This window comes from Anoplophora glabripennis, unplaced genomic scaffold (assembly GCF_000390285.2).
Source record: "Anoplophora glabripennis isolate ALB-LARVAE unplaced genomic scaffold, Agla_2.0 scaffold50, whole genome shotgun sequence".
Lineage (NCBI taxonomy): Eukaryota > Metazoa > Arthropoda > Insecta > Coleoptera > Cerambycidae > Anoplophora > Anoplophora glabripennis.
The window spans coordinates 224,955-297,043 of NW_019416330.1; the positions used below are offsets into that span (position 1 = coordinate 224,955).

General features: G+C 31.7%; 1 protein-coding gene and 1 long non-coding RNA gene across 3 annotated transcripts; both read left to right on the forward strand.

Moving 5' to 3' along the window:
• The first annotated feature begins 25,169 nt into the window (after positions 1-25,169).
• On the forward strand, positions 25,170-37,367 carry LOC108914408 (prostaglandin reductase 1-like). Of its 2 annotated transcripts, XM_018720231.2 has the most exons (7): positions 25,170-25,256; positions 29,461-29,567; positions 33,456-33,558; positions 34,102-34,281; positions 36,487-36,760; positions 36,889-36,988; positions 37,110-37,367. In XM_018720231.2, exons 3-7 carry the CDS (start codon positions 33,497-33,499, stop codon positions 37,337-37,339), a joined length of 846 nt encoding a protein of 281 aa, XP_018575747.1. In that variant the 5' UTR covers positions 25,170-25,256; positions 29,461-29,567; positions 33,456-33,496; the 3' UTR covers positions 37,340-37,367. The 2 variants fall into 2 exon arrangements, with proteins under 2 accessions (XP_018575747.1, XP_018575740.1); XM_018720224.2 differs by lacking the exons at positions 25,170-25,256; positions 29,461-29,567 and adding an exon at positions 30,742-30,914.
• A 31,355-nt stretch (positions 37,368-68,722) lies between these two features.
• Positions 68,723-69,801, forward strand: LOC108914705. The gene is made up of 2 exons (XR_001964684.1): positions 68,723-69,552; positions 69,637-69,801. It is a non-coding gene; the product is annotated as an uncharacterized LOC108914705 (long non-coding RNA).
• Positions 69,802-72,089: the final 2,288 nt, after the last annotated feature.

Here is a 72,089-nt window from a genome sequence, read left to right on the forward strand (position 1 = left end):
CCTTAAAAAAATTAGAACTTAAAATGTAATAGGAATGTAGAACAACTAGCGCCCTCTATGAAACATCCAAAAAATAATTAGACCAGCGTATTTGGCATCCTCAAAAACCCCGTAATACCAAATACTGTCCTAAATGTGATCTTATTCTTTTGTCAGGGACATATAAATGTTCTCAAGATCAGAGGGTAATCAAGATCAGAGGGTATGCATCATTTCTATCTTATTCAGTCGTTATTTATTTATTTATTTATTTCTAAATTTGGGGATACATACAGGCTAAAAGCCTAAAACTGCATCCACTAATGCACTAAAAATAAAAACTTAATTACAGAAACTTAAAGAACTTAAAGATCGACAACAAATTATACTTAGATTAAAACAAATTTATATCCTTAATAATTATTTTAAAATCATTTAAAGTAGCATTAAATATATCCAATACAGAACAGACAAGGTAATTGTTGTAGTGAGAGGTAATTCTATATAATAATAATATTTGACTTTTTATTGGTTTAAATTCGAAGGAAATATCCTCATTAATAATAATAACATAAACTATTGTAGTCAAAACGTACCTAATTTTACTTTCAAATATGTTATGCAAAAAATTCTGAAAGTCAATAATGTTACGTTGCCTCAGTCCCTATTATGTATTGCATAACTTAGACCGCCCAATGAGTCGATTCGGAGAGATACAGTTTCAAGTCTGCAAAGCAACATACATATTAGTGGGGTAATCTAAATAATTACACATTATAATAAGTCGATGCACAGTAATTGTTCCTCGAAATCTTGGTTAATTTTAGATTAACCGTTTGCTGAGAATGTTGGTTTAGAACATTTAATTTAAAAATAATTTATTTTCACAGCAAAAAAATGATTTTTTTTTCAAAAAATTTGTTACCAATACCACGAAAAGTCTCATGATCAAAGGTTATACAAACTTGTATGTATAAATGAACAAGGACGTTATTAAATATTTGTTTGTTTTGTAATTTTTATAGCTGACATTTTACCATCTAATCTTAAGGATTAAATATATTTCACCCTAGAAGTCTAATGGCTCATCTATGTCCTTGTCATAAAACTCTGCTGTGTACGCCACTGGCACAACGTGGCTGTCTGCAATAAAAATAATTTTACAAAACCATGTGGGTAAATAATTCTATAAATAGATATTAAGAAATTACTTTTTACTTAAGTACGATAATAAAATGTTATTGTTCCTATATGTCCATAAAAGGATATTGATCCTACAACCACTTAAAAGTAAAAATATTTTCCGAGATAATCTCGAGAATTGAACACCTACCTATTCAATGGATTATATTCTAACGATCTGCAGACTCGTAGTAGAATAAGAGCAAAGCACATCCTACTACATACGATACTCGATACCCACTCCAGCCTCTCGGAAGTGCAAGGACTTGCCCCGTTGGTAGTAAACAATCTGCCTTTGACGCAACAGCCTGGTCAACATCCTGGATGTTTGCTCAAATTCTTGAATGCATGCTATGAAAGATACATAACAAAATATCGGATTTTACAAAAAATCCTTAGATTTATAAAAGCAGCGAGACAATAGATTTGAAAAGTAATTATTTTTAGTTAAGAGACGACGATGTTCTTTGGAATACTTTTGCAGTTTATTACTCATAACATCTTCTATAAATAACAACAAACGATAGGTGATTCTTATATCACTAATTTGACTATATGCTGGATGACAAAGTGAACAAGTGTATCAAGGTAAAAAAACAAAGAGTAATATTTTAATCACCCTCAAAGTATTCCTCTTCTGCAGCTGTGTACCTGAATGATTTCTAGCTCACTCATCATAACCATTTTAGAGCAGGTTTTGTAAAATATTCTTCAAGTCTTCCATCATATTACTTCGGAGGTTGTAAATGCCATTAAAATGTATTATTTCCTTATTCCCTTTATCTTTAGTAATAGAAAAATTTACCGGGGGTAAAATTTCATGAATAGGGAGTATTGCGTCACAATCATTTGTTTACTAGCTGAAATATTCTCCAAAGACGTAGGCGTAAGATCCATGGAATGTTGGCATAAAATCTGGTCTTTGTCATCTAACTTCATGCAACACTTTTAGTACTTCCAACTTCCAGGTTTACCATTACCGGTTTCGCTGTTCGGAAGTATTTAAGAGGCTGCGTTAAAAAAATAAAGAGCACTTGTATAGTAGTGCCTATACAGAAACTATTAGTTAGTAAAGAAACTTGCATCCAAATTCCGATTTAACCCCTGACCACTTGATCTGGTATTGAAGATACAAGAAATATCGAATGGAGTTAGTTTTGATTGGACTGATGATATCAGGAACAGTGCGACAATAATTCTGATAATCGCTCTTACAAAACCTGCCAAAAAATTGTCATGAAGTGTGAACGAGAAGTCAATATTGATGGTAATTATGTAACAGTTGAAAGGAATACAGTGATAGGCAGTAGTAACAACAAACTGTAGTACTATTACCACGAGCTTTATTGCCAGATTTTCACATTTGGTACCTTATATAGGTAACAAGTGTATTAGGACACAAACATATAAACATTTCTTATTGGTGATGAATCGTCTTATCTTTCAGGATATTTCTTATAGTTTCTCTTTCTATGCTTCGTAGTAACGAAAATAAACCTTAAATAGGTATTAGGAAAGATGATTTATGAAGAAAACAAAAGTAACATTTTCTCCAAAATCGAAATTTTATTTTATAAGAGACTATTAATTGAGAGAATCCTGAAACCTCAAACATTCATGAAATTGATGATTTTTATGAAGATAATAAAAATTAAGTATTTCAGCGAAGCTGATTTCGTAAATAAGTTATATTAAAATTTTATCATATTATAAATAACAACGTCTAAACTCTAACCTTACCTACTTGAAATATGAATTTATGAATATACTAAACCAGCAAACAAACAAGAAGAAAGAAGATAGGGCTCTTAATTTTTAAGATAATAAGTAGTTTTTCTTTATTTATCTGTGTACCTGGCAGTGATTTCGAGCAATTGCGGAATTTATCTTTTAAACAAATTTATTGTCTTGTATTTTTAGAATTTTAAAAAAATTAAAAATACTACTTATTTCATCAATCCCTATACATGTATTGCGCACTGCAATAAGCTGCTGACGTTTCGGAAATCAATCTGTTTTCATATTTCATTAATCTTTAAATTTGTTTCACAGCTGATAAACTACTCAAATAAAAAGTAAAACTGTGTTACAAATAGTAGCTTCAAAATAATATGGTAATTCAAATTAAAGATTATTCCCCTTTAAAAAACTTTTAATTAGAAAACCTTCTGGCATCTATAAACCAACGCTACATCTGGATGCACTGAAGTCAAAACTAGAATAAACGTTTCGAATGGTAGTAAAAAAACAATAATGCATTTTCGCTAACTACGCATTAGAAAGTAATAATTGGTCGCACCTGTAACATAATGGAATAAAAGATAACATCAGTAGTTAGCAAAGCAAAACAAAATGATGTTGCAAAATAATTAATATAAATGACAATTTCCTAAAAATAAGACTGTTTCATTATAAAGGAGATATGGGCGTTGACTTGACAATTTAAATCCAGCTCATTCTTAACATAAAAATCGAAAAGGGACATTAAAAACGCATTACCCGCCAACTTCCCACAGCATTACATCTAACGATATTTGAGATAGATCGCAGCGGCTCGTCCAGATTTTGAAAATTCACGGTTACGAATGGACATCTCGACTTGGCCACTTCCAAAATCGGACGGAATTACGAGAAAGACAATGTGTCATCGCCGCTAGATTGTCGTCCGGGCAGCGCGCCGGTCCTGATAGCAGCCCCGGATAGATGAAGGGAACCCCGGGTAGAAGGGCGAGGGGCCCGTGCCACACACGATGCCGGCCACACCGAGGACCACCCAGCTCGGCGCCCGGGGCCGAAGCGGGGCCCCACCGGCAGGGCCGGACTCGACCGGCTGACTGATTCGCTTAAACCAATTAACGATGGTAAGGTAAGTAATTGTCACTGAGGGCAACATTTTTTAGCCACAAGTAAGAATTTATTAACCCGTAGAGAAAACAAATATGAGGTTGCTTTTCTGTATAAATTATTGGTAACGCCACAGTGTGCTATGACTATATACAGTACAGTGACATCAATAGAGATATAGGCCCCGCCCATTTTCCCATTAAGTGGCTATTTGTATATTGCATTTGACATTTGACTAATTTGACAATAGTTTGGAGTTTTTTTCTATTGAATTATCAAGATATTTGCCAAAGATGTCACTATATTCGTTGTCATAAGCTTATTCATAAATGAGTACCCATATGTACTTATCGCTCTAAAAATAAAAAAAAAATCTAAAAAATAAATGTAATATCGTTATTTCCGACACTTGCTGTTAAATAGCAACATCAATGAAAATGGTTAAAACCATTGTTGCCAATGTCCATTAACTACAGCGATTACATAAATATAGGGGTGACAATTCGCGTTTTGAGCATTGCTCCTGGTGGCGAATGCTAGAACTATCACTATAAGTAATGTTTTGTTTACATCGTTAAGTTATGAAGGTATTTTGGCGAAGAAAAATTGAACATACCAGTATGGAACACATAGTATATAAGTAGATAAAGCAATTATACAGATTATGTTACTAAAATCTCTTACCTAGATCGCATAAATTTATACTCTTTTAACACATCTCGTACCATCGCCATACGACGGACGGTATGGCAACTATATTTACTATGAATTACATATATGCCATATTGGCCACCTTCTATTTTTCTGTGTCTTATTGTAAGTTATATGAAATAAGTAATCTCTAATTAAATAATACAAATATATATATTATATATCATAAATAACCTTATTTTGCGCTACAAAACCATAGATTTGGCACCAAATTTATGCACATGTACTAGAAGTTTTGGACTGTTTTGTTACATTATCTCAGTTTATCAATTTTTCTATACATTAACACTGAAAAAGATTTCACGACGCTGTTAGTCGGTACTACAACTATTTCTCTAGATCAACCCTAGCAAAGTATAAGTATTAAATAGCTCTAAAAAGATTACATGACTGTAAAACATAAAACATATTTAACAACCTACCAAAAGTAAAAAAAAGTATTTTTTTTTATTTATGGCTGTAATGTATGTCCTATAGCAGTTTTACCATGGCTACTAGATTTTGTTCCTGGAACTATCAGTATTGGGCAATATCATGTACCTAATAGTAACAAATAGTTTTCTTGTATTTGCTGATGCTATTAGGTGGATTTCTAGATATATGATATTGTACATACTCGTGTTTGATTCAACTGTCAACTTTGCCTTTAACTTTTTCTTTAAAAGTAAAAAAGCTAGAGATCTGAACCAAGCGTGTTACTATGGAGTGTAGGAAAATACACTAGAACACGTAAAAAAATATCTGTGGAATGCATAAAGAATTTAATTTGAAATTTTTCAAATAGTTTCAAAAAAGCATGAGTAAGTATGAATATCTGTATTTTATATACTAGTAGGTACGTGCATGTGGATATAAATAATTCAGTACAAAAACGGAAATCAAAGACACAAATGTATTCCAAATCAAATGAACATGCAATCCATAAATGATTTTTAACTAAGCATTGCTCTTGTATGTCTGAGCATATCTCAACATAATAAATAGATATCGAAGATGTGAATAGTTCTGGTATTATTCACATTAACATCAATTTAATACATTCTATTATTCATGAACTGTCTTTTGTTAATTATAAAAAAACATGATCATTCTTTGAATAATATGATTATCAACTTTTCTTCGTTTTAAGAACTTTTAGAAATTTTTATTGTATAGTTCTAACTGTTCTTGAATGGGAAGAGTTTCATCGAAATGACACAAAATTGCCACTAGAATGAATCTTTGAGATAGAGCTAATAATACGAAGAAAAGTTATTAAATAATAGACATTGTGTAACAATGCAATTACAAGGATACTTACAATTTTAATTTTGCACCGCCTCTATGACCATGTACAACTTTCAACTTCACAAATATTCCATCAAACTTTGGACAGTTTTGGGAACATTGTTACTAACCAGAGACTAAGAAAAAAATTATTTTAGTGGAAGCACTTATCAATTAAAATTCACATCTCCGTTAGGAAAATTGCGCTGACCACTTTTGAGTCTTTGAGTCAATGTCCCTGAAGAAGAAGGGTAAATTGTAAATAGAAATTTGAGGTGTTACAACATCTATCGTATTGTCCAAACTTGCTTTTGCAAATAATTTGAAAATATTTTTGTTTTACCGTTTGCGTGTGAAGTTTATTTTTATATATTAGTTTCCTTTTCTCTGATGATGGAATGAAAATTTTATGCTGAATTAAAAAGGACTCTAATTTACCGCATTCTGTTATCAAGCAATTCCTATTATTTAATTACATTTAATCGTGCTTTAATATTTATATTTATTTTTAGAGCTGAAGTACACATTTTTTAACTTATTTTATAAGCATCTAGTGTGTTTTAATGATACTATGTAGTATTGTACTGTCTTTTTTATCTCAAATGTAAATTGTATATGAATTTGATTTTCCTGTCCTTTAATTGGGTATTCTCTAGGGAGCCATCGTATTATTTCGCAATTATTTGAATCTCATCGCTACCATGTACTACTGTTTACTTTAAGTTGTTTTAAAGTAAACAGGACTTTCCAAAAATAGGTATTCCAGTGAGACCATATATTGGCAATTACATGTGTCGGAGAGGTAGATCTTTCACTGATGTACCGTCAATATTTCATGACATTTGGACGAATAGAGGTGGAGTTATTGCGTCTAAAGTGACAGTATGTTTGTATCATAGCTACAAAAATGAGCATAGAACAAAGAGCTAATATTAAGTTTTGTTTTAAACTTGGTAAAACTTGTACTGAAACTTTTCAATAGATGAACCAAGTTTTTGGTGATGACTGTTTATCCTGTGACAGAGTTCATGAGTGGTATACGCGGTTTAAAAACGGTCGTGAGGACATAAATGTTGAGCAACATGTTGGTCGACCGAAATCCGTGATCACCATCAAAACTATGCGTGAATTGAGCATTTCAAAAACATCAATTTATCCCATTTTGGCCGAACATTTGGGGTACCGAAAAGTGTGTACACGGTTTGTCTAGCACAAGCTGACTGACGACCAAAAATTGTTCAGAATTAACATTCGGAGAACATCATCAAGGAGGCCGAAAAGGACAAAATCTTAGTTTATATCATTGTGACTGGTGATGGAACGTGGTGTTTTCAATATGATCCAGAAACCAAGCACCAAAGTGCCGAGTGGAAGGTACCAGATGAGCCAAAACCCAGAAAATCTTGTTTAGAGAAGTCAAAAGTGAAGACAATATTGATTTGCTTTTACGATTTCAAGGGCATTGTCCACAAAGAGTTCATTCCTCTGAACCAAACCGTTAATTCCCAATTCTATCTTGGTGTTTTGTAGCGTTTGGTACATCGTATTCTTCGTATTGGGCCAGAATGATGTCAAAATATGATTACTAGGCCAAATATACTTACCCCAAAAGTTATTTCATTTGCAAATTAGTTAAATTGTTATTAATAAAAATATTTTTATAACTGCGAAACCAATAAACCAATTACCTTCAAATTTGACATGTAGTACAATAGTATGCCCCTCCATTCACTGTGTAACTCTGGCGATATGGTGCTACCATAACCGACGATTCAGAAAAGAAGAAATATTATATAAGTAACTGGAATTCAACAAAACTATTTATGTAATTTTGTCCAGTATCTGATAATAACACCACTGGAACTATGTGAGCTTACAATTGGTTTATTGGTTTCTCAGTTACAAACAAAAATATTTTCTTTCAATCTCAAGATTATTTGGTAGCATTTATGTTTCTTCATTTAAATAACATCTTCTATACAAGGTGTAAGAAGTTTGACTGCCATTACTTCGGCATGAGATAGAGTAATCATAAATGAACGAAAAAGTTATATATTACAGGGGCGTAAGATTAACAGTTTTCAAAATACAGCGAGTATTAATATTGAGGAGTTTTATCACAACGTGACAACAGTGCTTAACCTGCTGATGCACATCACGTGTGCACGCGGCAGACTTGTCCTAAGGAAAAATTGTAAACAAAAAATGTGAAACATTTAGTAAATTTCAAGACAATTGCTTTCCAGTTTTTAAATAAATAAAATAAAATGTATCGATTTTATAGTACGAAGATAGTGTTGTGCTTAAATTTTAGCTCGAATTTTAGTAATTATGAATCTCTTAAAACAGGAACTTAACTTTTAACGATATTATGAATTTGAAAAATATGTAATTAAAGTATCCAAATATTCACGTCGTACAAATAATCATACGTATTAAAAATAATTTAGGAACTTACCGAAAAGCAAAATTCGGTAATTTTTAAACGCACAAGTACAAAACAAACTACAACATATGCTCAAAATGTCCACTGCCATTTTTGATGTACGCACGACATCTTCGAATCCAATTTTTCGCGCACTCGCTGGAAAACGCCTCAAGAAAAGGAAATAGTGGTACGCAAAAAACACTCCGATATGGTCGAATCCAGATACCAACTGAATTGGAAGTTAACGTTTGTTGCCATCTCATCGATCGACACTTGTGACCGATTTTTTGACTAAAAATCGCATTTTAACTGTTAACCACTCCTCGTATTCGCCTGATTTGGCACCTTGCAACTTTTACCTTTTGGAAAAATACTTTTGCCAATGAAAGAAAAGCGTTTCATGGACGTAGAAGCCATCCAAAAAGCTTGTACCGACATCCTGAAGGACATCCCGGGTGACGATCTAAAACACTCATTCGACATGCTTTTATATCGTGCAAATCGCTGTAGTTGGTTGGGGGGGGGGAGTGTTTTGAATAAAATAAATCGGTTTTGCCGAAAAAACTTCAGTCAGTGTAAAGACGTTTTTTAAAATACTTAGCTTTTAAAGAGGATGGTTTGTACTCTGAAAGGGGAACAAAGAATTCATGAAACGGTGGGATCAAACGATTAGCTGTCACAAATCTTAGTGTATCCTAGCAAAGACATAGCCAAAAAATACCTGGCCATGTCTAGGTCAAATCTTCGCCTGGTGACAGGTATTCAAACTGGACCCTGTTAGCTAAGGAAACACATTTACAATATGAGGAAGTATGCCGTCTCGTCAACAAGAGAGTCCATATTGGGAGTACGCTGGCCTTCAATGGCCTATATTAGAGAGATCCCCCTGAGCAACGTCACCACGTTTCTCACTGTAGTAGGTTGGTTAGCAGCACAGGTGGATTGATCTCCTAATGGGACCCAATTGTGGCCTAAGTGCTGTAGCTTTGCTACCCTCCCCACAACTCCAGAACTTCAGAACTCCAAAACTCCAAAACCCCCAAAGGGGAATAGATAACACAATTTTATTAAACAGATTTAATATGTTTTCTTTAGGGTTAAGACGAAGAATTATGGTAATAACATTTTTGTATAATCCATGATGGAATTGATTATTGGCTTATTTATATTTTCCAAGATTTCAAAGTGTAACGTCTTCTTGTGATGCATACTTCTCATAACAATCTTTTGATAAAATCATCCATACATGTAATGGCTAGCAATTTTAAAGCAATTTGTAGCGAATGTGATATTCATGCCGATAGTCTTCATAAAATTAAACTTATGTCATTGCTTCTCTGAACCTGTAGATTTACTTTTGTTATGTTTGTTTAAGCATATCGATGTCTATTAATAATTTAAATTTGTTTCTGTTTTTTTGTATTTGTATTTTTTATGATTTTTTTTATTTTCAATGTATATCTTTCGTTTTTCATGCGTTTTCTGTAATTGGGCGTATGTATACTTACCTGTTGGAAATAAATGTGTTTATTATTATTATTATGTTCATTTGCAATAGGTTAAGTAAAAGTGTATAACATAATTTGTGCTAGAACAAGTGGTGAATACCGGAATTTTCTGTTATGTTCATTTTTGGAGATATTTTATATTTTGGAAGAAGCTACAACTGAAAATAATTTAACAAAGTGAAGATATTGATTTGATGCTTTTATTTGAAACACTTTTTTGTATTATCACCAGAATTATGGAAAAATCCGCCTTAAACGACATACTTATTCTATACACAATTTGAAGGTTATTCTAGTGCGGGGCCCTAAAAATCCTAAATCCCATCCTGCCTGCACGCTCCTTCAAGGAATCGCCAATATTATAATCAGTGTGTCAGATAGCAGATCGCTCTTGAATGGGCCACTACCACCCTTCCACAATCAGCTGGTCGATCCATCATGGTTACCTTGAGTATTTGTTGTGTTTATCTTTACGTATACCCCGATGACCAGCGTAACGTAGTAAGTGCAACTGCGCATGTAGGACACTTTGCGTTTTCGTTTACAGCCAAAAAAGTTGTTTTTCGGACGCAGCGTATACGCAAGGGGTGAAAAACGATCGAAGAGATGAACAGTTGTTTTAAAAAACGAATGCCTGAATGCAGCAGGTGTTGTGGAATTGAGAAATAAATGGCTCGTAAACGTTAAATGACTACTCCTTAGGCATGAAAACGTTAGAAGTTCTGAAATTACTATCTTTACGACAGTCTTTTGGTATGATCCTGTTGGTAGGGAACAGGGAGGCGTAATGGAAAGGTTTTTGCAATCTAATTAATCCAAATAATAACGTTTAATTACATACAGGGTAATTCACAAGTTATGCCAAAAAATTTGGGAATAGATGCGTCATGAAAAATGGAGTCAATATCGTAAAAAAAATTTGTTTAATCCTTACAGTTTTCGAGAAAAAAATATTGAAGTTGTAGTATTTACAACCCTTTCTTCGCTGGGCTCCGTGTCATTCGCGGTGTGCGCTGTACACCATGCGCTCTCTCTCTACGTGGCGCCAGGCGATTCCGAATACTGAAAAAACGTTTTTGCGATAGTGTTTACATTAGTTTTCCAAGTGTCAAAAATGGCTTACGAGTACCTATGGCAACTCGGAGTTGACGGATATCGTTTTAATTCATGGTGAAGCAAGACAACATTTGTGTTATGTGAAGCAAGAGAACATGGGTAAGACGGTCCCAAATGTGTCTACACGTTGATAGACAAAATTTTGAACAGTTTTTGTATGTCAAATTATTTTATTAATTAAAACCACAAAGTAATATTACATCCTCGTTTCGTAAAAGTGTAAAACAAGTACTTCATTTCTAAGAAACTGTAGAATATTTCTGTATTATTTCAGCTTGTTGATCAACTGTCCTGTAGCGTTTCTTCTTTGAAATTATGATAGAATGTATGTAATCGGACGACGCCGTTTGTAAATACTATTTTTTATAAATTTATGCTAAAACTAATAAAGACGAGATTTATTTATGTATTTATTTATTTTATTTAAGTTTATGAATGAATAATAACAATAGCGGCAAAAGCAGTTGAATTTGCTGATATATACGTGTTATAAAATTTCATTTGTTTCTTTCTTCGGGAAAGAAATTCCTTAAATTTTTTGTCCGTTCATTTTTTATAACACTTTGCCGCCGTGCCTGTCGCCGACTGCATGCTTTGCCTTACGCACGGTAAGATTTTACAGTGGATCAGTTCCAGTGCTGCGCAGAAGTATATTTTTAAATTATTTTCGAACTGCCTTCTTTGATTTTTATTTACAAAATTGTAATTGTAATTGTTAGAATCCCCCGTACAATCAACAATTTTTTCTGAGCCACCATGTATAAACTAAAAACATTCCAGTTTTTGGGTATTCCCGAATTGCACATGCTAAATTTTACGTGGTTACAAAACACTACAATTTTTCATATTATCGCTTTTAAATATCTCTTAAAATGTTTGACATAGATTGATATAATTTGGGGTAACAATTATAGCTATTATATGGTTAGCTAATTATAGGCAAAAATTAGATGAGTTCCTACAAAAATCAGCCAACCAGTGGCGGAGATACTGGGAGGTACAATCTCTAAGAACCACCTCAGAATTTTGACGCTACAGTATATTTTGGAAATTGAATAAGTAAATTTAATTTTGGGTACTGATTATAAGGAAAAGGATGTTTTCGAATTTTTGGGTAATAATTTTTTCAAATTTGAAGTAAACATATAATATGAATTGAAAAGAACTACAAAACTATTCGTTGCATAAAAAAGTTGTAGAGATCATTTGTTAGAAACTAAATTTTAAATATAATGTAATTATGAAAAGTTCAAGAAAAACACTATTGACCCTCTAAAAAATTAGAATTTCTTTGCCAATGATTTTTTTAGTTACATTTATTTAAATTTTTATTTCTAACAACAATTTTTATTTGTGAAACGAATAGTTTTGGAGTTTTTTTCAACTGTCGAAGCATATTTTAATTTAAAAAAAAATTACTCAAAAATGTTCGTTTTTTAAAATAAAATGATCACCTTTTTTCTTAAAAATACCAACGGGAATTAAATACACTTCTGGGGTTATTAGTGATGGTATCTAATAGCATTTCCGCCATTGATTGACAAATTTGTGTACTAACTCAACAAATCTTTGCCCGTAATTAGTTAAGTCATCACCCCAAGTTTCACAATGTACTTTAAACGATTTAAGAGATTTTAGATAAATCAAAGCCAAAGCATTCTACCACCCATGTTTCTATGAACATTGTTTTCTTATTTTTAGATGTGCTGTCGTCAGATAAAGTTTGGCATGAGTGTACATTTCAGGAATTGAGTATTATTTATATTTTAGAATCCGTCAAAAATTTAAGCTAGATTAAGTTTTAAAAATATTCCTAACTTTAAAATGAATTTCATACACCTGAAATGCACTTGGTGTTTTCTAGAATATAAATGGTTTCAGGAAAAGAACTCAAACTTTCTAAAATAGAATTGACTGATTTTAGAGTTTAATAACATTTTCTCAAATAGAATAGTGTACACTGAATATCACCCAACATTAAATTTACTGAGATAAAAGATAAAAGTGAAAAATACTAAAATATAAGTAATATTACGCTTTTTAACATGTAGTGCCCTCAAAAAGTATCTAGAAGAAATGCAGTGTTTATTATTGCCCGAAAGACTACGAAACATGCATAACCTAGCTCAAGTTGTAACTAATAGAGAGTAGATAAATGAAAACCATTAAACATACTAGGCATTAAACAAATAAACTTTTCCAGTGCGACCAACTGCAGCTTTATTGTAGACATCCATGACCTTGGAGATCCTCATCAAAGTTTAACCTCCTCAGCTCCATCACGTAGCATACGGATTTTCTTTTCCCAAAATTAGATAGTACCGTTGAGTGAGGAAATTTTTCATTCAACGATATATGTAATGCCATTGCCTTCATACAATACTTGGCTGCGGTGTTTTCTTGCTCCTAGCAAAACCTACATTGCAATATCCTGTTGTCACCTCTATTAGTCTGCGACTTTAGTTCAATAGATCTGCCATCAACTCTGTAGATCCTTTAGGTCCTTTTAAGAAATTTTTTATTTGCTTCTGCCCAGGGTTTCCTTGTCACTATTTTCACAGGTTATCCTTGATCTATTTCTGTATGAGAGTCTCAATCACAGAGCTAAGAAAGTTCGAGCCCTGAAGTCCCAGTAGGACTGTATATGAGCCTCTGCTCTAGTTCTTCTATTAGATTAAGTTCTAAAATAATACATAAAATATGTTTCTAAAACTCTTTTATTTGGTATTTGTTTCTTTTTCATTTATAGAATAATCAAAATAATATTAACAACTAGTTTTTTTATGTTGAATCACTAAGTATACTATTTACAAATTAGCTTATATACCTAATCAATGATTGAAAATCATATCTAATAAAAGATACTAAACTATACTTATAGTTTCTTAAACTGGATATCCTCGAATCTACTTTTGACAAACTATGATGTAGACTATTAATTTTGAGCAACATATTATTGTAAAATTATAATTACTAAAAAAGCAGTACAATCTAAAGTCTCTTAAGCCGTTACTGAAACCAATATTTAAAAAATATATGTTTTTCTGCTCCTTAAATCTATCTATAAATAAAAGAGATAAATAGGTAGGGAAAGCTAATTGGACGCAAAACACATGTCGAGTACTAGGCGTGTTATATGACGGATATTTGAACTAGAAGAGGGTTTTGTTTCAATTAAGTTCCAGAAGAAGTCTATGCAGGACCAATTAATAAAAAGTGACTGGCGTTTTAAAAGGAATCAAGCTTTTAAGTTAATCTAATCGGTATGGCGGTACTGGAAAGATAAATATATCTCGAGCATTTTTAGTCGGTTAAAAAAGTGTTCATCGACCGAGTGCGTTTAGTTTGCTATATTTTTCAGTATGCGAGTGAGGTAGTAAATTATTCAAACAGGAATTTGAACCCATCTCAATTTTAACATATTTTATATTTTAAGTTATTACCTACTTTATTTTCTTCTACGTTTTGGTCATCGCTAAAAAATTATCATTTACAGATTTTTTTTTTTTTGTTTTGGAAATACAATTCTAATGTCAATCAACTCTATATAGGCCAGGAAAAAGAGCTGGGAAATGATCATTTCGCGACTTTTTGTTTCGGCAAGCTGTGTTTATCACTATAGATGCTAAATATTATGTACAATAACATATTAGTTTCTACAGTCTTAAAAATGCGGGGAAGATTGTTTACAGGGTGGTTAATTGTATAATTTTTACGTAAATTCACGTTTTTCGCTTATAACTTTTTTCCGTTCATTTCCACGAGAAAATGGTAAAGTACTTTTTTTTCGTCTTCAAAAGACCTACAAAACTAAGCCTCAAGCGTCAAATAATATTAATTAGATAAAAGGTTAGAGGAAGTTTATTTATGACTTTTGAATTAAACATTTATAAACTGCGTTATTATTACCAGAACGTTTTGGCATCGCATCCACTCATTCCTTATCACTGTCGAATAACTAACACGCAATCTGGAATTGGTAAGTTGAATAGTTCACCAATGGCCTTATAAACAAATTAACTAATTATTAGCCTGGACGATCCCGAGCATCTTCCACAATCGCACTGATTTTTATGGTAGATTTCATAATAATACATTGAAGTATATATAAATTTTTTTAATTTCAAAGCAACCTGGAAAGTTTATTTATTTTTTAGCCGTAGTTGCTAAATGAAATATGTATACGACGCACGCGCGTGATATATATATTATTACATATTCGGAAAGCTTATGAAAAGAACTGTAAGTTAAAAAAAATCCTCTAGATTAGTTGAAAAACAACGGAATTACAGACTGTCAAATATATCATTTTCAAGCGAATTTCGCTTTTTTAACGGCAAGACTATGAATATTATTATTGTATTAACAAAATCAATGACAAACCATCACGTCTACACTCGAGATTATGCGATCGTTGATTGGTTGAATGAAATCTCGTGAAAAGTTACACCAATCACAGCCGGTGAAACAAAACGTTGTATTTTAATGTTACCATGATCTTACTCTTTGAATAATTTTCAATTTTATTGGAATTTAATAGCCAATATGAAGGAAATAAAAGTACTATTCCAAACAAAATGACTGGTCACATGACTCACGTGGCTTGCAAACATTTATGAAGGCTCTGTAGCAAATAAGTGAAATTTTATACAATTTTACATTAAAAAAATTGCTTGTGTATTAATTCGATGCATTACACTGCTTGAAAGTAAAATTGATTTAAAACCTATGTTACATGCTATAAAAATAAATTGTAAAGTATTTGGACCGACTACAAATTATAAAAAATAGGAGTAGTTAAGAATTTTGAATGAAAATTTACACAATTTAAAATAACTGAATTATTTAAGTTATGGTGTTAGCTTTATTAAAAAGTAAAAAAAAATATGGAAATGAATTTTGTAAAAAATAATTACAATTAATCAAAACAAATAAAATAAAAAAATAAAAATACAACATAATAAATAAATTATTTTTTTTATTATTCTTTAGATACAAATAAAACCTTATTCAATTTAGTTCTCTAGAAACTAGCTATTTCTAAATTGTAACATTGGAATAGCATTGACTATTATTTTTTCAATCAATTTTAATAGTTTTCATATCTTGTCAGATAAAAAAAATGGGCTGAGCTGTGAAATAGACTAGTACATTCCATAGTGCTTTGAGCCAGTGAATCCGAATCAGAATTCCCGGATTGATTCGTTTTTGGACAATAATTCCAATATTTGACCAATCTGTTTACTACATCTGTTTGAAATCTCGCAAACTGCCTTCTAGAGAAGTTTCTTGATGTTAGTGTCAGAAATTGTTATTGTTTCCAAATGTGTCCAAATTGTTATTGTTGCAAAAGTATATTGAACAGCTTCAAAATGGTGTAACCTATCGAAATGGTACAGTATACCTTGTCATTGTAATATCACCAAATTTTTAATGTTAACTGCAGCAATTGGAAGCATACGAAAATGTTGGAGCAATATTTACCTACCCCCTCCCCTTTCTTCAATATGAGAATTTCATTATTTTCATTTATTTAAAACGGTTTCGGAGATATCTAGAAAAAAATAATATTCACTTTTAAGGACCCCCTGATAGTCCAATTAAATGGGCCTTTAAATCGCAATTTTGGTCAACTTGCCTGAACTTTTGATATAAGTTAATTGGAGATATATAATAATAACAAATGATAGTAATTTTTTTTCAACCCCCGGCCAGGGGTGAAAAAAGACAAAATAAAGGGCTTTTTCAATATAACTCAAAAGGGGTAAGAGATAGAAAAAGAAGTATCTTATAAAAATTGTAGAGCAAAAAATTACACATAAAATTGGTCTATTGACTTTTCCTTGTGCTATTAAAATTAACAGCGTTCGGGAGACTAGAAGTTAAGGGATGATTTCAAAAATTTAAAAAATCATAACAAGCAGAAAAATTAATGAATTTAATTTTTTTTCAATCTACTCTAAAAAATGTCAACTACCTTTTCAGAGAAATATACATATTTTTTAATTTTTAATAAAAACAAGTTTTAACAATTTCACAAAACGAACGTGATTTTTCTTATCTTTATTTTTATCGTAAAAACAAAATTTCCAAAGTAACTTTTCAATATTTTAAATAATCAATCGTTTGGCATAAAAAAAATGTTTTAGTGTTAAATGATAAATATTAACGATTAAAAAATTCAAATTGTATAACTTTTTTATTAAAAATTAAAAAATATATCTATTTTTCTGAAAAGAAAACTTACATTTTTTAGAGTAGATTGAAAACAAATTATAAAATTAATTCATTTTTCTGCTTGTTATGATTTTTTAAATTTCTGAATTCATCCCTTAACTTCTAGCCACCCTAACTCTGTTAATCTTAATAGTACAAGAAAAATCATTTTTATGTAGAATTTTATGCTCTATAACTAAAACAAATAAATAACTTCGGACAATATACAGGGTGTTAAAAAATAGTGTAAAATATTTCAGGAGGTAATAGTATGAATCAAAATAAGCAGAAAAGTCTTAATAAACATGGGTCCGCAAAGTAACGGTTGCGGAGATATGGACCACTATTCGTTTTTCAAACATTTTATTTTATTAGGAATAAACCGACAAAGGAAGCTTTTAACAAACAAAAAACAAAGTTACAGAAGATGTTCAAAGTGCCCTCCGTCCATTTCCAAGCAGGCACGACATCTTCGTCTCAACGATATTCGAACTCTTTCGAAAACACCCTCCTTGGTTTGGATTTCTTGACACTTTTGATTAATCCGTAGCTGCAGCTCTTCCAGGCTATTTACAGGAGTACCATACACTAATGTCTTCAAATATCCCCAAACAAAGAAATCTAGAGGGTTCAGATCAGGCGATCTTGGAGGCCATAAAACAGGTCCGGCCCTTCCTACCCATCTATGTGGAAAAGTTTGGTGTAAATGCTCTCTAACGGCCATGGAAAAATGAGCTGGAGCACCATCATGCTGGAACCACATTTGTTGCCTCTGATTCAAAGGAATGTCTTCCAAAAACTCATACAGTGTGTTCTGCAGAAAGTTGAGGTAAGCAGCGCCTGTTAATCGGTTTGGTAAAACAACAGGACCTAGAAACCTGTCACCTACAATACCCATCCAAATGTTTAATGAAAAACGTTCCTGATGTCCAGATTCTATTAGAGCATGAGGATTTTCGTCGGCCCAAATATGCGTATTGTGAAAATTAAACATTCCATATCTCCGCAACCGTTACACACTATATTTTCTTTGAAATCTGAACCTTACATCAAATCGCAAACAAACAAATATTTAAAATATGAATCTATTATCTTCTGCAACAATACAATGTAGCAAAATCTTTTGATATGCAAAAACAGATTCAACCGTATATATTTGTTATTTCTGTTTACATACATTACTTATTAAGTTCATTTCCAAACACGGCGAGCTATATCAACAAATCCAATAGAACGCACGTAACGTAATCGTCACTTCCACCTACCTCTTTGGCGCGAGTTAAGCGTCTTACGCCCATATGGTCAAGTTAAGTAGCCAGACGGAGTCTGTGGCGTCATAAAGGTAACCACCATGTGCCGTATAATTTATTTTTATGGACCCCCAAAGAATCCCCTGCAGCTGATAGAGGGACCTCGTAATTATGCCCGGGATTGTTACGCTGACGTGAAGGAGATTTACGTGCGTCAGGGTCAGACGCTATTATTAAAGTACTGTTAGGAATTACGGAGATCGTAGATAAAGGCAAATTGGATGTTTTCTAGCTTCTCCCCACAGCAGAGATTGGACGCAAGAAAGAGTATTGTCTGAAATAAGTTGTTTGTGGCATATTATACATTTTCTTTTCGTTTAACTGATATTTGCCACCTGTGAAAAGAAAACCAATTACACAAAGTCTTCACAATAAAAGTATCGGTTAACAGTTTTTTTTTTGTGAAATTGTTTCTGTTTCACTAAAAATTTCACTTAAAAATACGAGTTAGCAGAATACATAATTATAAGCACGGAAAACTATCTGCCTCAATTGTTATAAACACATTCGCGGTCGGTTTCAATTTGTGTAGGTGATTTATATGAACACCCTCAAAAAACTTACTTTTGGCATGTGATAGATAAATCGGTATCTTTAGATACATTCTGCAGAGTGTCCGGATGCGAATGGGCCATACATCAAGAGTGGCTTTCTTGGGTGAAAATAAACTGATCTTAGGCTAAACTTCAGGGGGCAGTACATACACTTAGTACAAAAAAGTCGAGTACAGATAGATGAGGTCAAAATAATATCAGTTCTTCATACAAATTTTTTTCATACGGGCCTTTGTTAACAAGTTACGGGCCTTCAACGGTGAAAATTAGAAAGTTATTTTTATTTACAGTCTCTAAACCATTAACATCGCCATGATGCAAATTTGGTGATCGATACAGCTTGTTTTTGATGTCATTATGTCCAGAATGCCAGGGACGGACTATGCACAATGGATAACAACCCAGAGTTTTTGCATGAACGACGATCTCAATCTGCTTGTATCAAAAATAAGTTCCCTGAAGAATTGCTAACGATAATACCCTCTTGGTTCAACTCGGTAAAATGAACAGTTTAAGAAATATTTGTCATTTTATGTCACAACGCACATCGTGCGGCGCCTCCACCATTTTTTGTTTTTTTTTTAATTGCACTTAATTAGTATGTTAGAAGCCTACATATTTTTAAAATAAGGGTCTAGAAAATCTTACTGCCTGCTAGTGTAATTTTCACTAACAAAATTTGACAAACACACTTACACAACACAAAATAGAAAAATAAAATAAAGTTAAAAAAATAATTTTAAAGAAAGAAAACTATCAAAATGCGTTGTCAACATGCACACCTTCCGCCTCCACACACTTCCTAAGACTACGATTGTTATTTGTTTGTACACGAAAAAGCAATTCTGGGGTAATAATTTAATAGGTCCAGACATTTTTGAAGAACGTCTGAATGGACATCGATATTTAGAATTTTTGCAAAATAATTTGCAGACACTTGTTCCATTAGACACCTGAAGAAACGTTTAGTTCATGCATGATGGAGCTCCCCCTCATTTTAATATTGATGTTTATTGATTATTATTTATCCATTGTGTTTAATAATAAATGGATTGGGAGAGAAGACCCAATTTCATGACCACCACATTCTCCAGATTTTAACCCGATGGACTTCTTCCAACGGAAAGTTTAGTGTACGCAACCCCAGTACAGACAAGGGATGAATTGCTACAAAGAATTAATTTCCATTGTGATGAAATTAGACATACCCCAGAAATGCTTTTTTATGTACGAACAATAACATTCGTAGACTTAGGAAATGTGTGGAGGTGAAAAGTGCCCATATTGAAAATGTATTTTGATAGTTTTCTTTCTTTTTAAATTATTTTTAATTTACTTTAACTTATTATCGTTTTGTTTTTATATTTTGTGTTATGTGTAAAGTGTGTTTGACAAATTTTGTTAGTGAAAATTACATTAGCAGACAGTAAAATTTTCTAGGTTCCTATTTTAAAAATATTTACGATTCTAACATAGTAATTACATCCAATAAAAAATTAAAAACAAAAAATGGTGGAGGCGCCACTCGATGTGCGCTGTGACATAAAATCACAAATACTTCTTAAACTGTTAATTTTACCGAGTTGAACCAAAATTGTATTATCGCTAGCAAATTATTCAGGGAACTTATTTTTGATACAGGAAAATTGCGATCGTCTTTTATGCAAAAATTCTGGGTTATTATCCATTGGGCACAGTCCGTCCCTGTTGTTCTGGGCACAATGAAGTTTTACTTACATCAAAAACGAGCTGTACGCATGTGTTATCGATCACCAAATTTGCAGCATGCTGAAGGTAATACTTTAGAAACTGTAAATAAAAATAACTTTTTAATGTTCACTTTTTAGGGCCCGTAACTTGTTAACGAAGGTCTGTATGAAAAAAACTTATATGAAGAACTGATATTATTTTGACCTCGTCTATCTGTACTCGACTTTTTTGTATACAGGGTGTCCCAGAATAACGTGTACAACGGAAGACCACAGATTTGTGGACTCAAAATAGGCATGCAGATTGAAGCTAATTCACATATATCCGAAATCGCTTCGTTTGGCCGCTAGATGGCCTCAAAGTTCGCGAAATTTTTTTGGGTTTTGTAAATAACACGAATACGTATTATTCGATTTTGATTATTTTTGGGGTATGGACTTTTGCTTTCAATCTACCCATTTTGGTATTATATAGAGTGTTTTTTAAAACTTACAACTCCTTTTCGCGAACTTTGAGGCCATCTAACGGCCAAACGAAGCGATCTCGGATACAGGCGAATTAGTTTAAATCTGCCTATATTGAGTCCACGAATCTGTGGTCTTCCGTTGGGTACGTTATTCTAGGACACCCTGTGTTTATCGACTAAAAACTATTGCAATATTACTTAAGAAATTGAAAACCATTGTACACAGATCAGGCAGTGACATAGTGGTGTACATTAGTTAGCCTTAAACGATGTTAAACATTACACTTGTATAAAAAGAATTCCTGTTCAAACAAATATTTTAACAATTTTATTTTATAATATTGAAAATTCGGTATACGTACTAAAAATTACATAAACAAGATATAAATAAAATGCGTGACCAAATTTAAATGGCAGATTCTACGTCAGATGGTCAAAGGATTGGTTCTAATAAGCCTACAGCAATAAATAATTCGGAAATGTATATTTTTCTCTCGATAAATAAAAACTCATCTAAACATACGATTCTCAGGATATCTTCGTTGGTAACAGCATCTCTGTTTCCATTACAAAATCCCTAAACAAAAATAATGCATTTTAGATTAACGAAAACAGAAAATACACTAACAATGGTAATTAATAAACATAATAAGAGGAAGTACTAGGTGTTCTCTAACATATGTTAATAACAAGTAAAAATATAAATTGGGTATAACATAAAACGGAAAAAATAAAGTGATAAAAATTGAAGAAAACGACGTCGAGACAATATCGATACTTTTTAATATTTCGGTAGTTATTAGTTTTTTTTTTTTTTTTTTTCATGGGTAGGTATCTAATTTTGTCTTGTTTTGTATAGTTTTAGTTTTTAATTTTGTTTTTAGACATATGTCCATTACTATACGAACTTATTTTGTAAATTCATAAACTTATGATAAAATTTAAATAAACATGGAATTTTCATTCGTATTTATACTTGTTTTATTGTGCATTTAATTAAAAAAAGATATTTTTTCTATAAAAAAATTTTATAACTATTAAACAGTGGCCTGGAAATTGGACGAAATGGTAGATGAATATAATTGAAGCAAGAACTATTTGCAATTAAAAGAGTTTGCTTTAATGTCAAGTATCAAGTCGAGTATTTTTCCACACTTTAAAAATTGCTAGAGTAGTACCAATATACAGGGTGATTCAGAACTTATCCAAAAAAAAAATTCTGGATGTACAGTGGACTCTTACAAATACAATTTTGAAATGAAAAAATTAAAAAGGGCAATTCGAAAATTATTTAAAAATACACTTCTGCACGGCACTGGAAACTGGTCCACTGTAAAACCTGACCTGGAGCAATGCGACCGTCATGGCGACAGTGATAAAAACGGGCAAAACTTGAAAGAATTTCGCAAGGAAAAGAATAAATGGAATATTATAGCACCTATTTTATATCAGCAAACTCAACTGATTTTGTTCAAATTCATTTGTGGTTTTAAATAATAAAATAATTTGACATACCTGATGTTACAACAACTGTTCAAGACATTTGGGTCCGTCTTACTCAGTTTCTATGAACTAACACAAATGCTGTCTTGTTTCACCATAACACAAATGCTTCACCATAATAAAAATGTTCTCTTGCTTCACCATAAACTAAAACGATATCCATCAACTCCAAGTACTAAAAAACTATTCTAAACATCGGATTTCAGTGTTCTGAGTCGCTGAGGCCACGTGGCTCTCCATGCGCATTACGAATGACGCTAGAGACTACAGTTGTCCAGCTATGTAATGGCTGAAAGCACTACAACTTTAATAATTTTTTTCTCGGAAACTATAAGGATTTTACAAATTTTTTTTTACATTATTGACTCCATTTCTCATGCCGAATTTATTCCCAAATTTTTTTGGATAAGTTGTGAATCACCCTGTATAAATAGAATAACGTAAATGATCCTTCCAATTTTAGATCCATATCCACAATTCCATATTTTGCAAAAATTTATGAGTGAAATTGAAAATACAAATTACAAGTTATTTTGACACCCATCGTATTGTGAATTTTAATCAGTATGGTTTTTGCAATGGCTGCTCTACCACATTGTCTATAAACATACTTGTTTCATATATTAATGAAAGTTTTGAAAATGGTAAATATATAGCTACACTTCGACTTAACAAAAGCATTTGATTGTGTATCTCATAATATTCTTGTTAGAAAGCTACAATTTTATGAGTGTACAGTATACAGATGTTGAATTCTTACTTGACAGATAGGCAGCAATTAGTGAGTTCCAATAATGTAAAATCCGACTTGAAAACTGTTAAACATGGAGTACCCCAGGGATCAATACTGGGGCTTATACTATTTCTAACCTATATTAATGACCTATTTAACTCATTGGATAATGATGTACTAGGAATTTTGTTTGCTGATTACACATGTCTGTCAGTAAGAAGTAAAATACTCTTAGATTTAATTAATACAATCCCTCAAACTCAGTTAATGAATGATTTACAGCCAATAAGCTTTGCTTAAATATATCTAATTGTAAATCCGAGACCACATTTTCAATGCAATGAGAGATTGAGTATGAGACTCTCTGAGGCTGTTAAATTTTTGGGAGTTTATTCTAGATTGACTTGGGAACATCATACCAATTATATTTGCAAGAAAATGTCGAAGAACATGTGCTTACTTCGTAGCAGAGCAAGTAAGGTCTCAGTGAACAGCATATTATGATTATATTCATTCTCACATATCATATGCACTTATTGTGTGGGGTCATGCTACTTCTGCTCTGGATGTGTTCGTACAGCAGAGAAAAGCAATTACGAGTATCTCTTAGTTATAGAGATGACTGCAAAAATCAATTTATTAAATTAAATATTCTAACAGTTCCATCAATACATAAATAATAACTTAAATATTGAAGACTAGAAGTGAAGCTCACACTCATAATGTTAGATTAAGGATAACCTTAAAAATCTGAATTTCAAACAATTTAAAAACAAAATGAAAAAATATCTTTTACAAATTGCCTTTTATAACATTGAACAGTTTTTGGCAAGGATTTTAGCCATATTTTAATTTATAGTTCTTTTTTAATTGTGTTACTTTTATATTACTTTTGTATTTTAATTTATATAATTTCTATCTCATTTTAAACCATTTACTCGTATTATTGTACGGTCTATATGATACTGTTACTTTGATATTTTTTTTTGTTTGAATACTAATTATGTTCTGTCTTAAACACTCTTACATTTTTGATTTATATTTTAGACAATTATTAGTCTATGAAGTTACGCATGTGTTGCATAGCTACATTTTTGATACCAAAGAACGTTGTTCTACTTGATATGATTTTTATAAAGATATTCTGATTATGACTTATTTGATTGAACTTAATACTTTTAAAAGATAATAATAAAATATATATTTAAAAAAAACAGCATGATTTCCTTCACATTATCTAATATCAATGGAACAACCAACAAATTATTTACAACTATTACATTTCTCAAGGTGAATAATTTTTATCTTTTAAATCTGTATAGATAAGTACACAGTGGCACGCTACTCATTATCAAAACGGGCATTTCCATAAATTTTTTTCAAGGTGGGGCCTGAGAACTTTTTAAAATTACAATAATAGAATAAACGACATTTTTTATGACATCAACATGTATAATATTCTGCATTTTGTATGAAGGTCACATATTCGAATTTGTCTAGAGACTCGTAAAAGTACTTATAGTATAACACGCCACTGTAGGTAGATACTACAACTGATAACAAATTTGTCAGTCACGATTTCATTTTTACTTAATCATTCTACTTATTATAGTTGGTTGCGTTAATACATATTATATATATATTATTAAAAATAGTCAAGGCGAAGGTTTTCGTTTTCGAGAAGTTGTTGAAAATTATAGAGGAAGAACTGCCACCCATACAAAACGGAGGTAAGTATCAAAAATACACATTATGCGTATCGCTCATTATTTATTTAGCTAAACTTGTCGATATAATCGCATAAATTAGATATTTTTTAAAACTGAGTTTAACAAACAGAGTCAGTCGTACGCAGCATTTGATGAAATATAAAATAATAATAAAAGGAGGAGGGCCCCTAAGGCCGGTTTTTGGCCTAATTGTGTGCATATTTGATTAGCCACTTTGAACTTCGTGGTTCTGAATTCAAAATTGTAATCAGTGATCCAAGAACGTTTTTATAAACAAATATTTGAGGATTATGAAGATCTTTTTAATTTTTTGTCCGCCATATGGAATACGTCATTTTGAATTTCGTATTTCTGCTTTCAGATTCGTAATCAGAGACCTAAGAAAACCCACTACACAAAAATTCGTGCATTTTAAAGACATTTCAATTTTTTTGTCCGCCATTTTGAATTTCGTGATTTAGAGTCCAGATTCGTAATCATAGACCCAAAATACCCCAATACAAAAAAATTCATGCATTTTGAAGACATTTCAATTTTCTTGTCCGCCATATAGGATCCGCCATTTTGAATTTCGTTATTCTGAGACCAGATTCGTGATCAGCGACCCTAAAAAAACTGTTCATGTGTAAGATTCAAAGGAATTGAATGTCTTTCGCATCTCTAAGGATTCCTCTAAATAGGGTGGAAACGATTCAGTATTGCTAGTAGGTACTAAAAAAATTTTTCAGATTTTTTCAGCCAAATATAAATTAGGCCAAAAACCGGCCTTAGGGGCCCTCCTCCTTTCATGCTCTTTGTAATTCATTTTATCGTTTGAAAGAAACAAAAAGAAAGATGATGTAATTTTTCTACCCTAGTGCGAAAGTAACTTTTTAATCCAGTATCTACCTAATTGTTGTATATATTTAAATTGGCAATATATTATAGCAAAAATATTGCATGTTTCTGGCACGCGATATGTAGGTATGTACAGGGTGTTCTCAAAAAGCGTGGCGAACCAAATCAATTTTTTTTCTAATTGCGTTTCATTTCGGTTTAAAAAATTTATATGTGTACATTTTATATTTGATTTAACCGTTTATGAAGGAAAGGAAAACACCTGCTCATATTTTTTCTTCTTTTTCAACATGAACGAATAAATGAAAGATGGGAAATTTTAATAGTATCTAACATAATTATTCAAAATGACCTGCATAACCTATAATTTCGTTTTAATTTATTTAAGTATTGCATTTGCGATTATTTCGTGGTCTTCATTTATGGTCAAATCTGTTCAGAGTATTTAAATCAGGGTTATTTGCAGGCCACTGAATATGGTCAGATCTACCTAGCTTTAAATTAATTGTAGTGAGTAATAAGTTCATTATTATTGACTTTTTGTTGGTTCTCACAATGCTAGAATACTTTTATTCGAATAATGTATCTCTTCCAAGCGACAAGATTTATCAAAGTTTAGGAAGAGCAAGAAAAGTTTTAGATTCGAAGTCTGTGCAATATGATATGATGATATACGTTTTCAAATTAAATGGTAAAAAAATTGGTATGGGGTTGAGTGAGTCTCCACAAATTATCATCTTGCGAAACCTCAATGACCTCACGGGAAATTACAGAAACAGGAAATGACTCGTGCAGTAATTGAATTGTTTCTCGGGCTCTGGTACTGTCTCGTTGAAACCACATGTCGTCGACATCTATATCTTGCAATTTAGGCTCAAAAAACTGGATTATCATGTCATCATTAACTGTTGTCGCCGGATAAGCAGCATTTTCGAAGAATATTGGTCCGATGATGCCTCCAGACCAAAATCCACACCCAACAGTGAATATTTCGAGTTTCCACCACCAAGAATGGCGGTGACAACATTTTTAATATCAAGGCTATGTTTCGCATTGTGTTAACTACATCCTGTCCAAATTTGGTTAGTGCAACTTTCTCGGTTTCGAAAATTCGATACCTATGCATGTTTTCAACCAAAAAAATAGAATAATTCCAAATATTTCGAATTTTTACCACCAAGAACGATGGTGACAACATTTTTAACATCAAAGCCATGTTTCTCATTGTATTAGTTACGCCCTGTCCAAATTTGGTTAGTGTAACTGTCTCGGTTTCGAAAATTCGATACCTATGTATGTTTTCAACCAAAAAATTGAGTAATTCCAAATATTTCGAATTTTTACCACCAAGAACGGCGGTGGCAATGTTTTTAACATAAAAACTATGTTTCGCATTGTATTAGCTACGCCCCGTCCAAATTTGGTTAGTGCAACTGTCTCGGTTTCGAAAATTCGATACCTATGTATGTTTTCCGTCACGAAAATTGATTAATTCCAAATATTTCAAATTTTCACCTACTTGAAACATATTTGTGAAGTGGACATATTCTCTTCTCTCTTTTCGCATTCATTTCTAGTTACTCACCAGCGAAAATCGACTTTCGCTGCACAAATTTATTATCCATAATTTGCCCGTAATGATAAAATCGCCCGAATAAATCACGACTTAACGTTTTATTAAGCCCGGTTGAGGCCGCATGCAGCCGAGCCTATGGCCCTGCTACAAAATAAACGAAGCCGGAGCTAGGGTTCACACTCTGTAGACACAATGCGGTCGTTACTCATGTAAATCAACACCTTTGTGGAACTCCTAGCCAAGCCCGTGAGGTTGTAATGCAAATTAGAACAAAAATAGTCGCTTGAATGAGGCATATCGGTCTGCTAATTAACCCTTACACTCGAAGGTGTCTGTAAAAAACATGGAACGGAAACTGTTGGGTTGAGGCGATCGCAAGCCTGCTCTTTTAGGCTTAGAATACAGGGTGTAATAAAATGATGAAAAATTTTCGTGGATTGAATTAATTTAAATTTTATTTTTACATTTTGCTTTTATTAAAAACAATTTTTTCTTATTTATTAATTTGAGGATTTTGAAAAAAAAAATAATGAGACTCCTGTACCAAAAAGACGAGCCAAGGGTTATTTTTTATGAAAATACAAAATACACATCACTATGTATCGCGTACTTCAACAAGACATTTCGAAAATCAATCTGTTTTCGTTATTAGGTCAATCAATAGAGGTTTTGTTTGTGACAAAAATACTATAGTAGCAAACGGACTGTGCCATCATATAAAAGACAATCTGTAAATATATGCTTATATGTTTCCTACTCAAATTTACCATTAATTAATTTTTTATAAAACGCATTTTTTTAGTTTTTTGCTTATAAAACCTATACTAACGAAGCAATCTGAATGCTATAAAGAGACAATTTGTAGAGAACCGAAATAAGAATAAAACTAGATGTCGATCGATCCGATCGGATAATTAGAAACGAGGAAAATTAATTACTCCGACATTTTTTCAGTTGTAGAGTTGATCCTGTATACAAATGTAATGAAGTGTGCACAAAGCAGGCGCTGTCGCATCATTAGTTTTGGCACAATTGTATAATTTGAATTTTTTGCTGCATTATTTTGCAATGTTTCTGAATGCGTTGGAGGTGGACCAATTTTAATTTTTCAGCCGGATTTTAAAAGTAGGAGTATGATACTACAAAACGTATATTCTGATTTTAAGATAAAATGATGCGAAATAGGTGAAAAATTCCTCCAAACGGCCGTTTGTGCGTACGCGGTCGAGTAGTGGGGGATAGTATTCAGATTGCTTCGTTAGTTTAGGTTTTATAAGTAAAAAAACTAAAAAAAAAATGCTTTTTTTACACAAACTTTCATCTTCTTGTCTTACGTTATCTTCTTTTGTTTGGAAACTGATAATGCGCATGACCGATTATTATTGTTATTATTGTTATTATTGTTATTATTGTTATTATTATTATTATTATTATTATTATTATTATTATTATTATTATTATTATTATTATTATTATTATTATTATTCTGCTCCTCCTCCTCCTCCTTCGTCTTCTTCTTCTTCTTCTTCTCTGTTCTAAATTCTAAATCTAACTATGTTCCCAATTATTCTAACATAACACCTAACCTAAAAATATTATTTGTGGTTGAAATTTTCTGGCGGTATTATATTAATTTAATATGGATATAAATATTCAGCTGGTAGCGATGATGTTGATGGCAGACACTGCCACTATATTGGTATTGACCGTAAAACGAAAAAGTGAAATTCACAGAACTTGCAAAAAAGCTGCGATTTGATTGGTTCATTCTTATTTTTCATTTTATTTTAGTCACCTGTATAAACCAATGTTTTCTGCCTTTTGTTAAGTAAGAATTTTGAGAAGCCGAGCGCAGCATAGGCACTATGACGTCACATCGCTCCCTTCTCCTGGCTACGGTAAGTACTGCTTGATGCAATTGGTTTGAAACCTCTATATTAAAAAATGGCACAGATAAGGACCCTAGTTACCGTTTTTTTTTTGTTTTTTTTATTAATAACTTTTTTATTTTGCTACTTCTGAAATTTACACAGACGTGAGATAATGTAATTACCTTTCGATCAAATTTATTATTTTAAAAAAAAATGTTTATCATTGTAGCAAATTGCCTCAGGAATAAAATCGATAAGTAGAACTCATGTCGATTAGAGGCTTATTTTCAGAGATATAAGCGAAAAACTGAAAAAAGGGGCATTTCTTTTTTGTTATAAACAATATGACGCTCGATCTCTACAAATACACAAATTTAGGCTTTTATTCTATGTATTTCTTACTTAATTCTAAGCACATAAAATTGGATTTAGGCCCGATTTTTGAAACAGGCGTGTGTTTGGTCTAATTCGCTCGGATTAAAGAACAAGTTGCATGTAAATTAGAGGGTGTCTTGCCACCTTAGAGCGCGGGAATAACAATAAAAGGTATTTCTTTGCAAGAATATTTTATTTATTGACCTTAATATCTCAGGAGATAACATTTTTAATTTATTTTAGACAATTATTAGTCTATGAAGTTACACATGTGTTGTATACCTACATTTTTGATATCAAACAACGTTGTTCTACTTGATTTGATATGATTTTTATAAAGATATTTTTTTGAACTTATTTGATTTAATCTTAATACTTTTAAAAGATAATAATAAAATACATATTTATACAAAAAACAGCATGATTTACTTCACATTATCTCATATCAATGGAACAATCAACAAATTATTTACAACTATGTGACATTTCTCAAGGTGAACAATTTTTATCTTTTAAATCTGTAAGTACACAGTGGCGCGTTACTCATTGTCAAGACGAGCATTTCCACTAATTTTTTCAAGGTGGGGCCTGATAACTATTTAAAATTACAAGAATAGAATAAACGGCATTTCTTATGAGATCAACATGTATAATAGAATACTCTGGATTTTGTATGAAGGTCACAAATTCTAATTTGTCTAGAGAGTCATAAAAGTAGGTATAGTCTTTAACTATATACAGTGTATATAGTCAAGGGTATAGTATAACACGCCACTGTAGGTAAATACTTCTACAACTGATAACTTTGTCAGTCACGATTTCATTTTTACTGAATCATTCTGCCTATTATAGTTGGTTGTGTTAATACATATTATATAATTAAACTATCAAAAATGGTCAAGGCGAAAGTTTTCGTTTTCGAGAAGTTGTTTGACGGACTTCCAAAAGAAGACGATTTAAAAATTATAGAGGAAGAATTGCCACCCATACAAAATGGAGGTAGGTGTCAAAAATACATGTCATTATTTATTTAGCTAAACGTGGTTGATGTGATCGCATAAATTAGATATTTTTTAATACTGAGTTTAACAAACAGTGTCAGTCATAGCCATAAGGGAATCAGTAAAGCATTTTATGAAATAAAAAAAAATATATTAAAATTGCATGCTTTTTATAATTCAATTTATCGTTTGAAAGAAAGATGATGTAATTTTTCTACCTTAGTGCAAAATTAACTTTTTACATTACTTATAATACGAGTATAATATTTTCCTGATAGCAACTACGTGATATCAGATCATTTCATTACAATATCGTTTGAAAGAAAGATAATGTAATTTTTCTACCCAAGTGCAAAAGTAACTTTTTACATTACTTATAATATAATATTTTCCTGATAGCAACTACGTGATATCAGATCATTTCATTACAATATCGTTTGAAAGAAAGATAATGTAATTTTTCTACCCTAGTGCAAAAGTAACTTTTTACATTACTTATAATATAATTTTTTCCTGATAGCAACTACGTGATATAAGATTATTTCATCACAATATCGTTTGAAAGAAAGAAAAAGAAAGATGATGTAATTTTTCTACCTTAGTGCAAAAGTAACTTTTTACATTACTTATAATTTCCTGATATTTCCTGATGGCAACTGCGTTATATCAGATTATTTCATCACAATATTGTTTGAAAGAAAGAAAAAGAAAGATGATGTAATTTTTCTACCCCAGTGCAAAAGTAACTTTTTACTTCACTTATAATAGAGTATCATTTTTTCCCGATAGCAACTACGTTATATCAGATCATTTCATCATAATATCGTTTGAAATAAAGATGATGTGATTTTTCTACTCTAGTGCAAAGGTAACTTTTTACACTACTTATAATACGAGTTTAATTTTTTCCTGGTAGCAACTACGTGATATTAGATCATTTCATCACAATTATCGTTTGAAAGAAAAATGATATAATTTTTCTACCCTACTGCAAAAGTAACTATTTACAGTACTTATAATACGAGTATCATTATTTCCTGATAACAACTACGTGATATCAGATGATTTTATCACAATACTGTTTGAAAGAAAGATGATGTAACTTTTCTACCCTAATGCAAAAGTAACTTTTTACATTACTTATAATACGTATATCATTTTTTCCTTATAGCAACTACGTGATATCAGATTATTTCATCACAATATCGTTTGAAAGAAAGATGATATAATTTTTCTACGGTAGTGCAAAAGTAACTTTTTACATTACTTATAATATCATTTTTTCCTGATAACAACTACGTGATATCAGATTATTTAATCACAACATCGATTGAAAGAAAGAAAAAGAAATATGATGTAATTTTTCTACCATAGTGCAAAAGTAACTTTTTACATTATTTATAATGCGAGTATCATTTTTTCGTGATAGCAACTACGCGATACCAGATTATTTCATCACAATATCGTTTGAAAGAAAGAAAAGAAAGATGATGTAATTTTTCTACCCTAGTACAAAAGTAACTTTTTAATGAAGTATCTACCTCAATGTTGTATATATTTAAATTGGCAATATATTATAGCAAAAATATTGCATGTTTTTGGCATGCGATATGTAGGTATGTCCAGGGAGCTCTCAAAAAGCGTGGCGAATCAAATCAATTTTTTTCTAATCTGCGTTCTTTTCGGTTTTAAAAATGTATGTGTACGTTTTATATTTGATTTAACCGTTTATGAAGTGAAGGAAAACACCCGCCAATTTTTTTCTTCTTTTTCAACTTGAACGAATAAATGAAAGATAGGAAATTTTATTAATGTCTAAAATAAATATTCAAAATGGCCTGCATAACCTATAATTTCGTTTTAATTTATTTATTGCATTTGCGACTATTTCGTCGTCCTCAAATGTGTCCAGAGTATTTAAATCAGGGTTATTTGCAGGCCACTGAATATGGTCAGATCTACCTAACCTTAAATTAAAAGGAGGAGTATTAAATTTATAATCCATTCTTGACTTGGTGGTTCTCACCGTGCTAGAATACTTTAATTCGAATAATGTATTTCTTCAAAACGACAAGATTTATCAAAGTTTGGGAAGAGCAAGTAAAGTTTTAGATTCGAATTGGTAAAAAAATCGGTATGGGGTTGAGTGTGTCTCCACTAATTATCATCTTGCGATACCGCGATGACCTCACGGGAAATTACAGAACCAGCAAATGACTCGTGCAGTAATTGAATTGTTTCTCGGGCTCTTGTTAAAACCACATGTCGTCGACATCCATATCTTGCAATTTAGGCACAAAAAACTAGATTATCATGTCATCATTAACTGTTGTTGCTCGACCAGCAGCATTTTCTAAGAATAATGGTCTAATGATACCTCCAGACCAAGATCCGCACCCAACAGTGACACGTTGTAGATGCATTTGTTTCTCAACAATCACTCGTGGTGAAAATGAGCAGTGATTTTGTCGAAAAATCGGCATAGATACACTTGTTCCACAATCCATTCAATGTAGTTACATATATAACTATTTTACAGAATTTCTTGTCGAAGCTGCCTACCTTAGTGTGGATCCATATATGAGGGTTTACACTGAATTTCATAAAATAGGAGAAACAAATGTAGGATCTCAAGTTGGCAAGTAAGTTTAACGAATTTAGCTTTAATGAAATAAAAGTATTAATATTCTCAATTGACGAATGAAAAAGTTAATTAACGTGAAACGTATTTTCACTAACTATTGAAACTATTAAGTAGGCCCCTTGGTTAATATTTTGGCCTTATATCATAAAATATCACTATCACGGCGACCATACAAAGACCACGAATTCCATGTAAACAAATATCTTACCAAATTAGAGGGCACTAGTGTCCCCACATACCTCGAAATAGTGGTGGGGAAATAAAGAAAGCGGCATGCGGCGGTTTGAATTAAAAATCAATCATGTCGATTTTGTAATGTATTAAAAATTTTAAAATAAATAATGTAGGCTACTTTGAATTAGATAAATAAATCAATACATAATGAGAATATGTCGGTGTACAAGGAACACTAGCGACCCTAACAGTAAATACTATAAGTAATTTCCACTGTTAACTGCATTGACAAATTTTGTCAATTTTACCGTATGAGTTCGTGGTCCTTGTTTAGTCTCCCTAATTAATATAATGACAATGTTTTTAGAATAGTAGAGAGTAAAAATCCAGGATACCCTGTTGGACAATATGTGGTGGGTAATTTTGGTTGGAGAACGCATACGATTTCAAAAGGATTGCAAGATGGACTTGGATTCAAACCAACTTTGGTTCCAAATATTGGCAATTTACCTTTGTCTTTAGCTCTTGGAGTTCTGGGAATGCCAGGGTAAATATTATATGTCTTATATTGTTGAAAGGTACAACTCATATAATAAACATAATCAATGGCGTAACCAAGGGGTGAAGCGAAAGGTCATCTGCAAATTTTGGCTTTGCTCGAAATGAACCGGTTTAATAAATTTTGATAAGAATGCGATTTTAGAAAGTCGGACTAGGAATTGGAAAATAATATTGGTAAAAAATATATATGTAGTTATAAATAACTACAGAATAACTACAGATGCCAAAAATGTGCATGCCATTGTGCATTCGGATAGAAGAATCTGCCTCACCAGACTGTTTACACACAGAATAGACAATAAAAATATAGATTACCCAGGTGTGTTTAGTTTTTCTGCCAACATTTAATATCTTAGATACTTATAGACATATTATTTTACTTAATGATCTTGTGGTTCATTCTGTACTGTTATAGAAGACGTTGAATGTGTAAAGTAAATTGAATTGATAGTTTTTGTTCCGAATAAACTGTATTTTATAATAACATCAACGGAAAATTAACTAACGGAAATCATCTTAGTGTGCTTTGTTTACATTTATTTACTTATTTATTTCATGATCTTTTTGGAATGTTTTCTTGGAGACTGCTTCCTGAGTATCCAACCAAAAGATCACACTCGAACTCCTAGTACGGCTAGCGCTATGGGGGTGGTTTACTAAACATTTTTTTAGAGCAAATTGAAATGAAAAGTTGTAGAGGATCAAATTCTAAGCAACTTTTGCTTATAAAATTTGTTGTATGTCTTATACTTAAAGAGTTACTGCGCATTATGTGACAAAAATTGGGAACGCCGCAGGGGTGGTCTTGTAAACATCTTTTTACAAAAAAATTACCTTCACGAAAGTTGTAGAGGATCAAATTCTGAACAACTTTTCCTTATAAATTTTTTTGTATCTAAAGCAGAGAACGCATTAGGCGATCGCGGTCTCGTCGCATCGCGATCTTTTACAAAATCAGTCGCATTTGGCAATCGTACACAATCCTGCTCGCGCTCATCTTTAAATGGTTGAGGTATTGTTTTAGTAGTTAAAAAATGAGTTATATGGAAGAGGAAGCTCGTCTCGATCGCATACTTCGAGCATATTCCTAGAAGCAGCCTTGAATGCTGAGAAAGCGCGACTGGTGTGCGAGAGAGAAAGGAGAATAAAAGGACATGATATCTCTCTTGCTCCGCGAGCTGATTGGTCGGAGCTTAGGTGCAGGACGTCATTGGCGTGGAGAGGAGCACGCACCGACAAATCCAGCTCGCGGAGCGAGAGAGATAGCATATCCTTTTATTCTCCTTTCTCTCTCGCACACCAGTCGCGCTTTCTCAGCACTGATGGCTGCCTCTAGGAGTATATGCTCGAAGATAGCATCGCGGTCTCCCGAGATTTTTTGGAAAAGATCGGTGGAGAACGCGATGCGAGCGCTACAAGCTCGGGAACGTCTAGTGCAAATGCATTAGAAAACATGGGAAGGAATTCCACCATGCACTCTACACTAGCACGGACCGCGACCGCCTTAATGCGTTCTCTGTTTAATACTACTAGTACTGCTATTTTGGCATTGTCAAAACCGAACGGAGACGATGTGGTGTCGCATCCACTGGACGTTTGTATAAACAGTACACGTTCAGCTATTTTTTTCGAATGTTTGCAACAATTTCTTGAATAAATGAATGAAAACATGAACTGATGCAGCCTGTCAGCTAACACATGACAGCCTAACACCTCTCTCTCTCTCTCTCTCTCATTGTTTCCAACTCTTTGTAAAAACATGTTTACAAGACCACCACTGCAGCGTGCGCAATTTTTTTCATATAATAAGCAGTAACTCGTTAAGTATTATACAAAAAAAAATATAAGGAAAAGTTGTTCAGAATTTTATCCCCTACGATCTAAAAATATGTTTAGAAAACCAGCCCCATAGCACAAGTCGTACCAGGAGATCGAGTGTGAGCTTTTGGTTGGACCCTCAGCAGGCAGTCCCCAAGCAACCCTGAAAAAATCATCCTGTTTGGATTTTTTTTATATAAAATGACATCTTTATTGGGTTATAATTTTGTTATTATGAAACGTCAATGTTGTCAAAGTTTCTAAACTACTGTATAAAAATTTTGTTAAATAAAGAAAATTCCTTGCAGTATATTATGCTGAAACAATGGTAACCTAGTTTAAGTCATTTCATGTGTCATTGTACTGATTGCAGAAATACTGCCTATTTTGGATTTCTTGAAATATGCGCTCCTCAAGCTGGTGAAACTGTAGTTGTAACAGGCGCTGCTGGAGCAGTAGGAAGTCATGTCGGCCAGATAGCGAAAATTAAGGGATGCAAAGTTATCGGTGTCACAGGTTCGGACGAAAAAGGGAAATGGCTAGTGGAAGAACTGGGATTTGATCATTTTATCAATTATAAAACTGCTGATTTGGACAAAGCCTTGGATGAATTAGCGCCAGAAAAAATCGATTGCTATTTTGATAATGTACGCAAATATTTTTTAAATTTTAAAAAGCAAATGTCATTCATACTTGAGTATCTACACATATTCAGTTTTGAATGTATTTAACTTATATATTTATGGAACTGACTAATTATCTTTCTCACTTATAGGTTGGTGGTGAAATTAGTAGTATCATTTTGAGCCACATGAATAGCTTTGGAAGGGTATCTGTATGTGGAGCAATTTCGGGTTACAATAAGGCAGAAAAAGGTAAGAAGATTTTTTAACTCTGATTCCATTCCCAATAAGAAATTATCTATTTAATTTAAATGACTATAACGTTCAATATTGTATTTAAAAAATATAGGTATATGAGAATTTTAATTTGCAGCAAGTATAGTTCAAAGGCTACTGGTTCCTCGCAATCTCACAATGGAAGGGTTTCTTGTCAAGAGATGGGCCAACAGGTGGAATGAAGGTATTCAACAAAATTTGAAGTGGATTAAAGAAGGGAAATTGAAATACCATGAAACAGTTACTGAAGGATTTGAAAATATGTTAAAAGCGTTTATTGACCTGCTCAAAGGGGGGAACGTTGGAAAAGCTATTGTAAAAGTTTAAAAATGTCAATAAACTAAAATATTGGTTTCTTGCTGTTTCATTTAATTTTCAACAATTCATCTTTATAGGAAAATGATATTTACATAAATTAGTATCATATTAAAAAAATTAAGGAGATAATAAACCCAGAAAAAATCCATGTATTAGGAGCGTCTACGAAATTTTTATCTGTGGCAACATAACTTTATTTTAAATCTGTTGCAGTTTTGTCAGCCAATTCTGAAGTAGTTACGGTGGGAATAGTTTTCTAAATTGTCATACAGTATCTATCATTATCAGATCCGGACTATGAATTCCTAGATGAGATAAAATCTATTGCTACCATTAAGCCTTTTTTTGGTAGATTTTGTCGTATGGCAACCATCAGTCCCATCTTGTTGAAATATAAAATCCCCATTAGGGAATAATAAAAGTTCTAAAAAATCTGCCTATTAATGGTTAAAAATCTTATAATGGTAGCTGTAGTACAATTTTTACCAAGGTAAAACCTTTTATTGCAGTAAATTTGTCATTCTAGCTTGGCAAATTTTATGACAATATACAAGAGCTTACATTGATTTATCTTTGTATCACTTTATAAACACTATAACTTGTGACAAAATAGTTCTTTTTACAATTATTGGTTTTGCCTTTGCATAATCAGTATTTTTCTTATAGAAAGTTAAGGAATATCAGTATGTCTTTTACAGTAAAATTATTTTCAAGCCTTAACATACTGTTCTTTGTCTGTAGTGGACGCTGAAGGACCATATTTCTAGCACGGATGCTGTGATTTAGTAGGCAGTGGTTTGAAAGGCATTACATGATATCAGCACATACAGCAAGAATATGAAAACATTTATATTATGAAGACAATATCATATAATAGACCAATCAAGAGAGCATTAAACCAGTGATTTTGTGACAAAAATACTAGTGGCAAACGGACTGTGCCATCATATAAAAGACAGTCTGTAGATATATGCTATTTCCTACTCCAATTAATTAATTTTTTATAAACATTTTTATGCAGAAAAACTAACGAAGCAATCTGAATGCTATAAACAGACATTTTGTAGAGAATTGAAATACGACTAAAACGAGAGGTCGATCGATCCGATCGGATAATTAGAAACGAAGAAAACCCGGAAAATTTAGCGTTTTTTTTTTAAATCATTACTCAGACATTTTTACATACATGCTGACCCTGTGCACAAAAATAGTAGCAGGCGTTGTCGGACCTTTAGTTTTGGCACAATGGGCTCATTCAGCATTTTTTTTTTATTTGCTTAACCGAAAGATATTGCAATTTTAATGTTGTCTGGAAAAAATTTGAATTTTATATCTCATATAAATCATCCAAAAAAAATCATAAATTGGCGCGCTGAGTATCCGCTGAACCAGCGGGAGTGACGTCATCGCATGGGAAACCGATGCCGCATGCATGTTGTCAGTCCGATAGTGTGGTTTTAGTTGCCTGTTAACTTTCGATTGAATACGGTAAGATACCGAATTTTGTTAGCTGTATGGAAGACACAGAACAGAAAAAATTATAAATATTGTATTGTCCCCCAGTGTGAGAGCACGAGAGTGAAGACGCCTAAGAAAATAATCCCCGTAATTCTGTCGTGGGGATCTAAAATCAATAGTCTATTAGTCTCTACTTTGATTTGATTTTTTTTAATATCCTTTATTTGAAAAATTACTTATTTTGAAAGCAACAAAACTACCTGCGTAATTTAGGTATGTAATAAATACGTTTGTATCCTCTAGAAACACTATACAGTTGTGTTTTCCATTGTACCATTTTTTTGTGAATATTTTACAAATACCTATACCTAAGTAGTAAGTGTTTACCTATATAAAAGTATATAATAAATATTATATTATTAATATATTTATAAGATATTAGGTGGATTTTATGTAGTTTCCATGGAAATAAAAATAGTAATAAGAATTTTGTATTTGATTAAGTAAATCTTTGAAACCTGTGACAGAAACGTTTCGTCCAATTAAACGCAAAATCCTTATTCTTATTTACTATTCTTAATGTACAAAAACATCAAAACTTTTGCTACATACTTCAAAGAAGCTTTATATTGAAACGTAACGTTTGCAGTTTCACTCCTCTCATCTCGTCACTGATAAAGTCGTGGTTTTAATTTAAAAAATCCATAACCATCATTAACAAACCTACTTCTGGAAATTAGAAGAATCTGCTTTTACGAAATTTGCTTCCATTTTTAAATTTGATATGCACAAATGCTAAAACATTCTGTAGATGCAGAAACACATCTGAAAGTAGCGCCAAGCCGACTGACTGTCCCATGCGGTGACGTCATTGGATTGCCACGGCTGAGACAAATATTCGCATATAAAAAATCATATAGTTTAAAAACCGATCAACGGACTGAGTTGAAATTTTCAGGATCGCCTAATCATGAGCAACATTTTGTGTATATAAAATAAGAACGTTTTTGAAAATTTACTGAACTATTGCAATTTGAATATTTTAGTGCACTATTTTGCTAAATTTCTGGATGGTGGTGGTCCGATTTTAATTTTTCAGCCGGATTTTAAAAGTAGAAGCATAATACTACAAAACGTATATTCAAATTTTCTGATAAAATGATGGCAGAATATTCCTCCAAACATGCCAAGTAATGGGGCAAGATCGGAAGATGAGGGACAGCATTACTTTGTTCTATGAACCACTCACAAGAATGAACACTAGCAGAACCGTTTTCTTGCAATATTTGTACACGACGAATGTGACATGGATACAATTGGTTTTTGTGTAGTTTTCCATAGAGCTGAGATCCTAGTATAGCATTTTGACAAAATTTGTCATTATTGCATCTGTGTGCATATATGGTAAAAATGTTTACCACTACTCTCTAAGAGTTCGTCAATAACGTCTCTAATAAGGTTACACTAACACCCAAATTAAAACGTTAAAAAGCGAATACCGTTAGAATTACTTTTTTTATACTAGTTTATTCCCCATGTAAATTACTATAAAACTTTTATTATTTAGTATTTTTTTGTGAAAATCATTACTAACACCAGTTACAGCTCCTTAATATAAAAACCTCACTTTCCAAAACACCATTATTTTCTCATAGCTACACGTAAGTATAACTTATTTTCTTAGGCTTAACCGATATAACAGCGACATTTCACATATATGAATTTATCAATTAAAACACTAAAAATAAATTTGCCCTTTCTAAAAACTTTCTTAACGGTAAATTTAATTTCAATGAAACAAAACTAACTTAGCCCATAAAGAACTTGGACGGGATTTTTTAATAGTAGGTAGAATGCATTAATAACAAGCATTTTCAACAATTAATATTGTTGAAATTGCAAAACGGTACTTAAAATGAATAATAAAATCTATATTCTTAATTATCGCAAATGGTTTTCGAAAAATATAAGTAATAATAAAAATACCTACAGAAAGATTTTTGAATATTTTTTTTTATAGATCTGAGATTTAAACATTACCTATACGAAAAAGGGGCTATTGCTTCATCTCTCTGGTAAAACCGTCATCAAAGACCGTTCTTTGCACTTCACTGACACTTAAATTCAGCCTATCTTCAATACGTACTCTTATTATAGCGTATGGGTGGCCCATCATTATGTATATACAAATGTAAAATCAAATTGTATGTAAAGAACCGGTACCTACCTATTAAAAACAAATTATAAATTCAATTCGAATTAGTAAAATAATAGACCTCTATATGTACAACCCATCTTCATTGTGTGATTATCTACATGTTTGTTCCTACGGCTGTTGAAATATCTCTATGGTTAATGAAGGATGTAAATGGTTTCCAAAAAAAATTTAATGTTGAGAAATAAAGTAATTTTCATTTTATTTAATTCTATTGTCATGTTAACTATAACATCCTAATAGAAACTAATAAATTTGAAACCGGTCTCATGATAAGTAATCTTAGCTAGTTAGTAGATATTGAGGGTACAATTCAGTGCTAGTCAGGGCATATGGTCCGTAGAGTAGTTGTTTGCCACGATATCATTCGTTAAATGTTATTTATTGGATCAACAATGGAAACATTGTTTAATGCCTGCATACCTACATTAGTCACATGTTTACAAATAATTATTCAATATGACTGAAATATTTGTATTTATATACAGGGTGTTCCAGGACTTGATACAAATAGTCGAGTACAAATATATGAGGTCAAAATAATATAAGTTCTTCATATACATTTTTTTCATACGGGCCTTCGTTAACAAGTTACTGTCCCTCAAAGGCGAATATTAAAAAGTTATTTTTATTTACAATCTCTAAACTGTTAACTTCAGCACGATGCAAATTTGGTGATCGATAACACATGCGTATAGCTTGATTTTGATGTTGTAAGTGAAACTTCATTATGCCCAGAACACCAGGAACGAACTATACCCAATGGTTAACAACCCAGAATTTTTGCATAAAAGACGATCGCAATTTTCCTGTATCAAAAATAATTTCCCTGAAGAATTAGTCAATGATAATATCCTCTTTATACATAACATAAGATAGAAAAACAAAACAAATTAAAGTTAAGTATTCAACTCCAAATATCGATGTGCATTCAGACGTTTCCCAAAAATATAGTATAGTATAGACCTATTAAAATATTACCCACTATGAGGAACGTCCATTAGATATCCGAAACGTTTGGTTTATGCACGATGGGGCTCCTCCCCATTTCAATATTGATGTACGAAATTATTTATCCATTTATTAAGTATGTGGAAGTGGAAGGTGCCCAAACTGAAAATGTATTTTGATAGATTTCTTTCTTTAAATAATTTTTTAACTTACTTTAACTTATTCTTGTTTTTTTTCTATTTTGTGTTGTGTTTGTCAAATTTTGTTAGTGAAAATTACATTCGCAGACTGTAAGATTTTCTAGATACTTACTTTAAAAATATGTACGGTTCTACACAGTAATTATATATATAAAAATAAAAACAAAAAATGGTGCGGTACCCCACTATTTTTGTGCACAGTCACATAAAATCATAAATATTTCCTAAACTGTTAATTTTATCGAGTTGAACCAAGATAGTATTATCATTGGCAAATTCATCAGGGAACTTATTTTTGATAAAGGCAGATTGCAATTGTCATCTATGTAAAAATTCTGGGTTGTTAACCATTGGGCATAGTCCGCTCCTGGTGTTCTGGGCATAATGAAGTTTCACTTACAACATCAAAATCAAGCTATACGCATGTGTTATCGATCACCAAATTTGCATCATGCTGAAGTTAATAGTTTAGAGACTGTAAATAATAATAATAACAAATATTAATATAATAATATAATATAATTATAATATTAATTAATAAATAACAACAAATTTTTAATTTTCACCTTTGAGGGCTCGTAACTTGTTAACGAAGGCCCATATGAAAGAAATTTATATGAAGTACTGATATTATTTGTATCAAATACCGGGACACCCAGTATATGTATGTGTAGAATAACAGTTAATTCAATAAATTATGGATTTACAAAAAAAATTGAATTAATAAATTTATTATGTAAAATTCAATTTATAGAGAAGTATACCATAAAATTCAAAATAATAATTACAATTAAATGCTAAGCAACATACAAATTCAATGGTCTGATAATATGTATACAATAAATAGTACGAGTACTAGTAATATCGGCGCATTCGCCATAATTGAAAATTGAATTTAACTATTTCAATATTTTATTTTAAAATTCTTCTAAATCTAATCCGTTATAAAATATTATTATTGAACACAAATTGTAGATAATGTGATGGATTAAAATTGCGCCTTCTATGCCCAAAAAAATGTTTTTTCGTAAATCGAATTTGTAATTTAAAAATACAGCCTAAAGTACATTTATTTCTATTTTGGTGGAAAGTTGGTAGCCACTTTCTGATCGGCCTCCAACGTTTTCATCTGAATAAAACCTCAATAAAGTGAAGGAAATGGTGATTACGAACCGTCATTATAATTTTTGAGAGCTGGCATATGAACTAAACATCTCGCGAATCAGTTCGCCCCATTTTAGTTGATGTTTTGGGTATGAAACGCGTCGCAGCACGGCTGGTTCTAAAGGAGCTAAATCTTCTTCAAAAAGAGCATCGCTATCGCCGGAACCAAAAACACCACGTCCAAGTCGATCAAAAATCAAAGCCTTGTTAACTGTTTTCTTTGACCATCGTGGTGTTGTCCACAAAGAATTCCTTCAGGATAGAGAAACAGTCAACAAAGAATAATATCTGGGCGTTATGAGGCGTTAAAAGAGAGTATCCGCTATAAAAGGCAGACTATACTCATGGAACGACAATTATTGAAAAGCGCTAATTCTGAATAATTTTTTTACCAAAAACTCAACAATTGTCATTGAGCAGCCTCAGTATTCGCCAGATATGTCCTATCATGACTTTTTCCTCTTTCCCAAATTCAAATTACCACTTCGTAAAACACGTTTCGAGTCGATAGAAGTCCTAAAACAAAAATCGCTGAAGGAGTCTAAGTCCGTACCAGAATATGCTTTTAAAAAGTCCTTTGACAATTATATTGAGTTGATCGTTGCAAAATGTGTATTGCTTCAAATGGAACTTATTTTGAAGGAGAAAAAATAGATTTTGATGATTCATTGAATAAATTGTGTTTTATTGACAAATTCCGAATACTTTTTTGACAGAATGTATTCATTAGCGTATATTTTTTATTAAAATATCACAATTTTGAATTAAGCAATCTTTTTCCGTCAAGATTTGTTTCGTCATGCCATCATCATTAATGCAATAATTAAATAGTAACTCGTACATTTACGAATATGCAGGGTGGGCCATTTGTGTGAGACTGTACAATAACTTCTTTGTTACTACAGAAAAAAAGTGTATATAAAAGTTGTACAGAATCAAGAAACCTAAACTACAAAATTAATTTGAAACATACAGGGTGATTAGTAAAAACCGAACACGCCAAATATTACATTTTTTAAATGAAACACCCTGTATATTTTTTAAAAACATGGATTTCTGAGAAAATTCTATCTACGGCAATATAAACAGTTTAACATTTTAGTGCGGGGTTGCCAAGTTATGTAGAAAATTCTTCAAATATTGAAAAAACATCACCTCGAAGAAGTTGTATTAATTTTCTACTGCTAACACTTGGAGCAAAATAATTGGACAGAGTTATAGGCAAACGTTAGGCAAAGGCTCCTATATTAGCTAATACCGATATTTTATTTAGGGCATTTTTTATGATACGATCATTTTTAGAAAGTTTAAACTTGATTCTCCAAAATTTTTTGAATGGAACACCCTGTATTTTATTGTCTATTTTATTCACATATCGGTCCACTTCAACTTTCATTAAGCATGTTCTACACCTAAAATTGTTAGATTTTAAGATATAGCAACATTTTTGAAAAAAAACTTAATTTTTATTATTTTCAATCGCACGAGATGACTTTGGAGAAAATTATTAAATTGTGTCCGCTTGTCTGTTACTAGTAATATTTATTAGTTGATATTCTTTAAAATAATTTTGATTTGTACATATTAAATGAAAATAAAATAAAATAGATACGAAAATAAATCAAATATTTAATTTTACAAGTGTTCAAAATGACGGCCGTCTTGGTGTAGGCCTACACGTCGTTCAAACGTGGTGTTAACATTATTCAGAATATCAATGTTAATATTTTGAAAAACTAGTTTTTCACATCATCTTTGGTAGTGGGGGGAATTTGGTATACCACATTCTCTGAATATTCAACGGTACATTTTCTAATAAATTTTCCATGGTATTTTGTAAAAAGCTTCACTTTTTGTGTTTTTCACATCCTCTTGAGGCTTTTTACAAAATACCATGGAAAATTTATTAGAAAATGTACCGTTGAATATTCAGAGAATGTAGTATACCAAACTCCCCCCACTACCAAAGAGGATGTGAAAAACCGAATATAGTTACCCTGTTAAATGTTCTTCGGAAAAATAAGGCCCAATAACGTAAAGTCCAATAATTTTATAGAATACCTAACAAATATTTACTAGTAACTAACGAGTTGACAAATGTGGCAGTTTTTTTCCAAAGCTATCTCGTACAACCAAAAATAATAAAAATTTAGTTTTTCAGAAATAAAAAAAACATCTTATTATCGCATTTTAATAGAGACCTAAAAAAAATAAATATAGTCTTGATTGAAAGAGCATAAAATACATGTATTTTTCTTATAGTTACATAAATAAAAAGGGAAATTTGCTGCCTTTTTGTTACACATTTTATATAGCCCCATCGTTCTCCTCTTGCATTTAAATTTTAACTAATGTAATATTTAGGAATAATGTCAGTAAGGCAACATTTAACGACTCGACAAAATTTAAAAATAAATTCCCATAATACTGAAAATTATAACCCTATAAAATATTATGGATTTTATGCCACAATCTGCACGACATCGTTTATCTAAACTTATTGTACATGAATAACAAGGCGCTACGCCACTGGTTACCATCATTATTAGCCGACAGCCAATTCTGTCTTTAAGGCGGTAAACATCAAAGCAGTCACTGATTCGAGTCCGCTGGTAATAAAACGATTATAATTAATTTATTTATTTCAGCTGATCTGACATTATAAGGTTCAAAGCTAGTAGGCAATAATCATCCAGCTTTTAGAAAGAAATATGTGGAAAAATATCAGCCGACTAACATTCAAGATGTCGCTGTAATTACAGAAAATGCTAGTACTTTGCTTTTATACTACATGCAGGAATTAAAATGTCCAACATTTTTACTTGGGAATTTGTTGTAACACAAAGAAAACCCATCTTAATTTTGATCGGAATAACTTAAATATAACGTATTTTTTTGTGTTATTGTTTATGAAAATACTAAAAGTATAATTTAACGTCTTGAAAAGCAGTGTTAGTTTTTAAACGAAATTTATATACAGGGCTTTCTATAGATAGTATTAAATCGGTATTTTTTTAATTTTTTACTTAGGAAAAAATTTCCTATAAAAATTGATTATACGACTTCTAGATGTAAGTTATGTTATATTGTTTTACTAAAGCTAAACTAATAATAACATATGTCCCACATAATACTGTAACAACTTTATAATTCTCGTAGCATTCGTCCAAGTATTTTTTTAAAAATGACACTAATTAGGTTCCATTTATGAGATTATTACTTACCATAATCAATTATAGAGCCGTATGAGAAAAAATTATAAACGTGTTACGCCTCAAATGGGGGATTTTTTTAACATTTTCGAATTTCATTTTCCTTTTGTTGCTATTTAGCAGAAACTTTCAACTCTTGCTGTAATAAGTGGATATAATAATTTAATAATACCTAAATTTAAATTTTTTACATAAAAACTCTTGTTTTGAACAAAGTAAAAGTAAAATGTAGCAAATATTTTATGGGCAATTATAATCTATAAATATATGCCTTATTTCATCTTAAAAAAATGATTATCTCTTTTCGGAATAATTAAAGTAAGTAGTTAATTTTTATTACATTTTCTGTTTAGCGATCTTGATTAGTTATCTAAATCAAGGTTTTAGTGGAATAGAGATCAATAAATAAAAGATCACTATATTTTAAATCATTGCCAACGTTTCGGTGTTATTTTAGACCATCCTCAGGGTTCTAAAATACAAACAATGTTTTTTATAAAATTCGTTAAGGTATTAAAATAATTTAAAAAACATACACATTTACAATAATTCTAAATAATTGTTCCTGTCACAATTACCATAAAACAACTTTAATAACATAGGCATTACTCACTCACCGAAATTTGAATGTCTTTTGTCTAACTGTTAAGTTATAAAATTTTGTCAGTACTATACAGGGTGTCACCCAACGGTTCTTACATACTTTAAGGGCATAATCTAGAACCCAAATGGTGTCGATTTATCCAAACTTTGGTCAAATCGAAACAATTTGGATAAGGTGCCACCCTGTATAATATATTATGAACACCTAACATGAGATTAGTATTCTTACTTTTTTTTTTACTTGAATTGGAAGACAACCAAATTAATACTTACATAAGGAATTTTATATATTTTTCTCACTTTAAAAATATACCTAATCAGAAAGTTCACAAATAATTGAAATACAAAATTCTTGACATAATTCCATTTCAAATGCACACATAAAAATTCAAATTAGGTATACAGCTTTCATCACCTTTTCTCTATTTCCCGTACTATGCTCCGACCCTATCTTACAAAGCTATAAAGTTTTTGTGCATCCGTTTACGGCGATTAAATCATCGTCGTCGTTTGGTTCTCGTCATAAAATATAATTGATTAGAAGTGCATCCTTTACTTCTGAAGCGACATTTGTACGAATAACAAACAAAATAGAGTTTTAATTTCTAGGAAAAATCTGTTTTTATAAAATGTACCGATTTTTCTTGGTTTTACCACCAAAGGAGTAGTCACGTAATACATAGTTTTAAGATGCTAAAGACGCAGCTTCACGAACTTCTTCCAGTGTATGTGACGATCAGTGTATAACTAAATATCTACCTACTTAACTAAAATAATATGTGCGCTTACAGAAGTGCAGGTATTTTCTGCCAAATAGAATAAATAACATAATTCCTTATCTACTGACGATTTAAAATCCAATTTAAAGCAATAAATTAAATACAAAAATATTCAGGTAGGTACTATATGTAGGTACATGATACTTACTTGGCCTAATCTAACATGATTTACATAAACCTCAATAAAGGCAAAAATCTATCAAATTCTGGCACGAAGACTATAAATTTGCACTTTTTAATAAAACAATATATGTTGATTATTAAATTATATCATTATTTTCATGTTTTAAATTTTTTATTAAACTTCTAAAGTAAAGCTCTTATCATGAACAACCAAATTTTTTAATATTTATATAAAAATTGTTTATATTTTACATTTTAATAGACAATAAATATCTACTTCGTGGAAAAATTCACAAATACTCAAAGCTCAAGAAGAAACACAATTACGTGGCTATCTATATGTATCCACATTCTAAAGGATGTCCCAAAAGCAACCCAGGATTTGAATTGTGCGCCGTTTTCATTCCTAAGAGTTGGCAGCATGGTGCAGGGTCACATTTAGTAAACACGTTACAGTTAGACAAAATAGAGGGCTATACGACGGATGAGTTAGTGGAGATTGTAAAAATTCATTAGAAGTACGGAGAGTGTGTAGCTGAGACTGTGCACAATACTGCCAACTGAACAACCAACTGCCAACTGAAAATTACGCATTAAAATGCCCCCTTTAACGCTTTTGTACCTAGTAAGCTTTTACACGTGCGGGGTTCCCGGATGTTGTCAATGAAATAGTATAATTTTTATTACAGCGACAAATATTGTGTTACTTTGTTAGAAGAAATGGAGTTTCAATTTTTAATATTAATTCATTTTAACTCTTCAAAATATATTCAGTCAAAAAAATGCCTCATTAACTACAAGGAAATCTTTAATTCGCCAAATACAATTAAATGATTTAATTTCTCTCTACTAACTGTGTGTTAGTGTTATAAAACAATATATAGTTATTTTTGTATCTAGTGCGCAAAATGCTACTTTGGTGATCGAGAATTGAATTTTTTAACGAGGCGAAGCCGAGTTAAAAAATTATTCGAGACCACCAAAGTAGTTCGCGCACGAGATGCAAACAATATTTTTTCTACAAACGTCAAAATCTATCTCTTAAAAATATTATAAATAAGTAAAATGCCTAATTTATTATAGAAAATAGTGTTGAGCTGGCTTAAAATGTCTTTCCTAATCAAATTTTCACTGTTACTATGGAAACAAAGTGGCTGTTGTTGACAACAATAATAATTATTTTAAAATCCCAATATCCCGAGCTGAACCTGAATTATCTGGTTTAGGAATGAATATTGGTTCGTGTACTGGTTGTACGATTAATGTTAATATTGTAAATAATAACTAAAGTTATTGTAAAATTCTATCATTATTTTAAAAGTATTTAATTGTTATTCATTTAAAAATAAATAATAATTTGGAGTATTGCTTCATTTTTTCAAAGATTGAAATACAAAACTCTTATTAATTTACATGCAGTGTGCGAAATACTTTGCACCCTAGTGCGCGAAGTATCATGGTAACGTAAGAATCCGAAAAAAAGTGTCACTTCGCATATTGTTGTCAATGCGCAAACCTTGTCATTTTTTGACGTTTGTAGAAAAAAGAAATTTATTTTACTTTAGTTAAATATTTTCAGCCTTTCTCATTAAATTAGTTCACAGATTCTTATTAGTAATTTCTATACTCATCTCGCACACACAAACAAGTGCAGAAATGCAGCTCCAAGCAGAGCAGCCCTCTGAAACTTAATATAATTGGTTAATCAAGCGACAAATTATGCACCAGCTGTTGTCACGCTATTAAGGCTTCAATGAAAACTGCTAGTGCTTAACGGGCGGTGGTCAAACTAATTACCGGAGACCACGTTGAGTAACAGAGCTTGAAAATTAATGTTTATTCACTGTTTATTGCATTTTCCGCGGGGTCAACTTCCGCAATTGCTACAGCGTCAGTCGCTGCCAAGCAAATTTATCGTCCTAGAAGATAAATAAGAATTAAGAGCGTTATTCCGGTGTGAGGGTATTTTCTACGAAAAGAAAAAATGTGATTAGATTGCCAAACTATTTATGACTTGGTGAATAACGACAGCTCTATATCGTGACACGTGGATATTTCCAACACTGACAAAAATTGTGGGAATTCACATAGGATTTTTACATATTTTTAATGATTTTTTATGCACAAAAAATATAAATGAATTGAACATGCATCATACATCGTGTATAATTTATCGTTTGAGTGTATATTTTCTTTTTGGGATGTATTCTTCCCTTTACATTGGACTTTTACATTTTAAAATGTTATTCCTAATACATTATGTTTTCATTATATTACCTGTAAATATATGAATAAAAGTTTGAGTTTACATGACCTGATTTGGCTCAACCAATCAGATTAATTATAATTACGTAATAATCAGAACTGTGCTAGTGTTTAGTAGACATGTTTATATTCATTTGTGTGCGTAATAATATAGTGTGTTAACTAGCTAAATATAACGTTATAAATAGTAAATAATATAACTCTGTGTAATTATTTAACGTTATTGAAGAGTATGAGAAACATCAGTAATAGCCATATTGACCATTGCCTAACCTTTAAAGACAGACATCCACATTGTAGCTTACTATTTAAGACGTATTTTATTTATTGTTTTATTTACACTCCATAGTAGAAAGCTTAACTGGAACAAATTTTGTAACTTAATAAATAAAGGTTTGTTGCAAAATTCCTGAAACCTTCCCACTAAACATTTTTCAGTTTCTGACATGTTTCAGAAACGTTTCCATTTTTCTTGAAACGTTTCATAAAAAATCCATGCAACGTTCTGGTAACGTTCTAGAAGCCCAAGATGTCCTCCCCAAAATACGTTTCCAATGAAACGTTTCAAAAAATTGGTTTCAGTAACATTCTTTTTATGTTCCATTTATGCCCTCGATATTTTTGTTTTACGTTTCAGTATATTTTCAGAAATGTTTGAGTAACATAATAATTTTATTACCATATTGTTCTCATAATGCTCTCAACTTTAGATCATTTTCATTTCAAAAGCGTTTTTGAAATAGTATAAATAGTGTGAGTATTTTTTTAAATATCTCTAATACTCCTTTGTGATATTTTTATTTGTATTGTGAATGACTTAATTCGAACTAAAAAAAGTTACATTGTATATTAAAAAAAATAAATATGCTCTTCTAGTTTGGGGATGCGGCAACTTTTACTAAGAATTTCTTTCTTTTTGAGAAGCCACTGAAAAAAGTTTCTAATATGGATTACGAATTTTGCCATTCATCGTACAAATAAAAATATCACAAAACAATATCAGAAGCATTAAAAAAAAGCTACACATTTTATATAGTTCAAATACGCTTCTGAAATGGAAATTTTCTAATGTTGAGACCTTCATGAATATGGTAACAATGACGAACTGATAATTAGAAAAAGTTAGTTATGATTATGAATCTTAAAATGGTAGGTACATGAAAAACAAATAACATTACTGAAAAATAATATAAAGTTATAATTTCTTCTACGCATGGTCAATATTACATATATCCTTTTAATAATAATAAATTATACAGCAGAAATAAGGATACAAAATGATATCTTGACAAAGTAAATATCTGTAGGTATACCTAAACTCTTTTATTTAAGCATGCCTATACACATAAACAAATATAAACATTTGTACAAAATATAAAATAAATGACGTCTATTTCACTTGATTCATCCATATTTCAAATAGTTCTCACTGACTAAGTAGTTGCTCTTCAAATTATATCGAAACGTATAGTTGTTGTTCCATTTTCTTAGTTCTTGTCCCTTGTCCTCTTGTCTGTAATAGGTAGTGGGTATAACTATATTTAGGTAGATGTGACGCAAAATTGGAAATCTCTACACATATCGTTTTAAACATTTTGCATCAATATTCATTATTTTATATGCACCTTACAATAACCACAACTGCACACACTACAAATTATCACATAAAATAGCGTCAAAGTAAAGATGAATAACAACGAAACCAAGCAAACTGACAAACCGCAAACCTAACCTAACATAATACGAATTGAAACGACACACGGGAAACAAATAAACTCGGGCTGTTACGCGCAGTCTACGCAAGTCACGAACATACATTTTTTCTAGACTTGTGTTATAAATATGCTACCACATTTTTTTTTCTAATTATGTCTTTATATAACAAAGGCAAATGAACTAACGCTTGAGAAGGATTGGGGATTGAGAGCAAAATTTAACTAATGCCGAATGTTCCATAAGATAAGCAAAAATAGCAAAGGGTTGTTCGTCTGTTATGTTTCCGAGATCGAAAGGGAATGTTTCGAGTAATGTTTCAAACTCTCTTCAATTGTAACGTTTCGGCTATGTTTCACTAAATAAGTTTTCAAGTGCTACATTTCTGTAATGAAACAGAAACGTTTCTAGTTAATGTTTCAAATGTTTAGTAAAACATCTCATTTGCAACGTTTCATTTACGTTTCGTGTTTAGTGGGTTTCAATTTTTATTTTCAATGGAACATATTACAAAGAGGTTTGTTTATTTTTTAAATATTGGGGGGGGGGTTGTAGCAACCCCCAACCTTTTATTTTAAATGGAAGAGTAATTACGTATTTTTTTGTTACTTCTTATAAGCAATGTTCGGAAAAAAATAAAATAAGGAAATGTTTACTGATACCACTTCAATGCAAAAAATTTACAAACTACCCTCCGCCTTGTTGCTGACAATACCTTAATCGATAATAAAAATGATTCCGAACATTTTGTAACACTTCTGGCGTTACTTGCCTAATTTCATCCCTGATTCTTTGTTGAAGCTTAGCGATGTCGTTAGGTTTACAAGTTGCATTTTAGATAACCCCATACAAAATCTAATGGGGGTAAGATCGGGAGATTTTGCTGGCCACTCAATTGGGCTCCTTCCAATCACCTATTCAGAAACACTTCCTTGAGATAGGTCCGTACATTTTGACAGGTCCGTACAATGTGGTGGTGCCTCGTCTTGTTGAAACCATATCCGTTGGTCAAATAAATCAGAATCCAAATTATTGGAGAATAAAACTGCTAAAGCAGGAACCAGTTCATCTTGGAGCATAGTTAGGTATGTTTGTCTGGATACATTTTTATTGAAAAATACAGGACCTACTATGCGATCCCCAATAATTCCAGCCCAGACGTTTGTTTTTTTATGCCTTTGAGTATGACATTCACGCATCCTAATAACGGCAGTTGTGCCGATTGACGTGCCCATGTGATGTGAATGTAACCATAAAAAAAATCCATTCCAAAGCAATTTGCCCAAAGTCGATAGAAGCCATAATTCGTTCGCAAAAGTCGAGTCTACGATCAGGATCATTTTCATAAAGCTCGTGCAGGTTTTGCATCTTAATATGGGTGCTTTTTGGCTTCTTTCAGAATTTTTAAAACGCTTGTGTGACAGACACCCTGAACGCGAGCTATTTGCCTAGCTGGAGTAACAAGGTTTTCTTCAATTTCAGTTTAACCTAACCTATATGTATTATATTTGCGTTACATTTACGTATGATCTATTTTGTGCTGTACTCAATTCATCACTCAACTTTTTCTGTTTGGCTGTTTTTACATAAACATAAAATGAGCGGACGTAAACATAGAACATAGACATAGAAATTGACCAAAAAAATATCAAGTTAATTTAAGGTTGAAGTCAGAAAGTTGGTTGAGGGTTTGCTTAAAGAATACACTGTGTTTGAATTAAAATTTTCTTGGTAGCTAACGCTTAATATTATTCAGTCCTGCTAAGTAAATCAATTCTTTTATACAAACATTTGACAATTTATGGTGACTTGACATTCTTGACAATTATGTGTTAATTTTAGAATAATTTTTAAATTGGTTAAAATTTCACAGTTTTATAATTTAATCTCAAGTTAAAAGACTTGAAAGCTTGACAATTAAATAATACAAAATGTTCTATAAATTAAACCTTCAACCAATCTTCTGACTGCAACCTATTTTTTTTAAGTTTTGAATACATTATTTATTTCTCGTTACTTTTTTAACTACCAATAATGTTGATGATTATGTTATTATACACTTGTTAAACAATTTTAAAGAATAAAGTTTAATTTAATTTAATTATGTATTTTTATAATGGGGTATTTTCTTTCAATCGAAATGAAAGTGAAAACTTTCATTTTTGTATACTTAATATATATTTTTTTATATTTTTTAAAACAAAAATTATTATAAAAAAAATTATATAAATATATAAATTATGACAGTCAGTAAAAAACAGTTTATTTAATTTTAAAATTTTAGTCTCCATTCGTGACCTCATTAAGTGAAAACTAGGGAATATATTATATAATACTCGTATATGTATAGAGGTACATATATCAATAAATACACATAATATTTAGTTTGAGAAAATGCAATAAAAAACATTATCTTGTGCCTCTGCAAATATTTACAGAAATATGTTACCATTTATCGTTTATTGAAAAGCTCAGCTCTATATGATTTGTATTAAAATCTTAGATCTTATATATTTACATAATATGATCTAGGATTGAAACAAAAATTATTTTGAAAGGGTACCTATATTATAAATTAGTAGAAATATTTAATAAAATTTTTTTTTATTAAATTCTGTAACTCTAACACCTTTAGAAAAAATAAAATTAACGTGTTCTAACTAAACTAAAATATCTACACAAAGTGTTCTTAAAACTTAATCAAATATTCCAAATTGTTGCTGACTTTAAAAATGATAAAATTTTCATTAAAGAATATATGCGACATTATCTTTATTTAGAGATTTTATAGCAAAAAAAAAATTTTGGTCAATCTGACCTGACCTAAAACTATCGAGGAGCATCAAGCGAGACACTTTTTTTTTCTCGTGAATTCTCGGCAGATATTGTTTGATCTTTTGTACTCGGTTTATACATTTTTTTATAGATGGTTGTGATACTGATAGGTAGGTACTTTTCAAATTTCAAATTTTCAATTTTTCTTTTTTTGCAAGAATCACGAGTTACAGCCTTACGAAACTCTTTTTTTGAGGTACATACCTACCACACCTTTTTCTAGTTTTGAGAGTTTTTTAATTGTTGACATTGTCGACATTGTCTACATTGTCGACTCTTCCAAATTAAGTCTTCATCTAGATCATTGTCTACGCGTAGACAATTGCATTGTCTACGTCGACATTGTCTACCCGCCCATCCCTGGTCGCATTACGACATAGTCACATTAGAAGTTAGGTACTTAAATATTTCTATTGTTTTCATCAACATCATTTTTTTTTTCTAAAAAAAACACCCTATATCTCAAAAACAAAGCTTCTCCTAAATAATTTTAATACTATTGGTTAAACCCAAGGGAAGGGAAGACAAAAAGGCTTATTTGACTCACACATACTCGAGACTATGACCAATTTTAATAAGTACTATATTTTTTTGGGTTTTGTGAGGAACGTCTTCCTAAAGTTTATCGACATCGAATCCAGAAGCACCCTTCCGAAAAATCAATTTTGCCATGAAACTATAAGAGTTAGGAAAAAAGTAAATGTACACTTTTTGTCAATAACAAACTGTTTTATCTAAAAACAGCATAATTTTTTAGTTTCAGTAGTGCCGTATTAATTTTTTTTATAATTTAATGAGTCCCCATAACTCCGTCACTGGTTGCTTGCGGGACTTCTACTTCTATGGAAAAATGGTATCTTATAAGATGTGTCATGCCAAATTTGGCTTAAGTAGCCTTCTTCATTTAGAAGTTATTTAAAAAATTCCAATTTATTTAAAAATCTTTAACGCCCTATATTTCGAAAATGAAGCGTCTCTGGAAAAAAATTTATACTTGATTTTTTTCTTATTTTTTTTTATGAGGAATATCTCCTTAAAGTTTGTCGACTGAATCCTGAAACATCCTGTATATTTTTAATATTTACCGACTTCGTCCAAGTTTCATTGTTCATTTCATAGAAAGAAGGCATTCTTGTCGAACTCGTACGCTAAAAAATTTACCTGTACCAAAATTCAATGCAATAATTTGATTTAAAAGAATGTAAAATAAAAGAAGGTCCATCGGAAAAAATATTATTTTTTGGTGGTACCTTTTTCCAGAACACCCTTTATAATCCATTCTTTGGCGTACTTTAAACAAAATTATTGGCATACCATCGCAAAACATAATTAGTAAAGCTTTTTCTTAGAAACGTCCTCCCTTTGTTGAACTATTCCACATTTTACTAAATAACAGCGTACCTGCTCTGCTTTTATGTAGTATCCCGTTTCATTAGTTACAACTTCATTACCACCGATATTTGCAATTTGTGGGCAGAACGGTCTAGGTACACAAGCTGTAATTTTATGGGCAACCCAAGCTTAGACTCCGTCCACAAATTACTTGTTATTTTCGAGTCCGCTCATTACGGTCAATCTGGAGCCTCGTAAGTATTCAGGCAAAGCCACGCTAATGCCGTGTTTCCATTGGGAAGGCATCGACACGATCTTTGCGGCCTGGGCGACTGTTAGGACAGGGCCGGTAAGTTTTCCGGCCACCTGCTGCCATAAATTATTTTGATTTACTGGGACAGAATCGTTTTTATTATTTGGTAGTTTCAAGTTTATTTCTTAATGCCTAATTAAAACCTTCTTGTTATACGAGGACAAATTTAAAAATTCTCAGCCTAAATATAGAAGAACGTAATAAGTGTTTGTTTGTGTTTTCAATATGGTGTCTTTGAAATTATACAGGGTGCCGAAAGTGAAGGACCAATACTTCAAGAGTAAAGTGTCTTCGAATAAATGTTTTTAATTTATTTTTTTTTAAGATAATTTCGTCAGTTTTGAAGATATGTATGAGAAATTGATAGAAGAGATTTTACTAAGGCAGTCGAAGATAAACATCATTCATGCGACAATTACCTACACCATCCCCCCTTACGCATGTATGATTAAATGTTATACAGGTATTTTCGTGACACAATACAATTAAGTGTAGTATTTCCGAGGTATAGGCCTAACCTATGTTTATTTTTAAGATTATATTTTTATTTAAAAGATTTCGGGATATTATGTATCCATTATTAACATATAACATTGTACCATTAACTCTTGCAGTAGGAAAATGTTATAATATACAGGTTATTCTCAAAGTTGAGTAATTTATTTTAACAGCTGGTAGAACTCAATACTAAAAATCGTTTATATAAAAGTTGTCAAGTAAAGTAATTAACAATTATTTAAAAAAAATTAAATTTAAAAATCTTACAATACAAACCTGATTTATTGTCACTTTCGACCACTTGTAAAAACATAAATTGTTTGTTTACTACTGATACTGGGTGCCTTTTTTTCTAGTTGCACGGTTTTGAGTACGCTTTTCGATGTGACAGTGCTAAATAATTCGTACAGGTGGTGATATTATTTTTGATTTGTTGATGTTTTATGCAATAAAAATGGCACATGTTTATGAATACAATGAACTAGTGGACATAATATTAACTTACGGGGAGTGTCAACAAAATGCAGTCGCAGCATATGTCGCTTGTACGCTTGTACGAAATCATCCGGTTCCGCGGACGTTTGTAAATTTAGTTATAAGACTCCGCGACACAGGGTATTCAAAGGAACAATGAGCAGGTCCGCTTGAAGACCTCCTCCACGCGAAATGGTGGAGATCGAGGAAGAAATTTTAGAAATTGTCGGAAACGACCAACTACGAGCACTAGGTCCATGTTAGTAAACAAACAATTTATCTTCCAGCGTGACCTCCTCATTGTTTCTTTTGTATAAACGATTTTTGGAAAATCGACTTTTTTACGAGTTCTACCAGCTGTTAAAATAAATGACTCAACTGTGAGAACACCCTGTATAAATAAAGTAACCATTTATAATTAAAAGTGCAATTTTTAACAAACGAACACTTTAATCCACAGTTCGGCATCTTCGTTTAATAATATTTTTTATTTTTTTTACATTGTATTACCTCCCTTTTAGTAGATATTATTAGTGTTCTAACAGAATGTTTCAAGGAACATTCTATAAGAATATAGCATATACCCGCGCCCCACTAAAAAAAAAGTCATTAATATTTTATTTTATTTAGTGTAAATTAATACAAATTAAATTGATTTTTGACATATTTTAAGTATATTCTCACTATATGGCACCACCCTGTTTCTGCAACTATTTTTCCGAGGCTACTGCACGAATATGTTATTTGTCCGTTAAAGATGTACTTATGACATAAAATATTTCTGAAAAGCCGAGGACGGTCTTTCGAATGACGTAAAGATCTACAGGATGTTCCAATTAAAAATAAACATAAGTTAGACCTATATCTCGGAAATACGGTTATTTTAGTGGTATATGTACCAATTTTTTTTTTAATCTTTACAATTTTATTCTTTATTTTTGTTTCGTACCTCTAACAATAACGGAGAACCATTTATTGTTAAATAACATGATAGTTTTATTAAAGAATCGTTTATCGAATAAAATATACAAAGTGCACACCGATATTGCAACAAATTTTCAAGATTTTGAGGAACTATTGAATATACCTTATATATTACCTATATACTATGTATGGGTCCACTGCTAACGAGTTAACGATTGTTTTAACTTTTACTAGAACTGGTATATTCATGTTTGTAAAAGAAGAAATTTGTCAACATCAAAAAATACGTTTTTGCCAATTGGAACCCCTCAGACCCTTCGAATTTCGCCATTTGTTGAAATTTACATGCACTACTATGAAGAAAGTTTCAAGTCTACATATTCAGTACTTCACGAATAATTTTTCACAAACTGTTGCCATTTCAACCTTTGAAGGATCGTAGAACCCTTCGTTATAAATTTAGGAAAAAAAATTTTTTTTTGTTTCTTTTGACGAAACGAATTACTGTCGGAAGGTTTTTTGGAGACACTGTGTTACACTATGGTAGTGTTTCAATAATCCTCCTAAATCGATAATTTAAAGTGAACATACCTAAGTAAAATTTTTTTTTCTGTATTCAATTTTCAATAAAATATTTTAATTTAATTAAAAAATAGTGAAATTGTGTGCCAAAATAAGTAAACCATTTTTCTTATAAACGAAATATTGTGTGAGAGATTTCCAATATAAAGTTTCATAAAATGAATTGAAAATTGATTAACTTATGTTGTTTCTTCCTTAGTTTTAATATTTAAAACTTTTCTAAAACAGACTTAACAAACGCAAAGAAATCATAGACAATTTGTAAATCTATCCGTTGTAGCAGCCCAAAACTGATGAACGAAGAATCGCTTTTCTATACTGTGATAAGTAGGATATATTTTTAGTGAATTTAAACAACATTCTCTGCAGTCCTGACCTGTGGCGACGCTAGACTCTGGTAGGAATAACACGTACCCGCCCCGCCTAAGGCACTACTACCACCTGTCACGTTGATGTCTTCATTTTATAGACCCAATATCCATGCAGGAATCTTTTCTTTCTCTTGCACCTAATACTTAAAATTACATCCTTCCACACTCGTCTAATATTAACGCACTCCATCATAGCAAGACGTCGAATATTTCTAATGTTCTGAATTGAGTTTTGTTATCATTACTGTGGTACTTCGTCATTTTTATCTTGTGTTCCAAAAGGATTACTCTTCTTGTCATTTTGAAACTAAACTAGCGTTATTCAAATTCCTTTGCCTTATAGAGAGCGACTCGTTTAAAACAACACAGGCCGACAAAAAAAAAAGATTTTTTTTTGTTTTTTAAATCAGACCTATCATTTCTTATATGAAGAATACCGACTCCCGATTTGAACCTATGTGACTGATTTCCTATGTATTTTTGGGTGCTGAAAACGAATCTGATGTTCGAACTTGGCGGACGGTCCTTTTTAGGGTACAAAGGGCAAAAAAAAGGTAAAAACACAATTATACAGGGTGTTCCAAATAAGAGGGATTCTTCTGTAACACTGTAACTGTAAAATTTATAAAAAAAAATAGTGTTTATAAAAGTTAACTGGAATCATGTGGTCCATGTAAAGAAAATATTTGTAGCTTTACAGGGTATTCCATTTCGTGTGAGAGCTACATAACTTTGTTTTTTTAAATGGAACGCCCTGTATATTATTACGTTTTTGAATTCCTTGGTTAATATTAGGTAGTGGTCCAAGCATTATAGAGAAATGCTTACAGAAATTATTACCTGGACAAAAAAAATATGACCATATAGAAAATTAAATTTTAAATTGAGTTTCTTGTTCTTTAAACTCGATCCAATATGGCGAACATGGTTAAAAAAAATCGCAAAATTGAAAAAAACGGTTTTTCTAAAATAACTAAAAAAATATAGCACGGATTGAAAAATTTTAAATGAGAAAGTTGTAGGTTTTAAAAAGATCTATCGACTGATTTTTTGAAAGTATCGATTGCTTTGTTACTTTTCGAGATATATCGAAAAAACCGTTAAAAATCTTCTCTTTTCTCTTCTTCTATAACTCGTTTACATTTACGTGCCCATATTTGCTATTTACTGCAAGCATAGCCCGCGGCAAGCCAAAAAAGTACATTTTTGAAAAATTTAAAAATATTAATTATTTTTCGAGATATATCGATTTTTTGAAAAAAAGGCGCTCTCGAAAATTGGCTAGATCTTCTCAGCGGATAGCCCTACAGTAACGATTTTCGGTTTATTTTCTTCGTAAAGAGTTATATTATCATGCTGTTAAAAAATGTTGACGATTTTATTAATTTTAAGGATCAAAAAATGACTGAAAAAGTTGCACTTTTTTTGGGTATGTTTTTTTCAAATAACTATTTCAATTTTTATTATTTTTTTGTACTTAATCTGGGGTAGCTAAACACGAATATTATAGCATTTTCGCCTTAGAAGCAAAATAGACCCGTAAATGTTTAGTTTTCTTTCTTTAAAAGTCATTTTCATAAAATAAAAATTGAAATAGTTATTTGAAAAAAACATACCCAAAAAAAGTGCAACATTTTCAGTCATTTTTTGATCCTTAAAATTAATAAAATCGTCAACATTTTTTAACAGCATGATAATATAACTCTTTACGAAGAAAATAAACCGAAAATCGTTACTGTAGGGCTATCCGCTGAGAAGATCTAGCCAATTTTCGAGAGCGCCTTTTTTTCAAAAAATCGATATATCTCGAAAAATAATTAATATTTTTAAATTTTTCAAAAATGTACTTTTTTGGCTTGCCGCGGGCTATGCTTGCAGTAAATAGCAAATATGGGCACGTAAATGTAAACGAGTTATAGAAGAAGAGAAAAGAGAAGATTTTTAACGGTTTTTTCGATATATCTCGAAAAGTAACAAAGCAATCGATACTTTCAAAAAATCAGTCGATAGATCTTTTTAAAACCTACAACTTTCTCATTTAAAATTTTTCAATCCGTGCTATATTTTTTTAGTTATTTTAGAAAAACCGATTTTTTCAACTTTGCGATTTTTTTTAACCATGTTCGCCATCGAGTTTAAAGAACAAGAAACTCAATTTAAAATTTAATTTTCTATACGGTCATATTTTTTTTTGTCCAGGTAATAATTTCTGCAAATTTAACATTAATCCGTGACAGAATGCTTGGACTAGTAGAGTTTATAAATATACAATAGCGTTAATAGTCATACTTGCCATTATTATGACAGTAAATCCTCACGCATTCTGGACAATTCATAGCCAACGACGTCTTTGAACGCGTGGGGAGTAATTTTGGGAACCCATGTCATTGGACCATTCTTTTTTGACCAGCATCTAACTGGAGTAGTTTATTTAAACCTTTTAATAATCACTCTAGAAGATTTGTTAGGCGACGTTCCTTTAGCAACACTTCGAAAAATGTGGATGCAACATGATGGTGCTCCACTTCATAATACCGCTGCCGTTCATAAGTTTTTACACGTAACTTTTCCCAACAGATGGATTGGGCGACCAGTGTCAAAGGTATCCAGATATGACAAGTTGCGACTTCTTTTTATGGGGATTTGTAAAAAGGAATGTTTACGTTACACCACCAACTACCGCAGAAGATATGTGACAGCGCATTACAGCAGCACATCAAGAAATTTTACGCCAGACATGCTGACCAATGTCTTTTAAAAACCGAATTCGTTTGTGTATTAATAAAATGGAGGACACTTCAAGCAATTAATGTAAATTAGCGATCTAAGTATTCTTCTTGCTATTGTGTTGCTAGTTTCAGTTTGTTTCGTTTTGCGTTTTGTTTTAGTTGTTTTTAGTAGTTTACTTTTATTTGTCACACTGCTTTTAAACATGCCAGTAAATATTGACACTGTCAGTCCCAGGCCTGAAATTTAAGAGAAAAATGGTTTTGCAAGGCCTTCTTGACGCTATTACATAGCTACTTTTTCGGACTTAGAAAAGAATGATTGATTTTTCTGGAAAACTGTTAAAGATAAGTATGAACAACCTTATATCAGTCGAAAGGGCATTCAATTTTGCATTCACCTACGATAATTAATATGAATAAGTAATTCCATTTGAAAAAAAAGTTTTTCAACTTACAAGATTATTAAATGTAGGTCTCAGTATTTCCGAATCTGAATAAGGTACACGGTTTCTCACAGATGACAAGATATAGTAATTTATGCCTAAACGAAATGTGAAAACTGCATATTTCTAACTCTTACGATTTAGATGCTATCTAGCCTCATTTAAAAAGCTGAAATTGTGATTTTTTCAACAAAAACTGATTATCTCGAAAACAGTAAGTTTTAAACACCATGTACATTTAATAAACTCTACCTAATATTAACCAAGGAATTTTAAAACGCAATAATATACAGGGTGTTCCATTTAAAAAAACAAAAGCGCCCACGCAAAATGGAACACCCTGTAAAGCTAAAAATATTTTCTTTACATGGCCCACATGATTCCAGGCAACTCTTATTAAAACCATTTTTTTTATCAATTTTATAGTTGTAGAGTTACAGATAAATCCCTCTTAGGTGGAACACCCTGCATTGAAAAATGAAATGTAAGTTACATTCAAATGTATTTTTGGGGGCTCAACATAAATCCGATGTCAAAAAGGTCACTCTGTCCTTCCAAGGGCAAAAAGGGCAACAAATCAATTCTATTAAAAAATCTCAAGCGTGTAGTGTTTTTTAAGAATAGCCTAACTTGATCTAACTAGTGACAACCTACGCCCTTCAAAGGGGTCCTACCAAGTTTTTATCACTTCTATGCTCAGCACAAACCTTGGTTTGGCTGACTATGTACGTAAAGTATCACAAAAATTATAGTATTTATTTTATTTATTTCAATTATTATTTACTCATTGTTGGTTTAAATCGTAAACAGATGGTGAAAACCCCAACGAAATGTAGGTATTGATAATGTAACTCAATATTGTGTTGTTTGTATGTAACTGAAAAAATATTCAGTCTAAACCGTACGAGATTTATTTAGCTAACAAATAGTTGAACGAACATGACATTATTATTTCATTAGTACATTATTATTTCAACACAATTTGTTGTGAACACGTTTAAACAAAAAATTGTATTGATTTTAAGTGAATATTTACTCAACTTTCTTTACGGTATACGTTGTCCGATATTTCCGGAGTTATTAACTTTTCACTGGTACCTATAATTTCTATAAGAGCTATACGTATTTCTCCATATTTCTACAGGTCGTCACTTTTTATTTTTTATACCCAGAAGTTAATTAAATAATGTACTACTCGTATACAAAATTGTAGTATTTAAAAATACTTATAAAATGATATCGTCACTGTAAACAATTAAACGCAAAACAGATGGGGGTATCATGAAAAAGTGCATTTTTAATATGCATAATTGAGGTACTTGAAGAAGTGTTCCATACTTTACTTCCACGCGGTAATAGTCTGAAAACATATACCGTCTTATATCGTATAAAAATATGAAAGTTGGTAATTTCAACGCTAAATCTGAATACAAAACTGCAACAAATAGGTGCCTGTAATATTCATACTCCAACATTCTGTGATAATTTATCTTCAATGATACTTTCGTTATTTTCTAGTGATACAGCTTGATAATATACAATAAGTAGATAGGATGCAAATAGTGGCGGCTCTTGACTTCCGTACCAGGAGGGCGGAAAAATTTAGGTACAAAGTATTGAAAAAATAATAATTTTAATAAGTATTGGGTAGTTTTTTTTTAAGCACTATTGAAATATAAGGAAATGTGTTCAACATTATTTTCTATAATGTGTCCATTCATCTGTTTTTGTCGGAAATTGACTTTTCGGTTACAATAATGTCTGGTATTTCTCGCACCATTAATTTTTCTATATAGATAGCATTGCTGTTAATCTGTCTTTACAATCAATTTAAACTTTTACAATCTTTTTAAAAAACACACAAGAAGCAATACGCAAGTAACAAAATTTTACACCACACGTAAAAACAAATTACATTTACTTAATAAGAAAATAACTAGTATTTGGGTACGGTCGGACTAAACAGAACCCCAGAATAGAAAACTTGTGACAGAACCCAAACTGCATAGTAAATATGAGCTACTCCCACTTTTCGCTGCTGCGTGACGGTAACCATGACCACCGCTGTAAACACTTTACAAATGTAGGAGTGAGCTACGCGGAGCCCATGTATTCAGAATTTTGCAAGTCGGGTTAAATTGACTGCACATTACAAATTTAAAATTTCCTTTTTAAGTGTTTCATAATGCTAATCTACCTAATTATCCATTGTACATTGTAAAATAAAATTATTTTTTTTTTATTAAGAAAATTTGTACAGAGGGCGTCGCCACAGAGCCTTCCCGTACCAACCGACACTGGATGCAAAAGTAGTACGATGCAACAGAAGTACAGAACAAAACTTTATAATGTAAATTACTAACCTTCCTCAGATATTATATCGAATTGAACACATAGGACTATGTATTAACATTTAACTACTAAAATATTTTTAAAATGCGACATATTCAAATGATATTAGAAATAAACTAATTAAAAATATATCAGGGACACTGTACTACTAGATACTACTACAAAGATTATTTTTCGTAAGACATGTGCCCCACTGGGTAAGATTAGAAGCTGCTGCTTCTCATTTGGGAGACACCGGATGTGGGAGCGACAAAAAGAATGAAAAAATCCTTGAGTCGTAAGGGATTAGCAATATACTGCAGGTAGATAACAAAGAAACAAAATTTAATGAGAACTACTAAAAAACTGTATATTTTATACAATAAAGAATTTCATAGTGAAATTTCGTTATAAATTTAGGTGGGGTAGGTACTATTTAAACATATGTTACTAGAAGAATGATAATGTAATTCTTGAGCATCAGTGAACTGAAAAGTTGCCTGGTCAACAAGTTCCTCAACTCCGTACTATTGCTGCAATTAACCAAAGGTTTCTACAAAAAGATACTTTTTCAGCTCGTATTGAAGAACAATAAGCTCGTACATACTTTGTAAGAACCGTAGATACTGATACCTACTGTCGAAGAAAACCCACACAAGTGTAAGAATTGCTGTTGAATTAAATTCTGAGTAAAACTGCGCCAGCTGGTGGACACACCATTTCGAAAACTGTGATCGTAACCTGATTATTAGGATCGAGTTGTTGAGATTTTAATCATATGTTCCGATTCTTTCTATCGGACACAATATAGGATACATGGATTAGCTGTTTTTTTCTAATCTTATGATTTAGACAGTTCACTGGTTTGTTCAGTGTCCAGTCCATAAATAACAATAAACATGCCCATTTTAATAAGTTATAAAAATGTGTTCTGTATTTGATCGTAGATTAAATTTCGTTTAGAAACAGTTACCCGTAATCAGATACTTTCTTAAAAGCAGAAAACAGCTGTTAACGGTCCATTTGATCTCAGATCATCGTTTCTGAAATTCACACCTCACGAAATCACGAATACAGATTACAGTTCACCGTCTTGACGGCGCGCGGCGTCTCAGCAGGTTTCGTTTTTTTATGATTGCGCATACAAAATTTGGGATCTGGTGCATTTTATAAATACCATTAAATATACTCCCAAACAGAATATTGTCTGGAGGTATATACAGGGTGATTCAGAACTTATCCAAAAACAAAAATTCTCGATATACAGGGGACTCATACAAATACAATTTTGTAAAGAAAAAATCAAAAAGGGCAATGTGAAAATTATTTAAAAATGTATTTAAAAATACACTTCTGCACGGCACTGGAAACTGGTCCACTGTAAAACCTGACCTGGCGTAATGCGACCGTCATGGCGACAGTGATAAAAACGGGCAAAAACTTGAACGAATTTCGCAAGGAAAAGAATAAATAGAATTTTATAGCACCTATTTTATATCAGCAAATTCAACTGATTTTGTTCAAATTCATTTGTGGTTTTAAATAATAAAATAATTTGACAAACCAAACCATAAAATAATTTGACAACTGTTCAAAATTTTGTTCACCGACACATTTGGGTCCGTCTTACACAGTTTCTATGAACTAACACATATGCTGTCTTGTTTCACCATAGGTAACACAAATGCTTCACCATAATAAAAATGTTTTCTTACTTCACCATAAACTAAAACGATATCCATCAACTCCAAGTTGTTATACACGAAAGCCATTTTTGACAATAACTACTAAAAAACTATTGTAAACATCGGATTTCAGTGTTCTGAGTCGCAGAGGCCACGTGGCTCTCTATGCGTATTACGAATGACGCTAGAGACTACAGTTGTCCAGCTATGTAATGGTTGAAAGCACTACTTTAATAATTTTTTTCTCGGAAACTATAAGGATTTTACAAACATTTTTTTACAATATTGACTCCATTTCTCATGCCGTATCTATTTCCAATTTGTTTTTAATAAGTTGTGAATCACCCTGTATAATCAAGATTGGGGGCATAAATATTATTCAGCATGTTCTCTGAGATTTGGGATTTCAGCTCAACAGAACAGTAGTTGACCCACATATGAATTCATTTAAAAGAAGCTATTTTAAACACAATACACAATACTTACAAGTAGGTATAGATTCCTATAGATACGTTTATATAGCTTTGTCTAGTTTCCGAATTTTCTCAGAACGACCCTGCCTGTAGCGTCTACCCACATAATCACACTGGATTTAATGCAACGTCCTTTACGCCAAGCCGTTTCTTTTATTGTTGTTTTTAAAGATACGAGGTTCGTGTTTCCATACATAAAGACGTAAAATTCGCTTTGTCCGTCTGTCACAATGGACGATGAATGGGTTTTAGAAATCACAGGTGTTAGATGTATAGTTTCGTGCTCACGACAGCTTATTTGGAAGGTCGAGTTAAAGGCAAATTTTCTTTTATTAGCGTTTGTTATTTACAGCTACTGTCTATCGAGACTGAACTTATAAATCCAACAAAAACGTGTTTTCTGAAAAAATGTTTCAGTGTTTTACTTTCTTCCACACGATTTTTAGTTTTTTATTGTGGGGTATTACAATTTACTCAAATTAGGTAAAGTCTATCTACAGCTATGCTGCAAGTAAGGTTACACGCATTGTTTTAAGTAAGTTGTACATACATTACTGTAGTAATGTAAAAGGTTAATAAAATAATACAAAAAAAACGAAATTAATTTGTTTATTGAAGAAAATGAACGGAAATAAAAAATATTAAAACATTTCTGTGTTTATATATGATACACATTCGCTACAGGATGTTATAATGCCTGGTAGGTATGCTATTGCTATGTTTGATTTTAATTCTAAAAGTTGGTAACCTTAAAATTGACCAATGAATTTAAACATTTTGTTGAAGTTGCGTAAAACCCATTTAAAAAAGAGTTATAAAAGATATTCAAAATCTGTACCACAAGTAGAAGTGATTGTATGGTTTTATTATTGCTGTATTTATGAAGTTTAGAAATTTTTCTTTACACCACTAACATTGAGTTTATAAGCTACATTAAATAGATGGCCATAACGAAGCACTGCAACTAGCACCGCACCAGACCTTAGACCAGAGTCTTGCACATAGAAATCCAAGCTTAGTATTTTTTGGACTCTCGCACAGTACATGATGGATAAAGAAAAATTAATAAGCAGCTTGGTTATTAGAGGGGCGCTCCGGGATAAAAAAAGCAAAAATCACCATAATTGTTTTAACAGAATTATGGAAAGCTGCATTATGAATATATAGAAATATAATCAAATGTATGTACGCTCATTTTGCATGTACCTACTCAAAAAAACGTTGGTTATCTTTTCTTAAATCTTCATAAAGGTGATGGAATTAATCATAGTAACTTCGCTTTTTATTAGAAGTTTTTATTTTTGTTGGTTTGTTGACTTTGTTTAAATTTTGCCAAAAGCCAAATTTGTATACCTTTCCTCTAAACTTACCAACTTTGAAGTTGCATACTTGTGCAGTTCTGATGACAATACACTAAAATTGTAGAAATAACCTGATGCTGCAGCCAGGATTGTCTCTTCACGAGGCACTCCTCAACAGTTAGTAGGAGATAGATAGGAGACTTTGCATATACAATTAATTTTGATAGCTAAACATGATCTTCACTATGTAGTGATGCTGCAACCAGGATTGTCTCCTCCTGAGGGTACTCCTCAACAATTAGTACGTTACCTACTTGAAATGGATACATTGAAAAATATTTCTAAGTAAAAAGGTGTAAATAAATAAACAGTAAAATAAAATATTTTAAAAACAAGATTTTATTAAAGTTCACTAAAAAGAAAAAATAAACCAAGGAGGTCATAAAACCCATAATATTGTGTAAACCCCAAACCCACAAAAGGGATGAATATGGCTACTTTACAGAAGTGTCATCAGCAAGTATGATAAATAGACATGTACTATTTATAATCAGTATGTTCATATTCTTATGCGATTTAAAAGCTTTAGTTTTTAAAATATTTTTTATAGTTTTTATTTATTTAGTGGATGTACTGTCGTCATCGGTCTATTTTTAAGTAAATACTAATTTTTTAAACTAGAATTTAACAAAATATCATCTTCATTCGATGATAATGATAAAAAACTCATGTTTAACATCGTAATCGTTCAGTGACTAAAAATATACTGGTTCTGAATGCTAGGTGCAGTGTGCCAATACAGCCACTAGTCAGCAATGCTCTGTGCGAGGCTCTGGTCTAAGCTCTGGTGTCGTGCTAAGTGCAGTGTTTCATTATGGCCATACCGTAAAAGATAAGTCAAAATAAGGGCTTGCCCATAAATTTTAACATTTCGTTAACCTACTTAGCAAATGTCTAAGTCCACTTTTTATCCAGACAGAGATTTTGGTGGCATTTAGCTGACAGTGCATGAACCTGTCATGCTGAGAAGTCAGATTTTACTGTAGTATTAAACAGCACACGAAAACATCAAAACACATATGTTGAATGTCCACGCATTCGATTCAAGGGCAGAAATAGTCGTAAGTCCACCAAAATCTCTGTCAAGATAAAAAATTGACTTACGACATTTGCTAAGTAGTTAACGATTTGTAAGCCAACAAGATCCAGGGAAGATTGTGACTGACGCCCTCAGATGTAACAAATTAAGTATTTATTTATTATTATTTATCACATATAATACTTTTATTGCCACATTATAACAGTTTAAGTAACAATTTGCCTCTTTTTAAGGCACACTCTTTTAGATCTGACGATGTTGATCGTGCTCCCCCTGGCCACAGACGGCCTGACTTCCCTAAAACTATAGGTCAACAATTAGACGGACCCTCTTGTCGTGTATATCTAATGCCACCAATAACAGTTAAGACATTGGACAGCATACTTCTGATATACAAAGTAGGTACCTCAAAAAAATAGCATCCATATACATATGTAGCAACCACACATTGTTGAAGTAAAATCAATTAAATTTAAGCTTTATACAATAATGCTTCAATTACAGAGACGGTATTTTTGAAATGATTTGACAACTGACATAAGATATCTAAATCAAATTTGGTATACGTTATATATAAAGGTATGGGAAATACAGAAGCAGAAATAATCCTCAAATATTTCATTCCCTACATTAGTGGTGTACGTGAATATGTATGACTCTATGGGTGTAGCTAGGATTTTTGCTTGGGGCGAGCCCAGATCTGCAGGCTCTTTGCAGGCTTCTAATAAAAAAAATCACGCACTTCAAAACCTAAACATTTTCTCGTTTGATTATAAAAAAGTCACGCAATCAACTACTTACCGATATAAAATTTTAAAGCCTAAACACTTTTTGGTTTCACTGGATGGAAAATGTGTTCAGTAATAATAATGCAATTTTTTAAACTTGTAGCATGCAGCTGACTCCATTTTTTTGAAAATATTTTCTCTGCTGATTATGTTTTAAGGAAAAATAACTGAATTTCTGAATGATTTGTTCATCCCATACATATCTCTTCCAATTTCCATTAAAATTTTTAAATTTTTGAGCAAATAGATTTTATTTGCTACTCTGAAAAAGAAAGGAAATTTATGATACCAAACTGACGTTTTCTTGGAAATGCAAGTTTTTTTTCAACCATGTTATATGAACATTTTTTGTTACTTTAAAGAGATGAATCGATTGTTACAAAATGTCTTTTTGCTTTGGATATATGAGTTCATTCAGAGGCAGTTCCTATTTTTTTGGAACAACAAATTGTATCATATCTCTTTACTAGCAATCTAGCAATTTTAAAGGACTAATAGATAGGCAACATATTTTTAAAACAACTGTGTCACACATCCTCCTGTTTGACACTGATGTAGCTAATGAAACGATTGAAGAAGCTTTTTACTGCTTTCCATGGCCTTATAACATGTACCAAATTTTATTTGCTTAGTTCTGAGATAATGAAAAGGCATTTTAAAAGTAAGATTTTAATACCCCTCAACTTTTAACAGAAGCATTTCTGGACTAAGGTAGGTTGACCTCACAATAAACTGATTAAAAAATTGGTCATGTCATATAGGTACAAAAATTGTATCAAATTTATTATTAGTTTATTATTTATTATTAGTAACTTTTTTTATTACATTCTATCAATGACCCGCGAAAATTAATGTGGTCACATTTTCATGTTGAAATGTGGAAACTCTTTAAGGGATGATTCCTAGACTCATACAGAAAAAAAATTTGGATCAAAATGTCCGAAATAATAATAAATTCAAATAGTTAAAATAGTGATACTTAAATTATAATCTTATATTAAGGGGGGAAACCACATTAAGAGGTTAAAAAAATCGGATTTTTTAAAAATTGCATAAATTGTTAGTACAACTATTCAAGAATACGCTACCAAATTTCAAAACAAAATTCATATTCGTTCCGATTTTATGAGCCTAAAACCGAATGCCCATCGGGTAGTCTAGCCACTTATTAAGCAAGAACAGATGTCTATCAAGAAGAAGAAAAACTGTTCAGTTGTGGTGCTGGAATCGCTGATTGATCGAAAAGAACTCTATAAAGGATGATTCACAAATGGTAACCAAAAATGAAAACTCGTATTCTTTGGTGAAATTTAAGGGGTCTTTCCTATAAAGTTTTTATCTAGAACACTTCGTTAAAAAGATACAGGAAAAAATTTGAAATAGGGCACATGTATTTATGTAAACATTGTCCAAAATCTGAGAGCTTTTCTTAAAATTTACATGCTCCAGTGGCGGAGATACAGGGTATCGGTGGCATATTTTTCTAAATGAAATAGTACCCCACTGCTTTACGGTAACAACCATGATATTTTCGGATTTGTCTTTCAATTTTCTACAAATTACTACTATCTTATGTTTTTCGAAAAAAGCCTGATTTTCGATTAAAACTAAAAAAACTAACTGAGAACACACTTCAATATTCAAATATAATGCTTTTTAAAATCATATAGTGGGCTGCAATAGCAACTTTGACATTCTGAGCAGTTAGAAGAAAGAATAAAAAAATGCTTTTCATCAGATTCAAGCAACAATAAATTTCGAACAAATTACATTTTCATTACTAATACCATGTCAGACCTGTGTTCGTGGAAATGGGGGCATTTGAGCATGATTAGTGCTTGTCATGTCGCTTAAAGTAAAAGTGTTTTCAGTTGGTTTTTTAAGTTTTACTCAAAAAT

Excerpts from the sequence above, each read along its gene's own strand:
- LOC108914408 (XM_018720224.2), top strand. The coding sequence starts at position 30,809 with ATGGTCAAGGCGAAAGTTTTCGTTTTCGAGAAGTTGTTTGACGGACTT. Across the intron at positions 33,559-34,101 it reads GTAGGATCTCAAGTTGGCAA|AATAGTAGAGAGTAAAAATC; the intron begins GTAAGTTTAACG and ends CAATGTTTTTAG. Across the intron at positions 36,989-37,109 it reads TTACAATAAGGCAGAAAAAG|CAAGTATAGTTCAAAGGCTA; the intron begins GTAAGAAGATTT and ends TTTAATTTGCAG.